Source organism: Xiphophorus maculatus, chromosome 13 (assembly GCF_002775205.1).
Source record: "Xiphophorus maculatus strain JP 163 A chromosome 13, X_maculatus-5.0-male, whole genome shotgun sequence".
NCBI classification, from domain to species: Eukaryota; Metazoa; Chordata; class Actinopteri; order Cyprinodontiformes; family Poeciliidae; genus Xiphophorus; species Xiphophorus maculatus.
The window spans coordinates 6,276,775-6,342,158 of record NC_036455.1 but is presented as its reverse complement, the minus strand read 5'-3'; the positions used below and the strand labels follow the sequence as shown (position 1 = coordinate 6,342,158).

General features: G+C 38.5%; 7 protein-coding genes across 9 annotated transcripts; 4 read left to right on the top strand and 3 right to left on the bottom strand.

The window, feature by feature from the left end:
* Nucleotides 1-4,821: 4,821 nt before the first annotated feature.
* LOC111610437 (zinc finger CCHC domain-containing protein 3-like) lies at nucleotides 4,822-7,388 on the bottom strand. 2 transcript variants are annotated; one of them, XM_023344659.1, is made up of 2 exons: nucleotides 5,711-7,388; nucleotides 4,822-4,950 (listed from the first exon to the last, which is right to left on the bottom strand). In XM_023344659.1, the coding sequence occupies exons 1-2, from the start codon at nucleotides 6,872-6,874 to the stop codon at nucleotides 4,843-4,845; spliced, it is 1,272 nt and encodes a 423-aa protein (XP_023200427.1). In that variant the 5' UTR covers nucleotides 6,875-7,388; the 3' UTR covers nucleotides 4,822-4,842. The 2 variants fall into 2 exon arrangements, with proteins under 2 accessions (XP_023200427.1, XP_023200428.1); XM_023344660.1 differs by having other exon boundaries at nucleotides 5,846-7,388.
* Nucleotides 7,389-8,768: 1,380 nt separating this feature from the next.
* On the top strand, nucleotides 8,769-10,295 carry LOC111610447 (gastrula zinc finger protein XlCGF57.1-like; the record flags this gene model as incomplete). The annotated part of the gene is made up of 1 exon (XM_023344673.1): nucleotides 8,769-10,295. A coding segment is annotated over one exon (1,527 nt), but the record flags the coding sequence as incomplete, so codon positions are not given.
* Nucleotides 10,296-21,141: 10,846 nt separating this feature from the next.
* LOC111610428 lies at nucleotides 21,142-24,210 on the bottom strand. 2 transcript variants are annotated; one of them, XM_023344635.1, is made up of 2 exons: nucleotides 22,743-24,210; nucleotides 21,142-21,982 (listed from the first exon to the last, which is right to left on the bottom strand). In XM_023344635.1, exons 1-2 carry the CDS (start codon nucleotides 23,904-23,906, stop codon nucleotides 21,362-21,364), a joined length of 1,785 nt encoding a protein of 594 aa, XP_023200403.1. In that variant the 5' UTR covers nucleotides 23,907-24,210; the 3' UTR covers nucleotides 21,142-21,361. The 2 variants fall into 2 exon arrangements, with proteins under 2 accessions (XP_023200403.1, XP_023200404.1); XM_023344636.1 differs by having other exon boundaries at nucleotides 22,878-24,210.
* Nucleotides 24,211-28,091: 3,881 nt separating this feature from the next.
* Nucleotides 28,092-31,085, top strand: LOC102224892 (zymogen granule membrane protein 16). The gene is given in 3 exon segments (XM_023345298.1): nucleotides 28,092-28,182; nucleotides 29,383-29,506; nucleotides 29,601-31,085. Coding segments are annotated over 3 exon segments (537 nt in total). The 3' UTR covers nucleotides 29,923-31,085.
* A 15,945-nt stretch (nucleotides 31,086-47,030) lies between these two features.
* Nucleotides 47,031-49,313, bottom strand: LOC111610457. The gene is made up of 7 exons (XM_023344685.1): nucleotides 48,244-49,313; nucleotides 48,098-48,157; nucleotides 47,979-48,014; nucleotides 47,821-47,881; nucleotides 47,628-47,734; nucleotides 47,262-47,534; nucleotides 47,031-47,165 (listed from the first exon to the last, which is right to left on the bottom strand). The coding sequence occupies exons 1-7, from the start codon at nucleotides 48,319-48,321 to the stop codon at nucleotides 47,049-47,051; spliced, it is 732 nt and encodes a 243-aa protein (XP_023200453.1). The 5' UTR covers nucleotides 48,322-49,313; the 3' UTR covers nucleotides 47,031-47,048.
* Nucleotides 49,314-53,797: 4,484 nt separating this feature from the next.
* Nucleotides 53,798-54,613, top strand: LOC111610471 (gastrula zinc finger protein XlCGF8.2DB-like; the record flags this gene model as incomplete). Its single annotated transcript, XM_023344701.1, has 1 exon — nucleotides 53,798-54,613. A coding segment is annotated over one exon (717 nt), but the record flags the coding sequence as incomplete, so codon positions are not given.
* Nucleotides 54,614-62,488: 7,875 nt separating this feature from the next.
* On the top strand, nucleotides 62,489-63,346 carry LOC111610599 (gastrula zinc finger protein XlCGF8.2DB-like; the record flags this gene model as incomplete). Its single annotated transcript, XM_023345292.1, has 2 exons — nucleotides 62,489-62,974; nucleotides 63,143-63,346. Coding segments are annotated over exons 1-2 (690 nt in total), but the record flags the coding sequence as incomplete, so codon positions are not given.
* Between the last annotated feature and the right edge of the window lie 2,038 nt (nucleotides 63,347-65,384).

Genomic DNA, 65,384 nt, shown 5'->3' with positions numbered 1-65,384 from the left:
CGTGCCTCCATTGCGGAGGCGGCTTATCGGAGCTGTGGCCGAAAGGCTGTCGGTGTATTTAACAAGTTATTTACTTGTTTAAAATTGTTGACAGTCTTTTTTTTTTTTTTTTTTGCTTGTCAAATATGAGATTGCTGTAAAGTCAGAAAAACATGCATTATGCTAACAAAGTTTTTTGTCTCTCTTCTAAAATGTATAAACTTTCAAATTCATCTATGTTATGAATTCGTACTGTTAAATTCTGTGCTATGTCCTGCAAGCAAGAACAGGTAGAAAGAGACAGCTGAGCTCTCTTCTACAATAATGTGCATTATTGCAGAAGATGCTTTTGAAGTGTATTAAACACATACAGTGCCATTATGTGTTTAATACACATACTGGCACTGTATGTGTATTAAACACATCAAAAACTGATTGATCCAAACAAATGAAAATGTTTCTAACTGAACATTAAAATCAGCCACTGTTTTTCACACAATTAGAAGAAATCTTTTAGAAGAAAAGAAAATCTTCTGAAAAGAAACACTGAGAGTTAAGTTTCTCTTCTAAATATTATGTGTTGACTTACATCAATCACATTAGTTTATGTGATGTACATTTTTCACGAGTTACAAACATGAAATCCTTTAAATTTCGGGTTAGGGTTTACTGCACCCTTCCTAGCAGACACAGTGATTAGACATAAATGTAATTATATTTGTATAAACATAAAATATTGCGGATCTCACCATAAAGGTTTTCTACAGTTTAACAGGTGGTTTCATCAGATTCATTTACCATGACATTTCTCATGTTGCATCTAGTTTAGGACTATATTTCTATATAAACACAAATGCTTTAAATACATAAATCTATTAGTTAACAGTGATACTAGATACTCAAAAAGGTCCCAGGCTACTTTACTCCCTAATAGTTTAATAGAGTGGTACAAATCATTCCCGGAATAAGACAACTCTAAGTAAGCAAAAATAATAATGTTTTTAAGAGTAAGCTGTAGCAGTTTGTATGTGTTCAATTTAAGAATAAGTAAAAAAAAAAAGTTGTTTTCTCCTCTGATACATTTTCATTCTTACTATGTCCTATAGTTGTATTTACTTTAATTTCAACAGCGAGGATATGCTAACAAAGGAATCAAGTACCTTAAGTTGTGCTACCCATGTATATTTAATAGGAAGGAATCTGATGGAGGGCTTTTGTGAAAACATGTATATTGGACAGTTAACAGGCTGGAAATTTGAAAAATTTTATAAAAGTTTTTGCTAACCATAATTGTTCCATTCTACATATTCTTCAATCCCTACTGACCTTTTCTAGTCTGAAGAGAAGATACATCCAATTACAAGCCCACAGTATGCCTGATTTTAGCATTGATGCTACATATAACTCGTTTAGACATGAGTCTTTACACTAATCTACAGTACAGACCAAAAGTTTGGACACACCTTTCTAATTCAATGGGTTTTCTTTATTTTCATGACTATTTATAAGGCAAGAAATCCCACTTATTAACCTGACAGGGGTCACCTATGAAGTGAAAACCATTTCAGGTGACTACCTCTTGAAGCTCATCAAGAAAATGCAGAGTGTGTGCAAAGCAGTAATCACAGCAAAAGGTTGCTACTTTGAAGAAAGTAGAATATAAGGGGTATTTTCAGTTGTTTTACACTTTTTTGTTCAGTGCATATTTCCACATGTGTTATTCATAGTTTTGATGCCTTCAGTGTGAATCTACAATGTCAATAGTCATGAAAATAAAGGAAACTCATTGAATTAAAAGGTGTGTCCAAACTTTTGGTCTGTACTGTATATGGTCTAAAAGTGATCTAAGCTTAGATTTAAAACTTATAAGATGATAAGTTTCTCTTTAAAACAAAATGACATTGTAACTGATGCTGTTATTTGTAAAATTATATTAACCCGTTCAACTCCACCTATGTAATAGCTTAATGAATAAATAAAAAATAATTACTTTTAAAATTCATTATAAATTAATTTTCATACATTGATGGTTCTTGATTTTAGAAAGTATGGTTGATTATTATTGTCTTCAGTAATTTAGTGTTTCTGTTGTCTTAGTTATATTTTTCTCTGTTCTGCTGCAGCTGTTTTCTATTATAGATCACCATGTTTCTAATGCTGGAACTAATTTAACCTCCACACATAGATATATTATTAGTGTCTTAGAAAGTAAGTAGAACATTTGCCTTTCCTGTGAAAATGTCGTGTTAGTGCTGAATGTTACTGCTGAAAATTGTAGAAACATTTGAGTTCAACTGCAGAACACTTGCTGAAATGAAATGAGTAGAAGCAGCAGGAAAAATTTAAACAGTGCAAACCTGTCAGCCAAACTGAATAACTTAAAATTACATCCAACATCCCTCCTTAAAACTTTAAATATGGCATAGTAATGCTTACAAAGGTAAAATATAAAGTCATATATTGAATAATTTCAGTATTAAAGAGAGTAATAGCATTTAACCCATCTAGTGCAGTAGAAAGAAACTACAGTATTATTTAAATACCGGTAGAAAATTCAAATAGATAAAACCGTTAAAAGTCATTTACACTCGACCACCAGCACCGCACAATTCAGTGAACAAGCCGGTGCTGATCGGCTCTCAATAAGCCACAGGATGGGCGGAACCAGCGGTAACTCCGAACAAAGCAGCAGCGATCATTGTGGATATACGGAAACTATAGGAAAGGTTCTGATCTGGTGGAGTGAAGAAACTGTGAAACATGTTGCGGGATGTAGGAGATACGAATCAGAAGACAATATTAACTTTGGATTTGTGGAAAACTGGAATACTAATATTGTATTTGTTTTATTTAGATAAAGGGGAAGAAAATGTTTTACGTCTTTCAAAGAGAACTGGCACTGTATGAGAAATCTTTAGATGTGATGATCGTAAGATCCACAAGGTGGCGGTAATGCAATGACATGAATGAACGACAGTCATAAAATCCCAAAGAAGAAGAAGAAGAAGACAAAGAAAATGGCGCATGGTCTGTTTTGTTGAATGTTTGAGTGTTTCTCTAAAAATATCTTCAGTCCAGCTTAAACGAGTTTATCAACGAGCCGTTAACTGCTGCTGAAGAAACATTCACAGAGTTTAAAGAAATCATCGTCAAGTCGGAGGAAGAGATGGATGATCATCGCAGACTGCTGGATTTCTCCCGGAGGCCCCAGATAATCTTACACCGAATAGGTAGGAACCACCAGCGTTTGGATGCAGGTTAAGGTCTAAATGTCTGCACCTTTCTGTATGAGGATCATTTTAGTAAATGTTCTTTTCCCGTATAAATGTTTTGTTAACCGGTAAATGAACGCAGGAATCACAATTACGCTGTGAAAATGGCTCATTGATGTAGAAATAAAATGACCTTTTATGGCTTTTCCTCCTTTAACTAATCAAACTTACTTTTGAAAACAGGAGAAATGTGAACAATGCAGCGCAAGGTTAGTAAAGCAAACAGCATGAAACAATAATAGTGTGTTAGTAGCTGTAAAATGTAATAATTTGTAATAAATACATTGTAGTGGCGATTGTTTGTCAAACCAAACATCCTATAAAAGTTCAGTCAACAAGCCACTGCTGCACTGAGGTGATGCTTCGTACGAAGGTAAAAGAAGTTCAATGTCCAAAAAACTTGAAGATTGCTTTTATAGTTTATTTTTCCAGTTTGACAAGCAAATAACAAAGATCAAACTTTACATTAGTGATGTGTTGAGTAATGAAGCGGGTAAGACAGAGAACTCACCTAAACCTGAGCAGTTAAAGTTTTTATTTTTTAGTAATAAATCGTTGTCCCTGGTGACATAGCGAGTAACAAGCCAATCACAACCCTCTTTTCTATTTGTTTCTAGTTTTCTTTTGGATCCAGCCATTGTTTCATACAACCAGATTAATCAGAATTTATGTATCAGAATCACAAACATCTTTTACTTGTTTATTCATTGTAAAGCTTCGTGTTGTTTTCACGTTGCTTATTTTACATATATTGTCCAGTTGATGTCACAGTAGAGCAAATGAAGCACCGCGGTGCATCGGCTCTTTTTTTTTTTTTCTTTCGAAAAAATTTTATTGTTACTATAAACATTTAAAAAACATTACATTGTTGCAGTTATTCAGAAACTTTTAAAAACTTACAAAATCATCAGTTCAAACTAAAAGAAGCTAAGAACAAGAGTATAAAACACAAAATCTCTGTGTGTTAAAAGTTGAACAGGACCGGGGTGACTCCCTCCCAAGTCCGGAGCCGCCCCGTCCTTCCAAACAGCGCTGGTGTTCAGAGGGGATCCCGCCCTGAAGCTCCTTCCCTCCTGCCTCACCCGGAGAGCCAGGCCGCCACTGCTTGGACCTCTGCTCGTGGAGCGCCGGCTCCTTCGTCCACGGAGGCGCAGGCGATTCTTCTTTGTGGCTGTGTCCTTGGCGCGCCACCTGCAGCCCTTGGTGTTCCTCTTTTTGCTGCTGCCATCCGGATCACAGCCACGGGGGGCATCTGCCTGCGCCTGCTCACCAGCAAGTTTCTGGAGGTCCAAATGGCGTCTTTGATGGTGGCTGGGGTGAGCCACCTCTCAGCGAAGTCTTTTTTAGTCATTTTCAGCTGGCTCACCCCATACAGCACTAGCTGTACATGAAGGACCTCCCTTGCTGGCAAGTGTGGGAATTGCAAGGAGCCGGCCTTCGCCCACAGGTCCACAGCAGCGCTGCACTCCCACAGCAGGGGCCTCACCGACTCCGGCGCGCCACAACCGGGTCGGGGGCAGATGGACGTTGCAGACATGCCGCGGGAGTGCATAACGGCTCTGACCGGCAGGATCCCACGAGCCACCATCCATTACAGGTCCTGGAGTCTGTTTGGAAGGACGGGACGGCTCACGTTGCGCCAAACGGTGGAGGCGTCTCCATACAGGAGGCCGCGCACTGGAGTCACTGGTTCCCGGTCCTGCACAACAGAAATGATAAAACGATGGTTAAAATCTTGTTCTCCTCTCCTTCCAGTCCAAAATGTTCTAAAAATTTCCGAATAAAAGCATATGCAAGAGAAAGGTTAAAAGCTACTGGGGTTCTAAAATCTCTTTTTATCATTTTTTAATTTTCTGTTTCTTTTTCTGTCTAAAAAGTCATACCTATCGTGTTTGTCATTAAAGCCATAAATATTTAAGAGGTTAAAATCCTGTCCGTTAAAAGTCAGATTTGCTAAAAGTGCTCGTCCCTCTCTCACCACGGTGCTCCCCTTCACCAAGATGTGCGGGTTGTTTATTAAAATGGCCACGCCGTCATTTTTATTTTCATTGGAGCCGCTCCATATAGACGGCCGTGGCCACAAGTCCTGCCACCGGGTGTAGTTCTTTAAAAACGGGAGTGAACATTCTTGTAGTAAAAACACATCTGACTCTACGGAGCTTAAAAAGGATAAAACACTCTGGACTCTAACTCGCGACTTCACACTTCTAACATTGATGGTTGAGAAGGTGAGAGTCATGAGTATGATGGCTAAAATCAAGTACGACATTTTGAAAGATTAAAAACAAGATAATACTAATTTAAACCCATGTTAAAAAACGGGCGGTCATTAAAACAAGGCGGGTTCAGAGACTGTCCTGTGAACAGAGCTCTTCCTTCCCACATGGTGGTGCAGGTCGGGTTGGAGCTCCATTCCCCCTTCGGGCTCTCGGTGTCGGCCGTCTTTCTAAAGCCGTTACCTTGTTTGGGTCCTCCGGGGTTGATTGGTGAGCAAAGTCTAGGAACGAGACCTCATTGGATGAGCCAGCGAGGAAGGCTCTGGATTCCTCTCCGAAAGAACCGAAGAGTTCCTCCAGCCTTCCTCTCTTCCCTACCTTGGGGGTAAGGTCGGGAGGTGACTCAGATGCCGGCCTCTTAGCCAGCTGGGCGTCGGGGAGGGGGGCATCATCGCTGCTGTCCGTCTGTTCTTCCTCAGAGTCCGAGCTAGCTCCGCCTTCGGTTAGCATCTCCCCGCCCTCACTGGATGTTTCGGTCTGGGGGGGGGCTTCCTTCCCCTCCCCGCTTCCCGCCCTCTCCTCCTCTCCTCCAATCAGAGGACCTGGCGGGAGATTTGAAATTTCCGACCCAGCTGCGTCCACTCGCTCATTAGCCGTTTCCGTTGGCGTCTCTTTTCCTTTTTTCAGTTTATTTGCAAACGACTTTGGACAGTCTCTGAACAAATGATCCTGCCCACCACACAAATTACATTTCCGCCCGTTCGTACATTCATCAAAAGTGTGTCCCACTTCTCGACATTTACCACAGAAAACCTTTTCACAAGTTTCGGCCAGATGACCATGCTCGCCGCACTTCCGGCACAGTTTGGGTTGGCCTTGATAGTGAATGTAGCCTCTGTTCTCCCCCAGGACTATCATTGAGGGGAGATGCTTCAGGCCCTGGAAGCCTTGGGGGTCTTCCCATTGTTTAATGGGAACCCGCCAAGCACAGTTCCAGATGCCGTCCACATCCCGCACCTTCATAGCCTGGCCTCTCACAGTGCAGTATCTACCCAGCCACATACAGATGTCTTCAGCACTGACAGTCTCATTGAATATCCTGACAATCACCGTTTTCAGGGAGTTGTCAGTCAGTTTCTCGACGTCAAATACTGAAAACTGGGTCTTAGCATTTTCAAACCGTGTCCAAAACTCCTTGAGAAGTGCGGCAGAGCAAAAACTTACATCATATCCCTTATTGAAAGGCAGGGTAAGGATACAATTCAGGTCATCTGGCCGAAACTTCAGCACCTGTTGAATTAGCTTCCTGGAAAAGTCCAATCTCGTTATTCTATTTTCTTCTTCTCTTTCCTTAAATAAAAAACGAACACTGTGGTGCCTCCGCATGCCGGCATGGCTAGCCGCCATGGTGGAGGCACCACCAGTAAAAGGTTTAAAACCTTTACTAAAACCAATAAATAGTTAAGAAACACCAATAAATACAAATAAAAGGTAAAAGATATTTTCCACTACTTAGTGGTCAATATCTTAACCGGGGACAAAATTTACTGAACCTCTAATTCAGTGGTAACAGCCAAGTCACAAAGACTACCGCTATCACCACCCAAAGGAGGGGACCGCTGTCTGAGCCAAAAGGCCGAGAAGCGATCTCGCTGATGCGCTGATACATCATTGAGTCTGTTAAACATAAAGCTGAGTGGAACGGTCGACCGCTCCAAGATGGCCGCCTTAAATCTCTTCAGTAACAATAGGCAAGAGCGGTCCATGAGGCGTTTAATTATAGTTTATGGGGAAAAAGGGCACAATGACTATGGGCAAAGGTGCATTCATGGGCCCAATATGAGTGGGAATTTACAGTTTCTTTATTTTTACGCCGTTTTCAACTAATACACCAAACAGTTACATAAATAAAAGATGTTCAATGTCCAAACAACTTGAAAATTGCTTTTATAGTTTATTTTTTTCCAGTTTGACAAGCAAATAACAAAGATCAAATTTTTCATTAGTGATGTGTTGAGTAATGAAGCGGGTAAGACAGAGAACTCACCTAAACCTGAGCAGTTAAAGTTTTTATTTTTAAATAATAAATCGTTGTCCCTGGTGACATAGCGAGTAACAAGCCAATCACAACTCTCTTTTCTATTTGTTTCTAGTTTTCTTTTTGATCCAGTCATTGTTTCATACAACCAGATTAATCAGAATTTATGTATCAGAATCACAAACATTTTAAACTTGTTTATTCATTGTAAAGCTTCATGTTGTTTTCACGTTTCCTATTTTACATATATTGTCCAGTTGATGTCACAGTAGAGCAAATGAAGCACCGCGGTGCATCGGCTCATGAGTCGAATGATTGGATGGAGTTCCTCAGGGCTTCATGAAGCTGCATCTCACCATCACTACTTTTCATTGTTTCCTCTCCTGCTCTGGTCAAAACCCACAGGCCCAACCCAGTGCATGCTGGTCCTATACCAGTCCCTATACTTACAGAAAAGGGACCCACAGTTCTTAATGTCTAACTTAGAAAAGTTAATAACAAAGGAACAAAAACTAAACAGCTATTAACCTACAAATAAACTCATGTTTATAAATAAACCATAAAGATATAAAGTGAACTAAAGTAAAATTTCAATATAATTCAAAGTAATAAAAATAAATAGTATCTTGAAATAATACAATTTGCAGGTAAATATTAACAATAATCCCTACTACAATTAATTTTGTAATAAAATATTTTTTTTCATATCCGTTAATTTGAGAATTCCCCAAATGTCAGCTGGATATATCGACTGATCTGTATCTCTGTCTACGCTCTTGAATTGTCAATTGTTTTTTTTTATTCATTTCTGTCTTGAAAGATGAACAATTACTCGTATTTATTTCAGAAAAGGTAGCAATTACTCTTTCTCTGTTTTCTTCTCCAGATTCCCTGAAGTGTAACGTTTATAACCAGGAGAGGAGATCCACTCTGGACCAGGAGGAGTTAGAACCTGTGCAGGTGAAACAAGAACAGGAAGAGCCTGAAGATCATCAGATAAAAGAAGAGCAGGAGGATCTAAAACACCAGCAGATAAAAGTGGAAGAGAAAGAAGTTTACTGCAGTCAGGGTGAAGAACAGATTGAATTAAAACAGGAGACTGATACCTGCATGGTGGTTCCTGTTGATGAGCAAACAGACCACACTGAATCAGAACCAAACAGGAACCAAGTCATCTTCCAGGAAGCTGCTGAAGCTGAGAACCAAAATCAGGAAAGAAGAAAACCTTTCTCATGTGTCATCTGTAAAAAGCGTTTGTCTTTCAAATCTGTTTTTGATATTCACATGAGAACTCATACGGGTCAAAAGCCGTTTTCATGTGTGACCTGTGGAAAATATTTTAGTCAAAAACAGGATTTAACTAAGCACATGATGATTCACACTGGTGAAAAGCCGTTTTCATGTGTGACCTGTGGAAAATATTTTAGTCAAAAACAGGATTTAACTCGGCACATGATGATTCACACTGGTGAAAAGCCGTTTTCATGTGTGAACTGTGGAAAAAGTTTTCGTCGTAAACCGCATTTATCTCAGCACATGATGATTCACACTGGTGAAAAGCCGTTTTCATGTGTGACCTGTGGAAAGAGTTTTAGTCAAAAACATGTTTTAACTCAGCACATGATGATTCACACAGGTGAAAAGCCGTTTTCATGTGTGAATTGTGGAAAAAGTTTTGGTTATAAACCGACTTTAACTAAGCATATGATGATTCACACTGGTGAAAAGCCGTTTTCATGTGTGACCTGTGGAAAAAGTTTTATTCGAAAACGGGATTTAACTCTGCACATGAGGATTCACACAGGTGAAAAGCCGTTTTCATGTGTGAACTGTGGAAAAAGTTTTATTCGAAAACGGGTTTTAACTCTGCACATGAGGATTCACACTGGTGAAAAGCCGTTTTCATGTGGAAATTGTGGAAAAAGTTTTTGTCAAAAACAACATTTAATTCGGCACATGAGGATTCACACTGGTGAAAAGCCGTTTTCATGTGTGACCTGTGGAAAGAGTTTTAGTGAAGAACAAGTTTTAACTCGGCACATGATGATTCACACAGGTGAAAAGCCGTTTTCATGTGTGAATTGTGGAAAGAGTTTTAGTCAAAAACAAGTTTTAACTCAGCACATGATGATTCACACTGGTGAAAAGCCGTTTTCATGTGTGAACTGTGGAAAAAGTTTTAGTCGAAAACTGCATTTAACTAGACACATGAGAACTCATACAGGTGAAAAGCCATTTTCATGTGTGACCTGTGGGAAAACTTTAAGTCGAAATGATGAGTTAACTCAGCACATGATGATTCACACTGGTGAAAAGCCGTTTTCATGTGTGAACTGTGGAAAAAGTTTTGTTTATAAACCGACCTTAACTAAGCATATGATGATTCACACTGGTGAAAAGCCGTTTTCATGTGTGACCTGTGGAAAAAGTTTTAGGCATAAATCAGCTTTAACTCAGCACATGATGATTCACACAGGTGAAAAGCCGTTTTCATGTGTGAACTGTGGAAAAAGTTTTGTTTATAAACCGACCTTAACTAAGCATATGATGATTCACACTGGTGAAAAGCCGTTTTCATGTGTGAACTGTGGAAAAAGTTTTGTTTATAAACCGACCTTAACTAAGCATATGATGATTCACACTGGTGAAAAGCCGTTTTCATGTGTGACCTGTGGAAAAAGTTTTAGGCATAAATCAGCTTTAACTCAGCACATGATGATTCACTCAGGTGAAAAGCCGTTTTCATGTGTGACCTGTTTAAAAAGTTTTAGTAATAAACATAATTTAACTAAGCACATGACGCGTCACACAGTTGAAAAGCTGTAGAAGTATGTTCCATAAATGTCCTATGTTGTATTTGTTAAATGTGATCATTTTGATCTTCACATTTGGATACTTAGAGATGTTCAACCATGACACATTATCCTTCATTGATGTTTTATTTTTCTGGTATATTCTGTATCAAAAAACAATAATGATAAACTGTATGTTGTTGTATTAACTTACTGTTTATGTCAAACTGTATGTTGTGTGTGTACAACACAAAGAGCAGAGGGCTCAGCACACAGCCCTGAGGAGTGCCAGTACTGATGCTGATAGATGAAGAGGCTTGGGGGCCCACTGACTATTTCATGCATTAACAGAGTTTGACCGGACATGGACTCCCTTCCAGAACATTCTCACATGATTGGACTTGAGGAATTGATTTGTATTATTCTGTACCATAGAGAGTGAGTGGGGTTTATTTTTGTAGTTTTTTAAATCAACAATAGAATGTATATAATGGTTGAGTGTTTTAAAAAAAAATCTACAAAACAGTATTTGTGTTAATTTTGTGTTTAATGTAAAATGAGATTGAATCTGATTTCATTTCTTTCAAATTATGTTAACCAGTTTTACTCTACCTAATTAAAATCTATTCAAAAAAAAAAAAAATCATTTGTACTTTAAAGAAATGCAAAATTCACCGCAAACTAATTTTTCTGCATTGATTGCACAAAGTACATGTAATTGGGGCCTGCCCATAGCAATGCATAAGGAGAGCAGTACTGAAGTCAGTACTGCCTCCATGCATTGCATGGCAGGCACCTATTATTCTACACCCAATAGAATGTCTCTTTATTTATATCTTTATTTATTGGGGCCTGCCCATAGCAATGCATAGGGATGTAATCCCTATGCATTGCTATGGGCAGGCACCTATTGTTCTACACCTCAAAATAACTGCCGCTTCCTACTACCGTTAATGCGGCTCGTACCGCTGCATGCCCCCTCACAATATATATATCAAAACGTGAGGCTCAATCCCGTGAGGGGAGCTATTACTTTTGTTGGCATTTCGAGTAACTGTGGCGACATAATTAACAAAAAATGAGCCAAATTTAACTCAAAACAAAAGTCTAACTGACACAAAACAGTGTCAGTTAGACTCAAAATAGACATAGAATTTAGTCTGCCTCTCTGAACTGCTCTTTAGAACTACAATGACTGAAGGTTAGAACTACAACATGGCGGACACTGAGTGCCTACAAAAGAGGTCTGAGCTGAATGTCAGAACTACAAACATGGAGGAACTGTCAGTTACTACAGAGGAGGACTGAGCTGGCCTTTAGAACTACTTGTGTTTTGGGCTTTTTATAACTGATTTTACCCAACCATTGTTACACATGATATTAGTTTAGCTCTTTGAAATGAAGCATACTGAAAATTTCAAAATAAAAGCCTTGAATATTTTTACATCAGATAATTGCTCTTTTTGGCTTTATGTGACTTTTTTATCCAAAGCACTGTTACACATGGGATTAGTGTGGCAATTTAAAATTAAGCTTAACAAAAATTTCAAAATAAAAGCCTTGACAATTTTTACATCAGATAATTGCTCTTTTGAGCACTATATAACTGATTTAACCCAGCAATTGTTACACATGGGATTAGTTTGGCACTTTGAAATGAAGCTTAACAAAAATTTCAAAATAAAAGCCTTGAGAAATTTTACATTACGTAATTGCTCTTGAGCATTATATAACTGAGTTAACCCAATGACTATTAGACATGGGATTAGTTTGGACCTTTGAAATTAAGCTTAACAAAAATTTCAAAATAAAAGCCTCAACATGCCCCTGCGGTTAGTGCACCGCCGCAGGCGGTGCAATAATATTATTCTGCATTATCTTTTTCTCTGAGGTTAGCAAGGCAGTTCATTAGCATTAGCATTTTAGCTTTAATAAGCTATTAGCTATTTATTTTACTTTTTAGCCATGTTTAGTATACTGAATGGAGTAAGTCCATTATAGAAAACATCCTAGTGATGTCCCACATGCTACTGACAGCAATCACGCTAACATTAGCATTTTTGTTAATTTTAGCTGATACACTTACTTTATCATACTGAATGGTGCAAGTCCATGTTAGTAAACATTCTTGTCAATCTCCACATGCTATTGATTACGTTGCAGCTTTCTTTACCATTGATGCTAATTTCTAGCATCAGAACGCTGGGTCCAAACCGATGGGCACACTTTGGCAGGCCCCGGTTAAATTTCTTCAGGAATTTTCTAGTTTTTCTTCCATCACCGTTAATGCGGCTCGTACCGCTGCGTGCACCCCCACAAAAGTGGTATCAAAATGTGCGGCTCGATGCCGAGAAGGGAGCTATTATTTTTATAAGGAATCGGACTTACGATGGCGACGTAAAAAGCGTCAAACGAGCCAAATTTCCAACTGCCGAAACGCAGAGCCTAACTGACACCAACTGCCGCTTTTTTAGAGTGAGAAATGAAGAGAATTTTTGACCCCAAAATGATTTTCAAATCGCCCTCACGCCCACAAATATCGCCCAATTGGTATCAAACTCGGTCATGACATCGATACGCATGCCTGCTCCGGTAAAATGTTTTCGAAATTTCTCTAGGGCTTACGGTTTTCTGTCAAGGTGCTTCAGAGCGAAATCATGCGCCAGGGTAACTGACGCTCTCCCAGATTCACTTCCATGTATTTCTGAAAGATTTCTGTGCTCTGCATGCACCATTTTTGTCTCATCACTGCAATTACTGTGAGTGAGCTACAAATATGAATTGCGGTACTATGGGAGACGACAAATAGCCCTCTCATATGCTTCAAACGGTTTTCCAATACGTCTCTCGGTTCCTGAACGGCAAGGAGTTGTTCGGACTGCTTTTTCCATATAAACCAATGGGGTGTCTCACAAAGATAGAATTTTTTCTCCACCTTTCTGTGTCACACACACATGACAGTTAGCAGAGGATTGATAACCATAGCAATGGAACACAGGAGGGGATTGGCTGCTGGTTAGGACTACAAATACGCATCACTGTAGTTCTAATCAATACTCAGTTAAAACAGAGGGCTGAGCTGCCATTTAGAACTATTGGCTGTTTTGGCCAGTAAATAACGGATTTAACCCAAACATTGTTAGACATTTTAATTAGTGTGATCATTTAATATGAAGCTTATGTATTTTTTCAAAATAAAAGCCTCAATATCCCCGTCAGGTTAATGCACCGCCATAGGCGGTGCAATAATATTAGCATGCATTATATTTTTCTCTCAGGTTAGGGAACTGCCTTGCTGCGCAAGGCAGTTCATTAGCATTAGCCTTTTACCTTAAATAAGCTATTAGCTATTTTCTTACTTATTAGCCATGTTTAATATACTGAGTGGAGTAAGTCAATTACAGACAACATTCTAATGATATCCCACATGCTATTGACAGCATGTAGGGAAAGATATGTTCATGGATTTAGTGTGGCAATTAAAATTTCGATTAATGAAAATTTCAAAATAAAAGCCTTGACAATTTTTACATCAGGTATTTGCTCTTTTTGGCTTTATGTGACTTTTTTATCCAAAGCACTGATACACATGGGATTAGTTTGGCCCTTTGAAATGAAGCTTAACAAAAATTTCAAAATAAAAGCCTTGACAATTTTTACATCAGATAATTGCTCTTTTGAGCTTTATATAACTGATTTAACCCAATGACTATTACACATGGGTTTAGTTTGGCCCTTTAAAATGCAGCATACTGAAAATTTCAAAATAAAAGCCTTTAATATTTTTACATCAACTACTTGTGTTTTGAGCATTATATAACTGATGTAACCCAATGACTGTTATACATGGGATTAGTTTGCACCTTGGAAATGAAGCTTAACAAAAAATTCAAAATAAAAGCCTTGAGAAATTTTACATTAGGTAATTGCTCTTTTGAGCAATAAATAACTGATTTAACCCAGTGACTATTAGACATGGGATTAGTTTGGACCTTTGAGATTAAGCTTAACAAAAATTTCAAAATAAAAGCCTCATCATGCCCCTGAGGTTAGTGCACCGCCGCAGGCGGTGCAATAATATTATTCTGCATTATCTTTTTCTCTCATGTTAGGGAACTGCCTTGCGCAGCAAGGCAGTTCATTAGCATTAGCATTTTAGCTTAAATAAGCCATTAGCTATTTATTTGACTTATTAGCCATGTTTTTTCTACTGAATGGAGTAATACCATTATAGAAAACATCTTAGTGATGTCCCACATGCTAGTGACAGCAATGATGCTAACATTAGCATTTTTGCTAATTTTAGCTGATACACTTACTTTATCATACTGAATGGTGCAAGTACATGTTAGTCAACATTCTTGTCATTCTCCTCATATGATTGCAGCTTTCTTTAGCATCGATGCTAATTTCTAGCATCAGAACGCTGGGTCCAAACCGACGGGCACACTTTGGCAGGCCCCGGTTAAATTTCTTCAGGAATTTTCTAGTTATTTTTAATATTTTGCTTTTTTCTCTTGTTTTAGCTGTAATATTTTAATCTGTTCTGCTGCAGCATTTAGATTACTGTATTTTAATGTTGAAACTATTTTTATGTTTATATATATTTTAGAAAGAAATAAACGTGTAACATTTCATTTAACATTTAAAGTTTTGAGTTTTCCTTTAGTGTATGTTGTGCCTTATCCTTGAACCCAGTAGATGGTGGTACTACAGCTATACTGGTTGTAGCCACTGTGGTTCCTGTAACTGATGGGTTGCCGGTTCAAACTTCCCACATCCATTTCAGTTGTTGAGTCCTTGAGCAAGGCACCAAACCTGCCTTGCCTGCTGTTAGTCAGAAGTCCGATGGCGCCCATTGTGTAGCAGCTTCTGTCAGTCTGCCCTAGGGCAGCTGGGCTACAATGTAGCTTACCATCATCAACATGTAAAGCACTTTGGCATCCTCTGCACTAGATAAATCGCTATACATACATTTACCATTGACTAAACACTTGCATTTTGTCTTTTTGTTGTGTTTTGTACTAAACTTTTCCTGTCTGACAGTGTGACACTCAGCATTGTCGAGTACCAAGGTTAAGCCCTAAAGACTTGCATAAGTGGACCATTATGGCTTCCCCCTGATATAATTACATGAAACTTTATTAGAAACTGCTTTGGGTTTATTTTATTAAATTCTAATGAGACGGAGAAGAAATCGGGAGAGAAAAGAAAGGTGAGAAAAAAGTTTTATAGGGGCCCCCTCCTCTCACCCAACTTGATAAAAAGGTGATCACAGAGAGGAGGGAGCCAGAGACCAAACCTGACAGACAGACCAGGCACACAGAGACAAGATCACATGTTCCCATTCTCATGTGTACACCCAGACATTCAAACCCATGTATATAATGTCAAAATAAACAAAACAAAAATGGACGCCATACACCCAGTTGCATTTCTCATACACAGAGATCCAACCAGAACCAGGACCACCAGCTTAGGAATCATTCAAACCAAACCCCTATCCCAAGTCACAAAGCCAGCCTGCCAACAAAAGGATTCACCTAGTCCCAATGAAGAAGATCCAGCAGACATACAGCGCACCGGGTTGACTGAAAGAACCCCAACCCAAGAAATGGACCGACCAGCCAGCTCAGCGCAATATCCAGAACAAGAATACCACCCACAGCCCTGAATCCCAGCCCAGCACCAGGCTGTGGCCACAAATAGGCTGGCAAAGCAATAAATCACAGCCCATACCAACACCAAGACAGACAGACAGACAGCAAACGATACCAGACCCAAAAAAAGGGGCCAATCAAAATGCAAACACCAGCCAACACAAGCACTTTCACCACTTCATACACAAATAAGCCAAAGACACAAGCCTCTCAACTTGCCGACTACACCACCAGTAGGAAGGATGCTACAGAAAAGCCAACGCACCAACCGTGAAAAAGGAAGCAGCCCCTCACAGGTCCATAAACATCCCAGCCGCCAAGTGATAAGTAAAAAAGCCAATCCTAACCTGGTACAACCTGGTTTTCATGCATTGATTTTTCTTGATTGTAGAAAATATGGTTGAATATTTTCTTCAATAACTTGTTGTGTCTTTTGCCTTAGTTGTATTTTTCTCTGTTCTGCTGCAGCTGTTTTCTATTATAGATCACCATGTTTCTAATGCTGGAACTAATTTAACCTCCACACATAGATATATTATTAGTGTCTTAGAAAGTAAGTAGAACATTTGCCTTTCCTGTGAAAATGTCATGTTAGTGCTGAATGTTAATGCTGAAAATTGTAGAAACATTTGAGTTCAACTGCAGAACACTTGCTGAAATGAAATGAGTAGAAGCAGCAGGAAAAAGTTAAACAGTGCAAACCTGTCAGCTAAACTGAATAATTTAAAATCAGTACCAACATCCCTGCTTAAAACTTTAAATATTTCACAGAAATGCTTGCAAAGGTAAAGTATAAGGTCATATATTGAATAATTTCAGTATTAAAGAGAGTAATAGCATTTAACCCATCTAGTGCAGAAGAAAGAGTGTATAAGCTAACATTAGCTAAATAAATATTAGTGAGGCAATCGATGGTAAAAATACACAATTATTTAGTTTGTTGCCAACAACGCCACCTGGCAAAGAATCAAAGAACCGAGCAAAGAATCACCAAACACCGTGACGTCACAAACACTCGTTGGATTTCCCTCCATCGATTTATGTTGATCACGGGACAGCCACAGCAACAGGGGGCGCCACCATCTGGGCCAAACGCACCACCTTCAATCCTGAGAGCTAACAAAGAAATACATACAAACTATTATTAAAATACCAGTAGAAAATTCAAGTAGAAAAACCCGTTAAAAGTCCTTCACACTCGACCACCAGCACCGCACATTTAACCCTCCTGTTAAGTTCCAGGTCAAATTGACCCGTTTTAAAGTTTAATTATTTTTTTTAATAGTTGCAAGTATTTTTTTTGCATGAAACTTTTTCTTTTTGTGTTAATAGGTGCACTCTACATATAAATTGAAAATCTATTCATTTTACACATTTGTACCAACCCCTATGTCTACTTTTACATAGGTACTGTTCAGGTCAATTTGACCCGGCAGTCAGGTTAAAGTGCAAAATACGATTTTAAAAAATGTCCAATTCTATATGTTTCCTTGCAGCTATGAACCATATTTCACCACACACACACACACACACACACACACACACACACACACACACACACACACACACACACACACACACACACACACACACACACACACACACACACACACACACACCCCACCACACACATACCTGCACACCCCCACTCACACAAGCCCACTTTCTCACTACTCTCTTTACTTCACTAGGAAACTGCGAGAAAGCAGGTGTTCATGTTACGCCCCTTATGAGTAAGAACTCTATCAGTAGGGGAATAATGAAAACACGGACACGATGTCACTGCTTTCGTCTCCAGTGACGTAATGGAGGAGCAGAAGCGTCGCGTTCCCCTACATCCGATCAGACAAAACCAATCGAAACCCGAATGATTAAACCCTCATAACTTAAAATCTAAAAGGTTGAACTTTTCAAGAATTATAACCAAACATAGCCGGAAAAGTAACATTAAAGAAAAATACATTGTTTTTAAACTTCATTAAACTTAGGCTACCTTTTACTGTATCTGTCTGTAGCACTGAACTTGAAAGACCAAAATAATCGATCGCAGATCACTAGATCTTGTTTTCCCTTTTGGTTGTCTAAAACAGTTTTATAACCACTACATTCACACAACTTTTGATGGGAATCTTTTCTGTTCCCGTGGATAAACTCCACCCACACTGAGTGACACTCAGCAGAAGTGGAGGAAAACATAAATATTCTCTGCATGACTCATTTCTCTTGATTCTAATCAGCGGGACAATTTGACTAAGAACAGTATGTGTGTCTCAAATTCAATTATAAAGACCACCCATTAAAAAAAAAGTGTAATATAAAATGTTTCACCAAAGATCAATTTCAAGGAAATTATAGTTTTTTGTGTCTAGGTTTTTTTAGTGGACATAAAAAAAAATGTAAATTCCATTTTTTATGTCCAAATGAGTAAATGAGTGGGTTGGTGTTATTGATCCTTAATTGCTGAGAAATAAAGAAAACACCATTGCACAAATATTGATTGAAATTATTAGTATTGGAGTTAATAATCAGATATAAATATGTTTTGGAGGATTTTTTTTGGGTTTCTGACACTATAGCATGATTAAACACTGCCCGGTTTAAATTGACCCACGAACATTTTTGCTGTACCCTAGAAACCAGTGTTGTATAAAGTACTGAAATCTCAGAGTCAAGTAAAAGTACAAGTACCTCTCCAAAATACGACTTTGGTAAAAGTCGAAGTCACTGACTGAAATGTTACTTGAGTAAAAGTCTTAAAGTATCTGAAACTTCTTGTACTTAAGTATGGGAATTACTGTAAAAATGGATGTACTCAAGTAATGTAATGAAAAGTACAAGTAAAAAGTAAAACAAGGCAAGTTTGAATGACATTTCTTATATTTTGGTAAACTTGTCAAATAAACTTAAAATAATGTACCCAACCAAGTGCAGGCAAAATGAAACCTGCTAATAAATTGTTCCAGTTTTAAAGAGTAGCACATGTTAATGGTTTGTGGTTTTGAACTTGCATGCCTTTCCTATATTCGTTAAATTCAGTCTAAATTGCTATCGCTATGGCTTCTGTCCCCCATTGAACTAGGGTGACCAGACGTCCTCTTTTTCCCGGACATGTCCTACTTTTCAGACCTAAAAAGATGTCCGGGGGGAATTTAAAAATTGTCCGGGATTTTGGTCAACTGCCTCAAACACATTACATAGCTTACAGTGCATTATAGGGCACGACGCTGCGTGTCACGTAATCCCTGAGCCGCGTCAGTGCGGGCAGCACGCTTCTCTGTTGGGCCCCCCCTTCCGCCCGGTGGAAGGTGTTCTGATTTCTAATTTCCCCAACACTGGGAGAAGCGAAACAGGTGTTTCCTATTGGAGGTGATGAACAAGCCCAGGCAAGCAGGCTACGGACTTTGTTCGGTAGCCTGCTTGCTACTTGCTAATCAGTAGGTGGGGTCAAAACACTTTGTTTCTCTCTCTCGCTTTTTTGTAACGAGTAACTAAACCACACATTGAAAATGTATCGGAGTAAAAGTACGCAATTAAGTTCGGAAATGTAGTGAAGTAAAAGTGAAAGTCATCAAAATTTTTCATACTCGAGGAAAGTATGAAGTACTCCAAAATATACTAAAGTAAAGTAGTGAAGTATTTGTACTTTGTTACTATACAACACTGCTAGAAACGAACATAACAGGAGGGTTAAATGAACAAGCCGGTGCTGATCGGCTCTCAATAAGCCACAGGATGGGCGGAACCAGCGGTAACTCCGAACAAAGCAGCAGCGATCATTGTGGATATACGGAAACTATAGGAAAGGTTCTGATCTGGTGGAGTGAAGAAACTGTGAAACATGTTGCGGGATGTAGGAGATACGAATCAGAAGACAATATTAACTTTGGATTTGTGGAAAACTGGAATACTAATATTGTATTTGTTTTATTTAGATAAAGTGGAAGAAAAGATTTTACGTCTTTCAAAGAGAACTGGCACTGTATGAGAAATCTTTAGATGTGATGATCGTAAGATCCACAAGGTGGCGGTAATGCAATGACATGAATGAACGACAGTCATAAAATCCCAAAGAAGAAGAAGAAGACAAAGAAAATGGCGCATGGTCTGTTTGGTTGAATGTTCGACTGTTTCTCTAAACGAGTTTATCAACGAGCCGTTAACTGCTGCTGAAGAAACATTCACAGAGTTTAAAGAAATCATCGTCAAGTCGGAGGAAGAGATGGATGATCATCGCAGACTGCTGGATTTCTCCCGGAGGCCCCAGATAATCTTACACCGAATAGGTAGGAACCACCAGCGTTTGGATGCAGGTTAAGGTCTAAATGTCTGCACCTTTCTGTATGAGGATCATTTTAGTAAATGTTCTTTTCCCGTATAAATGTTTTGTTAACCGGTAAATGAACGCAGGAATCACAATTACGCTGTGAAAATGGCTTATTGATGTAGAAATAAAATGACCTTTTTATGGCTTTTCCTCCTTTAACTAATCAAACTTACTTTTGAAAACAGGAGAAATGTGAACAATGCAGCGCAAGGTTAGTAAAGCAAACAGCATGAAACAATAATAGTGTGTTAGTAGCTGTAAAATGTAATAATTTGTAATAAATAAATTGTAGTGGCGATTGTTTGTCAAACCAAACATCCTATAAAAGTTCAGTCAACAAGCCACTGCTGCACTGAGGTGATGCTTCGTACGAAGGTAAAAGAAGTTCAATGTCCAAAAAACTTGAAAATTGCTTTTATAGTTTATTTTTTCAGTTTGACAAGCAAATAACAAAGATCAAACTTTACATTAGTGATGTGTTGAGTAATGAAGCGGGTAAGACAGAGAACTCACCTAAACCTGAGCAGTTAAAGTTTTTATTTTTTAGTAATAAATCGTTGTCCCTGGTGACATAGCGAGTAACAAGCCAATCACAACCCTCTTTTCTATTTGTTTCTAGTTTTCTTTTAGATCCAGCCATTGTTTCATACAACCAGATTAATCAGAATTTATGTATCAGAATCACAAACATTTTAAACTTGTTTATTCATTGTAAAGCTTCATGTTGTTTTCACGTTGCCTATTTTACATATATTGTCCAGTTGATGTCACAGTAGAGCAAATGAAGCACCGCGGTGCATCGGCTCATTTTTTTTTTTTCTTTCGAAAAAATTTTATTGTTACTATAAACATTTAAAAAACATTACATTGTTGCAGTTATTCAGAAACTTTTAAAAACTTACAAAATCATCAGTTCAAACTAAAAGAAGCTAAGAACAAGAGTATAAAACACAAAATCTCTGTGTGTTAAAAGTTGAGCAGGACCGGGGTGACTCCCTCCCAAGTCCGGAGCCGCCCCGTCCTTCCAAACAGCGCTGGTGTTCAGAGGGGATCCCGCCCTGAAGCTCCTTCCCTCCTGCCTCACCCGGAGAGCCAGGCCGCCGCTGCTTGGACCTCTGTTCGTGGAGCGCCGGCTCCTTCGTCCACGGAGGCGCAGGCGATTCTTCTTTGTGGCTGTGTCCTTGGCGCGCCACCTGCAGCCCTTGGTGTTCCTCTTTTTGCTGCTGCCATCCGGATCACAGCCACGGGGGGCATCTGCCTGCGCCTGCTCACCAGCAAGTTTCTGGAGGTCCAAATGGCGTCTTTGATGGTGGCTGGGGTGAGCCACCTCTCAGCGAAGTCTTTTTTAGTCATTTTCAGCTGGCTCACCCCATACAGCACTAGCTGTACATGAAGGACCTCCCTTGCTGGCAAGTGTGGGAATTGCAAGGAGCCGGCCTTCGCCCACAGGTCCACAGCAGCGCTGCACTCCCACAGCAGGGGCCTCACCGACTCCGGCGCGCCACAACCGGGTCGGGGGCAGATGGACGTTGCAGACATGCCTCGGGAGTGCATAACGGCTCTGACCGGCAGGATCCCACGAGCCACCATCCATGACAGGTCCTGGAGTCTGTTTGGAAGGACGGGACGGCTCACGTTGCGCCAAACGGTGGAGGCGTCTCCATACAGGAGGCCGCGCACTGGAGTCACTGGTTCCCGGTCCTGCACAACAGAAATGATAAAACGATGGTTAAAATCTTGTTCTCCTCTCCTTCCAGTCCAAAATGTTCTAAAAATTTCCGAATAAAAGCATATGCAAGAGAAAGGTTAAAAGCTACTGGGGTTCTAAAATCTCTTTTTATCATTTTTTAATTTTCTGTTTCTCTTTCTGTCTAAAAAGTCATACCTATCGTGTTTGTCATTAAAGCCATAAATATTTAAGAGGTTAAAATCCTGTCCGTTAAAAGTCAGATTTGCTAAAAGTGCTCCTCCCTCTCTCACCACGGTGCTCCCCTTCACCAAGATGTGCGGGTTGTTTATTAAAATGGCCACGCCGTCATTTTTATTTTCATTGGAGCCGCTCCATATAGACGGCCGTGGCCACAAGTCCTGCCACCGGGTGTAGTTCTTTAAAAACGGGAGTGAACATTCTTGTAGTAAAAACACATCTGACTGTCCGGAGCTTAAAAAGGATAAAACACTCTGGACTCTAACTTGCGACTTCACACTTCTAACATTGATGGTTGAGAAGGTGAGAGTCATGAGTATGATGGCTAAAATCAAGTACGACATTTTAAAGAATTAAAAACAAGAAAATACTAATTTAAACCCATGTTAAAAAACGGGCGGTCATTAAAACAAGGCGGGTTCAGAGACTGTCCTGTGAACGGAGCTCTTCCTTCCCACATGGTGGTGCAGGTCGGGTTGGAGCTCCATTCCCCCTTCGGACTCTCGGTGTCGGCCGTCTTTCTAAAGCCGTTACCTTGTTTGGGTCCTCCGGGGTTGATTGGTGAGCAAAGTCTAGGAACGAGACCTCATTGGATGAGCCAGCGAGGAAGGCTCTGGATTCCTCTCCGAAAGAACCGAAGAGTTCCTCCAGCCTTCCTCTCTTCCCTACCTTGGGGGTAAGGTCGGGAGGTGACTCAGATGCCGGCCTCTTGGCCAGCTGGGCGTCGGGGAGGGGGGCATCATCGCTGCTGTCAGTCTGTTCTTCCTCAGAGTCCGAGCTAGCTCCGCCTTCGGTTAGCATCTCCCCGCCCTCACTGGATGTTTCGGTCTGGGGGGGGGCTTCCTTCCCCTCCCCGCTTCCCGCCCTCTCCTCCTCTCCTCCAATCAGAGGACCTGGCGGGAGATTTGAAATTTCCGACCCAGCTGCGTCCACTTGCTCATTAGCCGTTTCCATTGGCGTCTCTTTTCCTTTTTTCAATTTATTTGCGAACGACTTTGGACAGTCTCTGAACAAATGATCCTGTCCACCACACAAATTACATTTCCGCCCGTTCGTACATTCATCAAAAGTGTGTCCCACTTCTCGACATTTACCACAGAAAACTTTCTCACAAGTTTCGGCCAGATGACCATGCTCGCCGCACTTCCGGCACAGTTTGGGTTGGCCTTGATAGTGAATGTAGCCTCTGTTCTCCCCCAGGACTATCATTGAGGGGAGATGCTTCAGGCCCTGGAAGCCTTGGGGGTCTTCCCATTGTTTAATGGGAACCCGCCAAGCACAGTTCCAGATGCCGTCCACATCCCGCACCTTCATAGCCTGGCCTCTCACAGTGCAGTATCTACCCAGCCACATACAGATGTCTTCAGCACTGACAGTCTCATTGAACATCCTGACAATCACCATTTTCAGGGAGTTGTCAGTCAGTTTCTCGACGTCAAATACTGAAAACTGGGTCTTAGCATTTTCAAACCGTGTCCAAAACTCCTTGAGAAGTGCGGCAGAGCAAAAACTTACATCATATCCCTTATTGAAAGGCAGGGTAAGGATACAATTCAGGTCATCTGGCCGAAACTTCAGCACCTGTTGAATAAGCTTCCTGGAAAAGTCCAATCTTGTTACTCTATTTTCGTCTTCTTTTTCTCTAAATAAAAATCGAACACTGTGGTGCCTCCGCATGCCGGCATGGCTAGCCGCCATGGTGGAGGCACCACCAGTTAAAGGTTTAAAACCTTTACTAAAACCAATAAATAGTTAAGAAACACCAATAAATACAAATAAAAGGTAAAAGATATTTTCCACTACTTAGTGGTCAATATCTTAACCGGGGACAAAATTTACTGAACCTCTAAATCAGTGGTAACAGCCAAGTCACAAAGACTACCGCTATCACCACCCAAAGGAGGGGACCGCTGTCTGAGCCAAAAGGCCGAGAAGCGATGCATCGGCTCATGAGTCGAATGATTGGATGGAGTTCCTCAGGGCTTCATGAAGCTGCATCTCACCATCACTACTTTTCATTGTTTCCTCTCCTGCTCTGGTCAAAACCCACAGGCCCAACCCAGTGCATGCTGGTCCTATACCAGTCCCTATACTTACAGAAAATGGACCCACAGTTCTTAATGTCTAACTTACAAAAGTAAATAACAAACACAAAGCAACAAAAACTAAACAATTATTAACCTACAAATAAACTCTGTAAATAAACCCCAAAAATATAAAGTGAACTAAAATCAAATTTTAATACAAATAAAAGTAATGATAGTTCCAAATGAAGTAATATCTTGAAATAATAAAATTTACTTGTAAATATTAACAACATTGGCAACTATTATTAATTTTATAATAAATAAAAAATATTTAATATCCGTTTGTTTGAGAATTCTCCAATTGTCAGCTGGATTTGTCGCCTGATCTGTCTCTCTGTCTACGCTCTTAAATTTTTCGGTGTGGGTTTTTTCATTTTTTTCATTTCTGTCGTAAACAATGAACGATTTCTCCCATTTACTTCAATAAAATAACGATTGCTTTTTAAATCTGTTTTCTTGTCCAGATTGCCTGCAGTGTAACATTTATTACCAGGAGAGGAGATCCACTCTGGACCAGGAGGAGTTGGAACCTCTGCAGGTGAAACAAGAACAGGAAGAGCCTGAAGATCATCAGATAAAAGAAGAGCAGGAGGATCTAAAACACCAGCAGATAAAAGTGGAAGAGAAAGAAGTTTACTGCAGTCAGGGTGAAGAACAGATTGAATTAAAACAGGAGACTGATACCTGCATGGTGGTTCCTGTTGATGAGCAAACAGACCACACTGAATCAGAACCAAACAGGAACCAAGTCATCTTCCAGGAAGCTGCTGAAGCTGAGAACCAAAATCAGGAAAGAAGAAAACCTTTCTCATGTGTCATCTGTAAAAAGCGTTTGACTTTCAAATCTGATTTTGATGCTCATATGAGGACTCATACGGGTGAAAAGCCGTTTACATGTGTGAACTGTAGGAAAAGTTTTAATCGAAAACAGCATTTAACTCAGCACATGAGGATTCACACTGGTGAAAAGCCGTTTTCATGTGTGACCTGTGGAAAAGGTTTTGGTTATAAACTGGCTTTAACTCAGCACATGATGATTCACACTGGTGAAAAGTCTTTTTCATGTGTGAACTGTGGAAAAAGTTTTAGTCAAAAACCGCATTTAACTCAGCACATGATGATTCACACTGGTGAAAAGCCGTTTTCATGTGTGACCTGTGGAAAAAGTTTTATTCGAAAACAGGATTTAACTCGTCACATGATGATTCACACTGGTGAAAAGCCGTTTTCATGTGTGACCTGTGGAAAAAGTTTTGGTTATAAACCGGCTTTAACTCGGCACATGATGATTCACACTGGTGAAAAGTCTTTTTCATGTGTGAACTGTGGAAAAAGTTTTAGTCAAAAACCGCAATTAACTCAGCACATGATGATTCACACTGGTGAAAAGCCGTTTTCATGTGTGAACTGTGGAAAAAGTTTTATTCGAAAACAGGAGTTAACTCAGCACATGATGATTCACACTGGTGAAAAGCCGTTTTCATGTGGAAATTGTGGAAAAAGTTTTTGTCAAAAACAAAGTTTAATTCAGCACATGAGGATTCACACTGGTGAAAAGCCGTTTTCATGCGTGACCTGTGGAAAGGGTTTTCGTCAAAAACAGGAATTAACTCGTCACATGATGATTCACACTGATGAAAAGCCGTTTTCATGTGTGACCTGTGGAAAAAGTTTTATTCGAAAACAGCATTTAACTCAGCACATGATGATTCACACTGGTGAAAAGCCATTTTCATGTGTGACCTGTGGAAAAAGTTTTATTCGAAAACAGGATTTAACTCAGCACATGATGATTCACACAGTTGAAAAGCCGTTTTCATGCGTGACCTGTGGAAAGGGTTTTCGTCAAAAACAGGATTTAACTCGTCACATGATGATTCACACTGATGAAAAGCCGTTTTCATGTGTGACCTGTGGAAAAAGTTTTATTCGAAAACAGCATTTAACTCAGCACATGATGATTCACACTGGTGAAAAGCCATTTTCATGTGTGACCTGTGGAAAAAGTTTTATTCGAAAACAGGATTTAACTCAGCACATGAGGATTCACACTGGTGAAAAGCCGTTTTCATGTGGAAATTGTGGAAAAAGTTTTTGTCAAAAACAAAGTTTAATTCAGCACATGAGGATTCACACTGGTGAAAAGCCGTTTTCATGTGTGACCTGTTTAAAAAGTTTTAGTCAGAAACATTGTTTAACTAAGCACATGACGCGTCACACAGTTGAAAAGCTGTAGAAGTATGTTCCATAAATGTTCTATATTGTATTTGTTAAATGTGATCATTTTGATCTTCACATTTGGTTACTTAGAGATGTTCAACCATGACACATTTTTCTTCATTGATGTTTTATTTTTCTGGTATATTCTGTATAAAAAAACAATAATGATAAACTGTATGTTATTGTATTAACAAACTGTTTATGTCAAACTGTATGTTGTGTGTGTACAACGTGAAGAGCAGAGGGCTCAGCACACAGCCCTGAGGAGTGCCAGTACTGATGCTGATAGATGAAGAGGCTTGGGGGCCCACTGACTATTTCATGCATTAACAGAGTTTGACCGGACATGGACTCCCTTCCAGAACATTCTCACATGATTGGACTTGAGGGATTGATTTGTATTATTCTGTACCATAGAGAGTGAGTGGGGTTTATTTTTGTAGTTTTTTAAATCAACAATAGAATGTATATAATGGTTGAGTGTTTTAAAAAAAATTCTACAAAACGGTATTTGTGTTAATTTTGTGTTTAATGTAAAATGAGATTGAATCTGATTTCATTTCTTTCAAATTATGTTAACCAGTTTTACTCTACCTAATTAAAATCTATTCAAATAAAAAAAAATCATTTGTTCTTTAAAGAATTGCAAAATTCACCGCAAACTAATTTTCATGCATTGATTGCACAAAGTACATGTAATTATTTTTAATATTTTGCTTTTTTCTCTTGTTTTAGCTGTAATATTTTAATCTGTTCTGCTGCAGCATTTAGATTACTGTATTTTAATGTTGAAACTATTTTTATGTTTATATGTATTTTAGAAAGAAATAAACGTGTAACATTTCATTTAACATTAAAAGTTTTGAGTTTTCCTTTAGTGTATGTTGTGCCTTTTATTTGAACCCAGTAGATGGTGGTACTACAGCTATACTGGTTGTAGCCACTGTGGTTCCTGTAACTGATGGGTTGCCGGTTCAAACTTCCCACATGTAACTCAAGTGTCCGCCATGACCCAATCACCTTCCCTTTAAGTTGATTGTCATGTGTGCTTCCGGGTTTTGTTTTTTCTTCCCCACCTTGTTGCTACTCACTGTTGGTTGTTTGTAACGACTGCTAATTATATTATCTAGGCAATTTTGAACTTGAATTATGAAGTGCGATTTTTTTTAAAAAAAGGATTTAAATTTTTCTTTTTATCTTCTCCTTTCTTTTTTATTTTTTCTATGAAGTTGGTAAAATATAGCAAGTACATATTTAATTGTTTTCTTGTCTCTTCCATTTAGTTTATATAAATATAATGTTTACAAACCAAAGGATCCACCTAGTCCCAGTGAAGAAGATCCAGCAGACATACAGGGCACTGCGTTAACTTATAGAACCCCAACCCAAGCAATGGACCGACCAGCCAGCTCAGCGCAATATCCAGAACAAGAATACCACCCACAGCCCTGAATCCCAGCCCAGCACCAGGCTGTGGCCACAGATAGGCTAGCAAAGCAATAAATCACAGCCCATACCAACACCAAGACAGACAGACAGCAAACGATACCAGACCCAAAAAAAGGGGCCAATCAAAATGCAAACACCAGCCAACACAAGCACGTTCACCACTTCATACACAAATAAGCCAAAAACACAAGCCTCTCAACTTGCCGACTACACCACCAGTAGGAAGGATGCTACAGAAAAGCCAACGCACCAACTGTGAAAAAGGAAGCAGCCCCTCACAGGTCCATAAACATCCCAGCTGCCAAGTGATAAATAAAAAAGCCAATCCTAACCTGGTACAAGACGATGGTTGTTGTGAAGTCCAACATAATGAGAGCTCAGCGACCCCAACCCTGACAGACCCACACAGAGACAGGCTCACACAGAGACTGCTGGATCATCCAGACACAGGACCACCACCACCCCACTGCGATCCACCTCACAACTGAGGACAAGACGTGGCATAAAGAGCCCAAAACCATGTTGAAAATTCACAGTGCAAACATGCAGTGCATGAACCGGCCCCAAATCCAGACTACATACTGATCAGAACCCAAGTCTCAGGGTTCAGCCTGGATCCGGGGAAAATACGCCCCCAGAATCCCAAGACTACCCCAGGAACAATACGGCCACCATGCCAGTAACCCATCTCAAGCTGTAAGGAGCCCCAAACTCACCACATGCTGCCGCCAGAAGTCATTCACAGAGTCACTAATGTCCCTCCCCAGATGAGGGCCACAGACCCCAGATGCCCAAAACCTAGACCCGTACCAGCAACAATGTCCCACAATGTACCAACCAAACCTTTTTGTTTTCATTCATAACTTTACACTCTTTATATTCATTATACTTGCAGAGTTTATAATAATAGCAAACATAATTGCATAATGATGATGTTTGTAATTTCTGAGCTGCATATCTTCCAGATTACTGGCATCCTGGTTTTGACAGTAATCTGTCAATCCACCACCTGACAGCAGGCTCCTCCCTGATGCTTAAGCACTTTTTTAAGGTTTGCAAAGCAGCCAAGGAAAACATTAGGCGTAATCGAAAACAACACACACAACATAACTCTGCTTTTTGACAACGTAAAGTACACTTCAGATTTTAGGAGCAAGACAACCAGTCAGGTAAAAAAAACTTTATTATTCTTTGTTAGTTTGTATTTACAATGTGAAAAGTCTAGGGGTAAAATAGTAAATCTTTTATTTGTCTTGTACAGAATGTTTTTTGTTGCTGCCTCTGCTGCAAGTTGCTCATGAGAAAACATCAATCTCAGAGATGATTAGATAACATTTTCGACTTTGGAGTGCATGTTTTATATTTTTAAAAGACATTTTGCATCTGACTAGTAACATTTTTGTTTTTTCCCATTCCAGTCAGGCCACATTACTCGTTCTCTCCACCCATTGGGTCGGGAGGTGGGAACTCCTATGCGATCACCGGTCAGGGAAGGATCACCGCCTTGAGAGTTTGGGAAAACTAGAATAGCTACATCCGAGGGTAAGTTAGCAAGACGCGTTTTGGATATACTATTTCTTGTTACAACAAAAAAGTTTTGCCACCAGTTATTCACATTATTTCTCTTTTTCTCCAGCATCCAGTTCCAGTACAGATACCTCTCGTCCTCTGGTGTTGGCTACACATACGGAGACGCCCAGGAACTTCAGCTGTACGACGGAGAAGCCGTCATCCAGATTTCTGGGAAGCATTCCTCCTATCTGCAGTCTATCGTCTTCACAACCAACCGGAGCCGCTCCCTGTATGTGGGTCAGCCGTCCGGTACTTCCTTCAACATGTACCCGGATCGCCCCGAGGCCGAGCTGATCTTCATCAGCGGCCATGTGAGCGGAGGCCTCACCTCCTTGGGATCCCACTGGGCGATTGTCTACAGCTACAAAATTTTATTTTCTTTGTGAAAAAAGTACAACGAACCAATCATCACTTCATTTTCATTTCAATTTTAGAATTCAGAACAAAGAAAAACATGCAACTTTTACACTTTTATTGATTACTTGTTTTTGATAAGTATCTATTGAAGGAAATGTGTAGACATTTTTAAAGAATCATCATTTTATTTTTATTTAGTAGGTTTTAAAATAAAATAAAAACTTACATGCTGCAAAAAAAAATGGATGCAAACATTTACTTCTGCAGGATGTTTATATTTGTGAAAAATGGTTTTTAAAAAGCAAATATCCAAACCTAATGGCAGGAAAAACAGATCTAACAAAAATTATACTCATAACATGCAATCTTTTTAAAATATGTGTTTTTGTAAAAGTGCCAGGAGAAAAAATTAAACAAATAAAATAAAAAATTGAACATTTATTTCTAAAATAAATGATTTGATTTATTTGGCATTAACAAACATTGTTTTTATCCACATTTTGTTAGGAACAAGGGAGCCGCTGAATAATATGTCAATGTCAAATTTATTTATAAAGCATTTTAAAACCAGGTTTAAAGTGCTGCACAAAAACAATAAAACAATAGAATAAGTTGATGAAAAGAGAAAAAGAAGAAATAATAATACAAAAAATAAGGGTAATAATAAAAAGTAAATAAAATAAATATAAAACATCACAACGGAAAAGTTACAGTACCAAGCCTCAATTAAAGGCCAACGAATGAAAATAAGTTTTAAGAATCAATTTAAAATAATCCAGACTGTGAGCAGATCTAATCTGGTGAGATTAGAAAAGAAGCAGCAACGGAGAACGTCCGATCTGCTTTGCTCTTAAGTCGGGTCCGAAGAACTTTCAGCAGCAACTGATTATTGGATCTTAAAGTTCTGGACACAGAGCGAAGATTCAAAAGATCCTGGAGATATAAGAGGCCAACACATTTAAAACTCTACATGTTGTTAAAACGAGACACATAGTTTTCTTTCTTTTTAAACAAAAATCTGACTGTGAATTTGATAGATTTTTTCTCTTCCAACACTAATTATGCAGTTTTTTGTACTCTCAAATTTAATAAATTAGTTCTTATTTAACGATTATTGCTGGTTTTGTGTACTTTTGATTTAAAAAAATAGCCAAGATACAAATCAGGTTATTATTTTTTGAAAGTGTGTGAATAAAACGTCTAAAAAAAACGATGCATGTGATATTTTTATACTTTCATTTAAGTCTGCCAAAACATTTCTATTTTTTTTTTTAATTTCAACAAGATAATGTGTAATATATTATGTAGAAGTCTGAACATGAAGTCTGAATATACTTATCTGGTGGCATCTTGAGTTTTGTTTACATCCTGAAGAATTGTCCCAGAACACGCCAGCAGGGGGCTCCAAAGATCTCTTAGACTTTTAAAGCAATATTTTTTTTCTCCGGTTTTGCTTGTCATGATGAGATCAACATTTTAAAAAATCAGTTTTAGTTGAATAATTTGAAATAGTTTTCACCGACTTGTTTATCTACCATATATGACAGCATACGGCGTCACTGTAAATAGAAACAGGAGGAGTAAAAAACTTCAAAATCTGCTTCAAAAACTTGAAATATTAATCTTAGACATTTTCTAGAAACATAATTTGTGAGTTTCAAAAGTTGAACATTTGCTGAGAAAAAATCTGGAATTTTGTGATTAAGTTAAGAAATGTTCTAGAGAAAAAAAACATAAATTTCCATGTTTTTTCTAGAAAATTACTGAAATTAATCTAAAGATTTCTGAGTGTTTTTATAGCAAATTTTCTCATTTTGTGGCACAGAATTTTTTCTTCTTCTAGAAAACGTCATTTTTTTTCTTTTGGTGGAAATGTATTTTATTTTATTTTTTTCTTCCTATCTACCATGGCCCTAATACACTGTTGTAACTGTATATGGTCAAAATATTGTCTGTTTTAATTTATATTTATTTTTTCAACAGATTTATCCTGTGTTCAGGGGAGATTGATGCACCTTTTCTCAATTTATTTTTGTCTTTTTAATCTCAAGGCACTTTACAAATAATAGGTGCAATTTTTTTTAGAAAGAAGTAGATAATCAAAGCAATGTAAGAGAATAAAATCACAAAGATCATCTAATTTAGAGCTTTTAGTTGAACATACAGCAGTTTGTTTTTTCTGATAGTAAAAAGAGAAAACGTTCACGATTGCCAATGTCAGAGTTAAATTCCTGAGGTGCAAAATCAAACTGTATAAGGCTTTTAAGTTATTTATTGCCTCTTACATATTCTACCATCTTATTTTTTTATGCAGAACTTACAGTGTGGGGGAATAAGATGAACTGTTCCTCAGGCTTCAGCAAGACTGTAGGGGGAAAACCACAAGACAGGCTGAGGTGGAAAAAAATGAATGCTGAGAAGGAGCAGCAGGAGTGGGAATCAGTGCTTAAATGCAACAGTAGAAAAGTGATACTTCCTCATTCTGTCAGACAGATTATCTTTTTATCTCAGCGTCAGTCGCCCTTTGTGACAGCCACGCACGGCTGCAGACAGCGATAAAGGACCTCATAAAAAACACATTTGTTGTACGACTTGGTTTTGGTTTCCTGACTCTCACCTGTAATACCTGTACTGCCAGTCGCTCCTTAGAGGAACAACAGCCTGACCTGCTTCTCTTTGAGTTCACTTCAACTTGGTGGGATTCTCACTAAGCTGAATTTCCCTTTCCAGAAAAAAATGTCTCCCAAAGGAGACATATAAAGATTCTTGTTTTGAATCAAAACCCACCGTACCTGGGTCAGTCAGTGTGCGCTCTTATCTAAAAACATACAAAAACAGCATCGATTATCTAACAGGATTTCTTCATTGTTTTCTTTCCTTTTGCAGATTGTGACAGTAAGGATACAGATTTAGTGGAAATATGCACAGGGGTGACATGTAGTACTAAAGCTTTGTGGTATGTAATCATTCAGCCAGGTGTGTTGCTCAACCTGTTCTATCTCTTTCTGCAGGAATGTAGTTGAGCACTGTGTTGCTCTTTACTGTACATGCCAGTTAATGTCAGTTTCCACTAGATAAGATATGCGCTAATGTTCCGTATGAAACGTCTTACATTTAAATATCCAGAGACTTAAAAAAAACCCCAACATCTAATGAAGTAAATTTAAAGGCTTAGATCATCATTACATCAACCAACTTTTTTTTTATTTTTAAGATCAATTAACTAAAAAACTTTTGCCTAAATGCTCACTTCCGATTCTTTTGCGACATCTATTTATTTATTTATTTTTTGTTGCGTGGTCGACTGCGAACAACCTGGAAGTGTCCCGCATGCGCAGTAGAGGGCGCAATAACGTCACACGTAGCAAACGTGTTCAGTGTTGCGCCAACCGCCATAAAGAAGAAGAAGAAGAAGCTTAGTGTTTGCGGAAGTAAACATGGATGCTAACGGTGGATCGTATTTTAGGATTTTGAAGTTGTTGTCCGACCGGAGCCAACACATTGACAACTTAATCCTCATTATAGTCCGCCATAGTTGTTGTTCTTCTTCCCGCTTCAGGGCGCAGAATAGTGACGTTTGTCGAGTATCAGTCGGATGATCAGATACGTATGGGATAGAGTATATTTGTGCTTTTAAATGGGTCGGGACCAAGATGGCGACCGGACCAGTCGCTGTGTGATGTAGCTGAGACACAGATTTCAATTTTCAGTCCTCCTTGCCAACATAATGCTCTCTTTTTGATCCAGGAATGTCTGTAACTTCTATGTTTGTTCTATTCAACCTGATCAAGAGTCACATTGTTGTTAAGACTGCGTTCAAGGACGAGAAAAGACTAGGAGCTAACAAGCTAACCTCTGGGTTCAACGGTCATCTTCCAGATCAACGTATACTACGATGCAACGATCGGAGCACAGCCTTAAAAGAAAAGAGAAAGGGAAATCTAAATCTAAATCTATAGCTTCAGACTTGCACAAAGACACGATGTCATCGACTGCAGCTAGTGGTCCCCGGATTTGCTCCCCATCTGATCCAGCTGCAGGTATCCCTGCCTCCGATCATAACTATATTGGTTCCATGGACAGACAGAGCCCTGATCTGTCTCCTCTACTGGATTCTGACCCAGATACCCCTGCTAAACCAGAGGAAAAGAAACTAAAAGGTGACTTGTCTCTCTTTCAATTACAAGACAACATCGCTAAGATAATCAATGATCGCTCTGATAAATTAGAAAATATGGTCAGCTGTAACACCATTAGCATCGATGCTCTGAAGAAGTCAATTGACTTCATTTTTACGGAAATTGAAACGCTAAAATCCGACGTGAAAGCTGTGAGCTCCATATCGGAAAACACTGTGCAGAAAATGGCTGAAGTAGAAATGAGAATAAACGAAACTGAACGATACCAACGTAGATGGAATTTAAGGCTACACGGAATCCCAGAAGATAAGCATGAAAACATCAGAGCCAAAGTTAGCGACATCTGCTGTGCTGTTGTTGGAGAGAACCAGGTAAAGATGAAAGAAAGTATTGACATCGCTCATCGTCTGGGTCGCTTCAACGACCAACAGAGGGCGCCGAGAACCACTATGATCCGCTTCACCAACAGATCATCCCGCGACCTGGTATGGAAAATGGCCAAGAGCAGCAGCTTTCTGAAGGAAAACAGGCTGAGGTTTACAGAGGATCTCACCACAGCTGACAAGGCTCAGCGAGAAAAACTGTGGCCATTAATTGATGCAGCCAGGAAAGAAGGAAAAAAAGCCCATTTTGCTGGAGTCCGTGTGATCATTGAGGGAAAAGAAATCAAGTCACCGCTGTCCCCAACTGGACAGAATGTCATTCCTGTCCTTATGGACACAACAAGCCCTTCATAGGCATGGTCACAGGTTCTGCTCAGTTGGTCACCTACAAAGCCTACACACTTAATATTTGGTTCCTTTTCTATCTTCTAATTCTGGAAGGCAGTTTGCCTATTTACATTATCTTAATTCACTCTATGTTTAAAAAATAATTATATGTTTATTGAATTCTGGTTTGACTGTGCTTTGCTAAGTGTATTTACTATGTTGTTAAGTACAGTCTCTGCTTTGCTGTGCATTTCAGCACTTTTCATATCATTTTGAATTTATTGTCCTTGATAGTTATTAATGCAGCTATACTGTTCCAAACTGCAAGCTTCTTCTAAGTCTTAGTATCTGACATTCTAAATCACCTTAGCTCCATTCTGTTCATGGTTTAAATTACACCATTCCGGGTCTGTAGGTTGTTTTCTGTGTCCACTTATCCTACATTGTCCCTTTCAATCTTCTCATTAAATGCCAGGGGTTTAAGAGAAAATGTTAAACGAAAAGCTTTATTTTTATTTGCCAAACAACAAAAGTCTGATTTTTGTTTTTTTCAAGAGTCACATAGTGTAGCAAATGATGCATCCTTTTGGAAAACTCAATGGGGAAATGAGTTATGGTTTTCTCATGGCTCAGAAAGATCAGCAGGGGTTACTATTTTAAAAAACAACTTTAATGGTTCTGTTCTACACTCAGAAAGTGATCCTAATGGCCACTATATAATTTTAATCCTGAATATCAACAACTATATTACCCTTCTTGCCAATGTATATGGATATAATTCAAAACCTGAAAATGATTTTTTACTTGATAGATTAGAATCTAGCTTTTTACACTGGTTATCAAAATACCCAAATGCTCTTCTTTTAATGGGTGGAGATTTCAACGTTGCTTTGAACAGCTCCCTAGATCGATGGCCTCCAAGTGTTAATAATACTTCTTCTATTAACTTGTCCTCTTTTATACAAAAATTTAATCTCATAGACATATGGAGGGAAAAAAACCCTGTCTCTAGAGCTTACACATGGTCTAATAAGCCTCGCTCATTAATGTCTCGCATAGATTACTGGTTAGTTTCTGATTGCTTACATAAGAATAACATTACTCCTAGAATATTAACAACACCTTTAACTGATCACAAAGCAATATCATTGATTGCCTCATTCTGTCCTAACATTACTCCCACATTCAAAAGTTCTTATTGGAAACTTAATAACTCCATCTTAAAAAATGTGCTAGTAATTGATAAAGTCAAATTATTAATAAACCATTTCTGGAAAAAGCCTTAATTAATAACAATTTCTCTAGAAATTGGGAACTCCTTAAATTTGAAGTTACAAAATATTTCAGAGAGTTTGGTGCCTCTCTATCTAAATCCAGGAGAGATGAAGAAACAAATGTAATATCCAGAATAACTGAAATTACTCAAATCTCACCTGAAAATTTATCTGAAAATGACTTAAAGGATTTAATCATTCAACAAAATAAATTAAATGAAATATACAGAAGGAAAGCAGAGGGGGCTTTTGTGAGATCGAGAAGGAAATGGCTGGAGGAAGGGGAACAAAACACTGCGTATTTCTTTCAATTAGAAAGAACCCGTGGTCAATTCAACTCAATTCAAAAACTTAACATTAACAACTTTATCACTGATGATCCCCAAACAATAGCAAAGTATTGCTCTACTTTCTACAGTGAGTTGTATGAATCACACTATAATAAATGTGAATCTGAAATTTTCTTTACACATCTTACTGAAACTAAGTCAATTAATGATGACCAAAGGAATGTCTGTGATAGTCCCCTATCTCCTGCTGAAGTCCTGTCTGCCATCAAGCACCTAAAACTCAACAAATCTCCAGGAGTTGACGGCCTAACTTCAGAATTCTACATCACCTTCGCAGAACAACTGGCCCCGTTCCTCCACCGGCTGTTTGCAGAATGCATTGATAACCAAACTCTTCCTCCCACTCTGTGTCAAGGCCTTTTGACATTAATTCCCAAACCTAAAAAAGACCCCCTTCTGATTGATAATTGGCGTCCAATCTGCCTTCTTAATAATGACTATAAAATTCTAGCTCAAATTTTTGCGATGAGAATGAAAAGTGTTCTTAACTTTATAATTGATGAAACTCAAAATGGTTTCATGACACAAAGACATATAGCCAACAACATCAGGCTGGTGTTGGATCTGATTGACTATGCAGATTTGTGCCATGATGACAGCCTTATATTATTTTTAGATTTCCGTAAAGCCTTTGACACCATTGAGCATAATTTTGTTTTTCAAACATTAGAGAAATTTGGTTTTGGTCCTTACTTTTGTGCTGCAATCAAAACCATGTATAAAAATGCTAACTGTTCAATCAAGCTTCATGTTGGTACGTCTCCCAGATTTGATCTAAAGCGAGGTGTGAGGCAAGGTTGCCCGCTGTCCCCATACCTCTTTTTGATCTGCTCTCAATTACTTTCAGATTTCATTAAACTCAACCATTTGAAAGGTATTTCTTTTGCTGATAAAAATATTATAATTAGTCAACTAGCCGACGATACCACTTTATTTTTAAAGGATGCTTCTCAGGTTTCTTTAGCAATTAATATTGTTGAGAAATTTTCTAGAGCCTCTGGACTCTACCTTAACATTGATAAATGTGAACTTTTAGCCCTTAAAAATTGTAACAAACCCTCTATTTATAATATTCCTGTTAAAGAATCGGTCACTTATCTCGGCATAATGATCAACAAAGATCAAGATTCTAGAAATGCTCTGAACTTTAATCCTATTGTAGAAAATGTACAAAAGAAACTAAATTCTTGGCTTCAAAGAGATTTATCAATTCAAGGAAGAATTTTGCTAACCAAAGCAGAAGGCATCTCCCGTTTAACTTATCCAGCTTTGTCTCTTTCTGTAAATAAACAAACAATTGACATCATTGATAAAATGCTTTATAGATTTGTATGGAAAAATAGGATTCATTATATCAGGAAATCAGTCTTAATGAACTCATTTGAACTTGGTGGCCTCAATTGTCTTGATTTCTCAACCTTAAACAATACATTCAAAATAAACTGGATTAAACAGTTTCTCAAAAATCCAACCTCAATCTGGAATTTTATACCCAACTATTTATTCTCAAAACTTGGTGGCCTTAAATTTATTCTCCTTTGCAACTACAAAATTGAAAAACTACCCATAAAGCTATCTAATTTTCACAAACAAATGCTTCTTTCCTGGTCTCTAATTTACAAGCATAATTTCTCACCCCATCGATATTATATTTGGAACAATGGAGACATTTTGTACAAGCATAAATCTTTATTCTTGGAAAATTGGTTTGAACATGGAATCATCTTGGTTCAGCAGCTTTTTAGACCTGATGGTGTCTTAATGTCTTATTCTGAACTTCTAGAAAGGTTTGGTCTCCCCATACCACCAAAGGAATATGCACTTGTTTTTGATGCCATCCCATCTGGTGTTATGATGCTTCTTAAGTCTTCTGTAACTTCTGTTCTGACTCCTCCAGGTCTAGACGCTGCTGTCACTAATGTTGGTCAAATCTGTTTTTCCACAAGAAAGCGAAAGAACAACCGTGATGTACGTGCCTTATTCCAGAAGGACATCGTCTCTGTTCCTAATGTTATCTCTTATTGGAATAACTTTGCCCCCAACCTGAACTGGAAAAAAATCTGGTGTCTTCCATCTAAATATTTAATTATTAATAAAATCAAAGAAGTGTCTTTTAAGATAATCCATCGTTTTTATCCCTGCAAATTTTTCCTTCAACGATACAAAAAAGACATTGACACAAACTGTTCATTTTGCCAACTCTATGTAGAAGATCTCTGTCACTTATTCTGGTCATGCTATTTCTCTTGTATTTTCTGGCAAGATATTTGTACGTTTATTTCCCAAAGAATTCTTGATAACTTTTCCCTCACTTATATAAATATGTTGTTTGGATTCTTCTCTTATCCCACTAACAAAACCAAACATTTTTATATTATCAATCTAATTTTATTAGTCGCAAAATATCATATACATAAATCTAAATTCTCAAATCAGAAACCTCGCTTTTCAGCCTTTAAAGTGGAATTCAAACAATATATTACATCTCTCCAGTATTCAAGGAATAGAAAAGCAATTAAGACAGTGGATATGTGCTCTCGCTTTAACATCTTTCTAAGTTAACTTTTTTATTTATTTATTTGCTTTTCATTTTATTTGTGCTTCCTATGTAACACCCTGGCATTGTTGTCTTATCTGTTTTGCTACTTATTGCGTTGAGTCTGCTATTTTGTAAACCCCTTTATTATCAATAAAAAAAAAAAAAAAAAAAAAAAAAAAAAAAAAAGATACGTATGGGATATCCAAGTGGACTGGGCCACATTCGAAAAAATACGATCTGTTTTGTTCAGACTGTCATAAAAAGATCAGATACAGGTAAATTTAAGGCAACCCCCCCCCCTAAAACAAAACAAAATTGGATTTGGATCACTTCAGGCTGCAGTATGAACTGTAGCCTAGGAGTTCTCACTTTAAATTGCTGCCGCTGGCCAGGCCCTCCCACCCAACTCAATGTTTACACTCACACGGCTTCAAAAGCAGAAGGAAAGCCTCCTGTACCACCAACAAGAAGGTTTCTGAATGGTAAGTCAACAGCAAAACATTTGTCTTTTCCAGTAACCAAACGTGCTGGAGCTTCGCTTTAGTTGCCAGGTAACGGGTTTGGGCTCGGCCTGGGTTGCTAGGTAACAGTGAATGTGACTAAACATTCAGGAGGTTTTTGAAACAGCTAATTTTCCAAACAACAAAAAACATTAACTTATTGCCTAAAAAAGCTTTTTTTTCCTTTTCTTTGTGGGCTTTTTCTTTAGAGTTTGGGCTGTTTTTAGAAGCAGTGAGACTGAAATTGAAGTACAAAAATGGTTAAATTAGTGCAACCGATTGCCTTCAAAATCAATTTAATTACGTGAGGCTAGTGGTGTGTTAGAGAATAATAGTAAACAAACAGAAAACAAGTATGTAAGAAAGAAAGCACCATGGACTTTAAGTTACATATCAGACTGGTAAGAGATCATGTTGTTGTTTAATTCAAAGTTGGAGTATTAAAAACAAACAAACCCAGAATGATGGAGTATGTTCTGCATCATCTTTGCAGAAAAGTGGCATTTGAGGACTGGAGTTGCTGACCCCTGCTCTAAATTGTCCTCATGTTTGGATGTAGTTGCTTGTCTTGTGTGTCTCTGTGATAGACTGGAGACTGGTCCAGAGTTTGATCCCATCCAATTTTTTTAATTATTATTTATCAACTATTGTGGAATGTAAGCTGATGAATTCAGTTTAGAGATTGCGAATCAATATGTGATGCATTTAATACATTATTAAATATAAGTTTAATACCAGGGCCGGATTTATAATGATGACTGGAGTGGACTGGTGTCCTGCCCACTATAAGGAACATTTGTTTTCACTAATGCAATGCTAGCTGCAGTAATATACGACTTAGTCAGAAACAACCAATTAGAGCTAGGAGGAGGGTTTCAGCGCTGCCAATCGTCCTTGTGCTTACCCCTTCTGCTTGCTCTCTGCTATGCTAATGCGGATAGCCTGCCACGAATGCTAAGGCTAGTTAGCATAGCCACAGATGATGGCAGATAAGCGTTATTCCTGTAATGGTAGGTTTTTTTTTCACCATTAGCACAATTGAACAGCGTACACGAGGATGATTGACAGTGATTTTGGTCACAAGCAGTGCGATTTTGCGCACAGCAATAGTAGCTCAGGGAGGAGGCTGTTAAGCTCGATTAAAATTTTTTTTTTTTTCCATAGATTATCTGTCTCATACCATACCTTCATGACATGGTGACAGTTGTAATAAATATGGCCAAACATATATTTTTTGAAAAAGTTACTAATGATTGTCATTATTCATGAGGTGAGATGGGATAATATAAACTGTAAAACTCATCCATCATATGATTATCTCTGTCCACCTTTTAAAAAAACTTTTTAAAGAAGCTCCTGGCTTCTTTCAGCCGCTGATATTCCAGCCTACATTTCCCAGAATGCTTTGCGAGGCAGCAGCTGTGCGCTCCAGCAGCTTGCCCGCAGCAAACTGATGATAACACGCCGAACAAGGTGCAATGAAAGAGCGCTGAGTTGTTGTGTTTTTCTTTTTCTTCATCCAGATTTCGGCTGCTCTGATGAAAACAATGTTCGGCTCTGCGGAGTAGCACGATGGCGGTCGAAGGTAAGGCTGGTTGTTCCCCCCCCCTGCGCTGTCAGTTTTGTTTATTCAGGATTAATTAGTTCTAGTTGAAGGTTTACAGCGTCCAACCCGGGCGGCTCAGCTGTGATTTGTCGGTAATACGTGCTGTAATTGCCCCGTAGAAGTGAAATGGTGGTGTTCTCCACATAGAGCAGTGAACTCGCAGCCTCTGTATTTACATTGTGTGGCTCCTGCTGGGGGAACAGGTCTTTGCATAATCACCTCCGGCTCTACCTGGCGCTGCTTGTGCTTTCTGGAGGAAGAACAGCGGAAACAGAAAGGTTTCTGTCCCCCTCCTCCTCCTCTCCTCGGTATGTGATGTTATGTCCTGTGTTGTGATGCAACAGAGTCCAGTCTGTCTGAACCTCGTCATTTGAGGCAGCAGGTGTTCTGACATGTGGACCTAAAGAGTCACCCTCTCCTGCTTGTGATCGACACCTTAGTCATTTAAGGCAGCTTCCGTCTGGACGCTTTAAAGTCGGTGGGTCTGTCGGGATGCTCGGTCAGTCTCCTCACCTTATCGGAGGCGTTTTGTGGATCCAGAATCCAATGAGAGGTATGTTAGTGATTCATCTGCGTTTCTGCGTGCAGACATGACGGTAAAGACTGGTTCTCCTGCATCCAAAATCAGATTATTTATCTGATCTGTTGAGCAACATGACCTTTAAAAGTCCCTCCCCTTTAGTTTTTCTTTGAATAATAATTTGCAAGCATACAATGTTTTCCCCATGTTAAAAAGGAAAAAAAAAAAATCCCAGCAAGCCATGATGTGGGAGATTTTACATTATGCATGAAAAAGCTGGAGTTTTCTGGCGTTACTTTGAATTACAAAAAGTATTCATACACCTACAACTTCAGGTTTTATACTTGAAATTATGATTTAATGAGACTTGATGTGGAAATTGTGAGTCATAGTTTAGAAATTGATTACTGATTAACCGGAGTACAGATTCAAAACAGGCAAATAGCTGAGAAAAAAACATTCAGAGCAGTAATTGTATAAAACTGTACAAAAGTATATATACGTTATATTTAAGATGAAAATCTTCTTTGTATATAATCATGTTTTAGCCAAAACTCCTCTATTTTCAAAGTTTTTGTTTAATCCTCACCGAGTCAATACTTTGTGGAAGCGTCTCTGGTTTCAATTATAAGTTTTTTTGCAGTATTTCTCCACCAGCTTTGCATGTTTGAAGTAGAAGTTTTGAAATATTTATCAATTTTTCTTCAAAACCAGCTCAGGGTCTAGAGGTTGGATTTAGAATTTTATCATGATATTTTGCAGTTCTGCTCTGATAATAATAAAGTGACAATAAGAACTATTTAACCATTTTCTTCTTAGGTAACTGTGTGGCGCAGCATTCATATTAGAGGAAACACAAATACTTTTCTTTAAAAACACCTAAAGCTTCTTCAAGATGACATTTACTTACATTTTTTTATTTATTTCACATTTAAGACTATAAGCAATCATATTTTTGGAGTTACTGATATTTACTGATGCTCTTGTGAAAAAACAGTTTGGAAAATAGTAAAATAACATTTTAGTCAGTTTTTTTTGGGTCATATTAATGAAAATTTATTGAGACAACAATAAATCAAATTTGTATCATGATAATACATTTTTCTTGATAAATGACCACCCATATCGGGGTAAACCAGATTTGATAAATTACATCTCTGATTAGTATTTTTTAGTTTAATTGATTCTCAAAAGGATGGAGTTCTGGACTTGGACTAGGCCATTTCAACACATTAATGTGCTTTCATCTAAACCAGGCTTTTAAATTGCCCCAGGTCCAAGTGGCCAACATTGTGTTGCTGTAAACAAAGCAAAAAACAACTTCTTTTGATAAACTTCAGAAATCACTATAAACAGAAAAATTCCTACAACAGTGAGGTCCATGAATGCAACCCTCAGTAAACCAACGTTATAGTGCAACGTTTGTCTCCTGACTGATGATTAGGGCTGAAACAATTAATCAGATTAATCGTTTATTGAAATAATCAACTAACTAATTTAATGATCGATTGTTAACTGGAATATATGGATAGTTAAGTTAAAATGCTAGAAAAAAAAACCCATTTTACATTTAAGATGAAAACCTTCTTTGTCTGTAAACATGTTTTAGTTTCTCCCAGTTCATATTTAATAAAGGAATGTTACGTTATGGGATTTTAGGCAATAAATTGTTTATTTATGTATTTAAAAAAGGAATTGATTTATTTGTTTGCATCTTTTAATGTGTTGTATAAAAAAGGCTTAAGTGTTTAAATTAATAATCTGTAGAATGTGTTGTTTTATCTGATTGTCAGAATAATTGGTAAATTAATCGGTAACTAAAATAATTGTTAGTTGTGGCCCTGGTAGTGACTTTAGCTTGCAGAATTAATGAAACACTTCTTTATCAACACTTAACCGTAAAACTTACAACAATAAAACATTTGGACTGAAAATATTTGTTTTACTATCTCATCCAAATGCAAATGTTAACCTTTGCAGGAAAAACACTGTCTGTAATATTAACACCGCAAAGGTAATATCTGTATGTTCCAATTGTTCTGAGTTTATTTTTTACATAATAATGTAATGTTCCTCTCTCAACATGTTTGCCGTGTCACACAGGTCAGATTAAACTGGAAACGTGATTTCTTGTAGGTTTCTGTTGATGATTGCTTTTGAAAGAGGCAAACAATCTTTTAACATCGTACTGCAAACTCAGGACAGGGAATGAAATCAAAGTGAAAATCTGATGCAACATATTGAGCTGGATTTGGTAATAACTGGAAATAATCTGGCTGCAGTTCACGAACAAGAATCTTGTAAAATAATAAACCCAAAAAGTTAAATTCATGGTTCTTTTGAGCTGCTGCTCTTATGCAAACGAAGAATAAAATACAGCAACAGTTACATTTTTGTCTGCAGGTCATCTCAGTACCTTCAGTGACTCACCACCTTGTGTCATTGTGAGACATGATTTATGAGCAATATTTCTCTTCAGTGACACTTCAGTAACATCAGATCTGAGAGCACAAACTGATTCATTTATTTTTTTATAACTCTGGAGAAGCGATGAAACAGTTTCTCATTCAGCGATCCAGATGAAAAGCTGTGCATCCGACCTTTGTTTTAGCAAACTGAAAAATGCTATTGGCATCATTATTGAGCATTTTCTCCTTTAGATTGAGCTTTTCTGTCAATATTTTATAAAATCACATTCACAGGAACGGCTAAATGACTCCAAAAGCACATTACAAACCTCATTTAGGTCACATAAGAACCCAGAATATGTAAAACACTTCAGGACTCAATTAAGGTCAGAGTTCATGATTAGAAAATAATATTATCCCCAAGTCTACAGGAAAATATTTTGTAGATTTACAAAATGATGCCATAAAACTCTGGAATCTTTGCATCTGTTACATCTGATGTAAAACATAATTTCAGGAAAGACCATCACAACAGTCAAATATGGAGATGGTAGACTAGTAATCTTGCTAGGTAACCAAAGAGTAAGGGAGTTGCTAGGTAACCAGAGAGTGAGTCAGTTGATTCCACCAACTTTGCTTAGTTAGCCGTGAAAGGTTGAGCGGCTAAAGCCTTTCCTTTCTGCCTGCATCTCCCAGAATGCAGTGCAGTTCTGGATATATTGAATATTCTATCAAGCGTATCATTTATTGATATTGATAATGTGTATATCGTGATATGATTGATTTATTGTCTAGACTGTACCTTAAATGGTGTGTTTATGCTCAAACTCGTTAACATGGCTGAATTAAAACAATTCTGCATAAAAATGTTAGCTATAGATGCATGTTTTTACTATTTCTTTTATATTAAAATGAGTTTGATATAAAACATTTAAGTTTGACCAAGAAGAAGCAAAAACAGTGGGAATATTGAAAGGCCCAAAACATTTTTCAGTACAGTACTGGTATATTTTCCATAGCAACAAAGTCATTAGATCATGAGACGGATTGCTGTAAATGTTTTGCGTTTAGTTTTCATGTCACTAACTGGCGTTCCTCACAATGTTTACAAGGTTTCTAGGCGATTGCTGATGTATAAAAGCCAGTTGATGTTCGTCCGGCTTGGTGGGAGGAGTTGTAGCCCATGGCTGGTTGCGATATTTGCTCTAAATGGTGAAAACATGCAGCAGAAATGAATGTTCAGCTACAAGCAGTTTCTGGAGGTTCATGGTTTCAGGTCAGGATGCCACAGAGAGTAATATAGGACACCTTCTGTCAAATTTTAATCGGAGTTTGATTGATGAGTGATTAATGACCCGTGACTAATTGATTTTAATTTCCGGTCACATGATGCCCCTCCCCCCATCCGGTCACATGATTCCCCTCCCCCCATCCGGTCACATGATGCCCCTCCCCCCATCCGGTCACATGACCCCCCATCCGGTCTCATGACCTCAGCATGCTTAACACGTGTTACACTATATTCCCGCTAATTTCAATTCAACCAATAGAAACAGAGACAGGCTCCGAGTTTTATGAGTAATACAATTAAAGTATAAAAGAACAATAAGTCTTAAATAATCAAGAATAATATACGATATAATATATTTAAATAGAATGTTGTAATTAACTCCGGTTTTGCTCACCAACCCGTCCGTGTTTGTGCGTGTGTCCGGGCAGAATACTGGACGCACATGTCCCTCAGGATGTCTCAATGCCATACATTGTTTAAGGTGAACTCCTTCTGGCCTCTATGAGTTTGAATTAGCCAATAGAAGCAGAGACAGGGGGGTTCGGCCTTTAGTGTTTCTGCTATAAGTAATGCTGGAAAAATCAAGCACTCTACTTGTAAGAGTTGTTCAAGAACTTTACAATGAATGGAACTAAACGAGTTCATCCTGCTGCTGAGAAAAATGGACCTACCTTCTCTGCATCAGCTGATACGGATTCGAAGTTACCTAGCCCGGAGACATTCGCTAAGATGATGAAGTCAACACCGTTAACGAGCAAATACTTGCTTGCTGAACAAGAAGAAGAACCTGCTATCGTATATGAGATCCCAATAGCAGTGAAACCGGATTTGGGCCCAGTGCTGGATAAACCTGCAAGCCCACCTTCATCGCCTGATGCATCTGCCTCAGAAACTGTGGATAAAAGAGAAATAGCGACAGGCGGAACGTCTCTTCTATGCGAGACCCCAATATCTATCTATGACAACTCCAGGCTTAGAGCGGATGCCCCAAAGAAATCAACATTTTATCTGTGTCGTGTGCAGAGCCCGGTACTTGGATCCCTCAAGGCAGACTGGTCTTTAAAACCTCATGGTCTATGGGGGTCATGGGGTTATGTTTTCCGTTATGAGATCGGAGAGCTTTACCTGTACCAGCTGGATAAGGATGAGGAGCTTTCACCGATATCAAATACATGCAGCCTCACCTATAACGACTGGGCAGTGCTAAGGCTCGCAATTCCTTGCGCCAATGAAGATATGGAATTGGCCTTAGAGCTAAATACAAGAGAAGATGAGGCTGACCCTCGATCTGCAAAGAAAACCAGAAGACAGTGTTTCCCGACCGATACTGAAATTGGAAAGGGACAAATTCTTTTCAGCGCAGTGTGGAAAACGAAAACTACTGAATCTGGGCGCTGGTCCTTAAGGGCGAGCAGACGGAGGGGCGAGAGCCCGAATTCCCCAGACCTGTTTGTGTTGGAGGCTTTCAATGTGGACTGTGGTGTATTCAGAACCATGCTGGCTCTCCCATTTGAGGCCTGGTCTGAGAAAATGACAGAAGTCGAGGATCGGATTTCAGAACTGTTCCGACAATCTCGCTGCTGGCTCGATATTTTAGCAGTGAAGAAAACTCTGACATTTCCTGTCCTGCCATCCTCTTCTGGCCCGACCCTCTTCTGAGGACCCGCCCCTCTGTCCTATATAATGAGAGCGCTGCGGGGACTTCTGACACCAGACCTTTAGAATGGAAGAAGTAAGGAGCTATGGACTATGGGGATCAAACTGGGGTGAGCCCAGTTATTCTACAGAGTGCCTCTTCACTCCTCCGTCTCCTGGAAGCTACAACATGGGTCCATACTTACTTCTCTGACCAGCCACACGTTGAAACTCCTGCCGCAGCAGCTGTTGCACACTGACCTCCACGCAAAGGCGCGGTGGAAAGTCCACAACGACCACCTTTAAATTTCAAACCAAATAAAGGAACAAAATTAATATACGCCACGTTTTCTGATATATTTGATCATGGATAAATGCAGTGGATGTTATACTTACATTAGCAGAGAGGTTGCAGACGGTACTCAACAAAGCGTCAAACGCCGCTCCGGCCTCCACGAAAGTCCTGCTGGCGGTTAAGTTGTTACTTGGGGCCAGAAGACAGATCACCTCGGGGGGCCGAGGCAGAACTGCATCCAGCACCTCAAGCCGCAACTCTTCCGCAGAGGCACCGGGGGATGCAAGCACCCCTAAGGAGAAGTCGCCCTTTGGCATGGTAGAATACCCATCCACAATAGCACGCAGATGGGAATCACCAACCAAAAGAGCAAACTGAAAAATAAAAACAAACATTAAAGTTCGCTTATAGAATTTTTTCATGCAAACCAATATTTATATACGAGTTAAAAAAAAATAAAAAAATACCTTCTTCTCCAGAGCCCCGGCAGTAGGCAGAACCAACTTGCAGCTCCGTCTGGTCACCCGGGAGGCTGGCCACGTCTCCACCCGATGGCGACGCCCCGTCCCACGGCCTGTTTAGAAACGTTTAGTTATGAAGATTAGGCTTTTATGCAGGTGAAAATGTAAGAACAAAACAACAAAGATTTTATCTACATACGTAACCCAGGAGAGGTTGGTGGCACACGGGGCTCCTCCTGACGCACCACGGGAGGCGACATCTGCAAAAGAGTTATTTAAAAAATTTATAGATTAACTACAAACATAACTTGTTTTGGTTATTCTAAATAAATGATCCTGAACTTTTTATGAACATACTTGGTCGTGCAGTTCACCCTCCAGCAGTCGGGACATCTAAAGAGATAAGTAAAATTAGTAAAGAAAATAATTGTTATCATCCAACAGTAAGTTACTAAAATTTAAAATGACAGACATACCTTCTTTGGCGGAGACCGAGTTGGGTTCCAAGCGCTGGGTGCGAGCGGTGGTGTCCCAGGCTGTAAACACAGAAACTATTATAATCATGCCTAAAGTCTAACTACAGTTAGACAAAAACAATTACTTCAATGTGTAATTGTTATACCTTTGCGTCGACCGGCACACTCTCCAGCTTCCTCCATCTCACCTTGGCAGCCTCGGAGCGTCGTCCTCTACGTGGCATCCTGTAACAGCAGAATAAAAAAAGAAGACACCTGGGGGGGCGGAAAGCTGGTTATTCAAACAATATTATATGTGTTTGTGAATGCTTTTAACTCAATGTTACTATGTGCTTTTCTTAATATCTAGATAAAATATATCTCTATAGGATTAAGAGGTATCAGTATAAGTGAATTAATAAGATGGTGTGATGATGCAGAGGTGAGATTCGTAGCAGGCAGCAGTGGAAAACTTCCAAATCACAAAGTCTCGCAGAAGAGAGAAGCTGTAAATACAAGCAAAATAAATTTCAATTAAAAAAGAACCGTAAAAATATATATATATGTTAAAAATAGGTGAATATTTCTTTTCTTAAATACAAGAATAAAGTTAAAACTGTTGTAAGGTTTCTAAACAAGGACAATATATTTTTCACAACTGGTGCAAACATAAGTACGCTTTACAACTTGGTTAAAAATATACTTTAAAAAAACAGAGATGTTATATGTGAAGATACGAACAAAATTACGAGACTTAAAAACACTGCAGCACTTAATTAGCTTCCTGTGGGTCTAAAACATTTATCTTCTTTCCAGCAAATTGCTAGCTCCCATGATGCTTTGTGTGATTTATAGGCGTTACTTCCGCGCACATGTGTTTACATGTTAACAACTTGCTAACTGGCTTTCTTCAGAGTGTTACACTAGAAAATATGTGGGAGCTATAACAGCTTAAACGTGGCAATATGTGGCAATACTGTTTTACCACACAACACAGTTATTGGGGGAGGGATGGCAACTTGAAGAAATGGCGGCAAATAACCTGAGCTAGCATAGTTAGCTACTTTACTGACTCAGTTTCTGCGGCTGCGGGTTTTCTTCAGGTGGCTTTTTGTCCATACAATCACACTAGTACACATAAAGCATTTGTGTTCTCTTTTCAAGTTCAGATTTCTTTAGCCGAAATCTCTTTGCTTCCTTGTCTTTCGTTAGGCGATGAAATACGTTCATGTTTGGTTCGGTTCAGTTCTACTCTAGTGGGGAGACTGTACCGCAGCTGCTGCGCTACAGATATTTCTCCGCTGATTTTCAGTAAAACTCTACAACGGAGAACCTGGAGGTTCTGGTTCGGATGAACAAAATAAACCCAGATATTTTATGTTTTATTATTTGAAATTATTGATAGGCCAAACATAATGAAAAAAACTCAGATCATGAAGTTATTTTATGTAATTCAAACAAAAATTATAATTTACATCATACCAAGCTAATATTATGTAGTTCTGCTGTTTTTCACTGTCGGCACAAGACGGCAGCTGAGAGTATCTGTATGCGAAGCAACTGATTCAGTGAAGTAGCTTAATATGCTAGTTCCGGTTATTTGTGGCAATTTCTGCAAGTCACAATAGCTCTAGGTTGAGGTAAAACAAAATTGCCTTATTTCAGCTGATCAGATTGATGTTAACAGAGATTTTATAGCCTAACAGGTTTCACGAAAGCCAGTTAGCAAAGTGCTAACATGTGAACAAATTGTGGTTCTGGTTTTTGTTGTGGAAAAAATATTCCATCAAGCTAGCAGCTACGCTATCAGAGCCACAACAAAATATCCCACAGCAGTCAAACTTTTAAAATCGATCACATTTCTTAAAGAACACATTACATTTAACAACTGTAAGCAGTTCTAATAATATAGTAATTAAATTAAATAGTATATTTTATGGACAGAACACAAACACTTCTTACCTTTACCAAGCAGAGTCGGAAGCAGAAAGCTCTTCTTCTTCTTTTTGTTTTTAATGGCGGTTGGCAAGCAACTTAATGGTGTGCATTACCGCCACCTACTGGTATGGAGTGTGGATCAGGGCGCAACTTAAGAAAAAAAAAAAACACTAAATCCTTTCTATCAGTTTAGTTTTCTTAAGAAATTTTATGAAATAACATAAATATTCAGAGGAAGAGGAATATCCCAAAATATCTGGAATTTTTAACTGTAACTTATTCTTTAGAAGCCTATATTCTAATTTCCTTCTCTCCTCGGAGTACTTTGGACATAATAAAACATGTTCTACTGTCTCTTCTTGAAGCAGAAAGCTCCTTCTTGTTTGTGATTTTTAGCGGCGGGTGACATCTAACGGTAATATGTATTATCGCCATCTACTGTGCTGGAGTGTCTGTTTGAGCCAGCTGGGGGAGACAATTCTACAACAATAGTAATAGGTTCCTGCCATTGCTTTGCATGGCAGGCCCCAATGAGCAAGCCGGTGCTGATCGGCTCTCAATAAGCCACAGGATGGGCGGAACCAGCGGTAACTCCGAACAAAGCAGCAGCGATCATTGTGGATATACGGAAACTATAGGAAAGGTTCTGATCTGGTGGAGTGAAGAAACTGTGAAACATGTTGCGGGATGTAGGAGATACGAATCAGAAGACAATATTAACTTTGGATTTGTGGAAAACTGGAATACTAATATTGTATTTGTTTTATTTAGATAAAGTGGAAGAAAAGATTTTACGTTTTTCAAAGAGAACTGGCACTGTATGAGAAATCTTTAGATGTGATGATCGTAAGATCCACAAGGTGGCGGTACTGCAATGACATGAATGAACGACAGTCATAAAATCCCAAAGAAGAAGAAGAAGACAAAGAAAATGGCGCATGGTCTGTTTGGTTGAATGTTCGACTGTTTCTCTAAACGAGTTTATCAACGAGCCGTTAACTGCTGCTGAAGAAACATTCACAGAGTTTAAAGAAATCATCGTCAAGTCGGAGGAAGAGATGGATGATCATCGCAGACTGCTGGATTTCTCCCGGAGGCCCCAGATAATCTTACACCGAATAGGTAGGAACCACCAGCGTTTGGATGCAGGTTAAGGTCTAAATGTCTGCACCTTTCTGTATGAGGATCATTTTAGTAAATGTTCTTTTCCCATATAAATGTTTTGTTAACCGGTAAATGAACGCAGGAATCACAATTACGCTGTGAAAATGGCTCATATACACGAAGCTGAAGTTGGTTTCCGATTCGGGAAATGGCTAAAGGGTTATTCCACCTAATTTTTCACTAGCTTCCGCATCTTATTCGATTCTAGTTTAAAAACTACAACACCTGGACTCTTCAGACCTGAGCTGGATTATTCTGCTCTAACAGTAGAATATTCAGAACCATGTTAGGGATTTGTGAAACCTTTTTCTAATTAGTTAAACTTCAATAAAGGTTGATTTCACCACTTTTTGGATCTCTTTCCCTAACATTGATTTAGATTATTCCACACAAGGTGGCAAAGACTCTTATTTATATGAAATTCTTTCACTCTGTCTAAAGTAAAATAGCTCCTGTTTTTGTTTTGAAGGTTTCATAAAGACCATGTGAGGAAGAAGTGGGGAATGTCTTTAAGGAGAGACGGATTCACTGCACTGATGAATCTCAGCTGCTGAATCTCTCTTAAGCTCCTCCTCAGCTGGAAAACATGAATAAAACCTATATAGATATTATGTATATACGCACGTCCATATAAATATGTGTAGTTTAGTGCATATTATTCAGCATTAATAATTATTTAAGCATCTTTATTTCTCTCTGATTGTATTATTTTGTGTTTGTATATTTATATAAATATGTATTGATATTACTAAATAACATATTTCAAAAATTATGACTGGTTGTGTGCTTTGTAAAATAATCATAATACAGAAATATCAACACATTCTATTCTGACTCTATTCTGTTTTCCCCACTAAGAATAGTTAAATATGTTCAACCTTATATCAGTCATTCAAAAATACTTTAAAAATCATTTCCTTGTAAATGTTGCTAACCTTTTAATAAGGTTTACAGAAAAATTGGTGAATATCTGTTTAGTATTTAGCGAGTTATGATTGATAAATGCGCTGATATGTCATTGAGTCTGTTAAACATAAAGCTGAGTGGAACGGTCGACCGCTCCAAGATGGCCGCCTTAAATCTCTTCAGTAACAATAGGCAAGAGCGGTCCATGAGGCGTTTATTTATAGTCTATGGGGAAAAGGGGCACAATGACTATGGGCAAAGGTGCATTCATAGGCCCAATATGAGTGGGAATTTACAGTTTCTTTATTTTTACGCCGTTTTCAACTAATACACCAAACAGTTACATAAATAAAAGAAGTTCAATGTCCAAACAACTTGAAAATTGCTTTTATAGTTTATTTTTTTCCAGTTTGACAAGCAAATGACAAAGATCAAATTTTTCATTAGTGATGTGTTGAGTAATGAAGCGGTTAAGACATAGAACTCACCTAAACCTGAGCACAGTTAAAGTTTTTATTTTTAAATAATAAATCGTTGTCCCTGGTGACATAGCGAGTAACAAGCCAATCACAACCCTCTTTTCTATTAGTTTCAAGTTTCTTTTGGATCCAGCCATTGTTTCATACAACCAGATTAATCAGAATTTATGTATCAGAATCACAAACATTTTAAACTTGTTTATTCATTGTAAAGCTTCATGTTGTTTTCACGTTGCCTATTTTACATATATTGTCCAGTTGATGTCACAGTAGAGCAAATGAAGCACCGCGGTGCATCGGCTCATGAGTCGAATGATTGGATGGAGTTCCTCAGGGCTTCATGAAGCTGCATCTCACCATCACTACTTTTCATTGTTTCCTCTCCTGGTCTGGTCAAAACCCACAGACCCAACCCAGTGCTTGCTGGTCCTATACCAGTCCCTATACTTACAGAAAATGGACCCACAGTTCTTAATGTCTAACTTAGAAAAGTTAATAACAAAGGAACAAAAACTAAACAGCTATTAACCTTCAAATAAACTCATGTTTATAAATAAACCATAAAGATATAAAGTGAACTAAAGTAAAATTTCAATATAATTCAAAGTAATAAAAATAAATAGTATCTTGAAATAATACAATTTGCAGGTAAATATTAACAATAATCCCTACTACAATTAATTTTGTAATAAAATATTTTTTTTCATATCCGTTAATTTGAGAATTCCCCAAATGTCAGCTGGATATATCGACTGATCTGTCTCTCTGTCTACGCTCTTGAATTATCAATTGTTTTTTTTTATTCATTTCTGTCTTGAAAGATGAACAATTACTCGTATTTATTTCAGAAAAGGTACCAATTACTCTTTCTCTGTTTTCTTCTCCAGATTCCCTGAAGTGTAACGTTTATAACCAGGAGAGGAGATCCACTCTGGACCAGGAGGAGTTAGAACCTGTGCAGGTGAAACAAGAACAGGAAGAGCCTGAAAATCATCAGATAAAAGTGGAAGAGAAAGAAGTTTACTGCAGTCAGGGTGAAGAACAGATTGAATTAAAACAGGAGACTGATACCTGCATGGTGGTTCCTGTTGATGAGCAAACAGACCACACTGAATCAGAACCAAACAGGAACCAAGTCATCTTCCAGGAAGCTGCTGAAGCTGAGAACCAAAATCAGGAAAGAAGAAAACCTTTCTCATGTGACATCTGTAAAAAGCGTTTGACTTTCAAATCTGTTTTTGATATTCACATGAGAACTCATACGGGTCAAAAGCCGTTTTCATGTGTGAACTGTGGAAAAAGTTTTAGTCAAAAACAGCATTTAACTCGGCATATGATGATTCACACTGGTGAAAAGCCGTTTTCATGTGTGAACTGTGGAAAAAGTTTTTGTCAAAAACGGCTTTTAACTCAGCACATGACGATTCACACTGGTGAAAAGCCGTTTTCATGTGTGAACTGTGGAAAAAGTTTTTGTCAAAAACAGCTTTTAACTCAGCACATGACGATTCACACTGGTGAAAAGCCGTTTTCATGTGTGACCTGTGGAAAAAGTTTTAGTCAAAAACCGACTTTAACTCAGCACATGACGATTCACACTGGTGAAAAGCCGTTTTCATGTGTGACCTGTGGAAAAAGTTTTGGTTATAAACTGGCTTTAACTAAGCACATGATGATTCACACTGGTGAAAAGCCGTTTTCATGTGTGAACTGTGGACAGAGATTTAGTCGAAAACAGGATTTTACTCAGCACATGATGATTCATACTGGTGAAAAGCCGTTTTCATGTGTGACCTGTGGAAAAAGTTTTATTCGAAAACAGGATTTAATTCAGCACATGAGGATTCACACTGGTGAAAAGCCATTTTCATGTGTGACCTGTTTAAAATGTTTTAGTCATAAACATAGTTTAACTAAGCACATGACGCGTCACATAGTTGAAAAGCTGTAGAAGTATGTTCCATAAATGTCCTATGTTGTATTTGTTAAATGTGATCATTTTGATCTTCACATTTGGATACTTAGAGATGTTCAACCATGACACATTTTCCTTCATTGATGTTTTATTTTTCTGGTATATTCTGTATCAAAAAACAATAATGATGAACTGTATGTTATTGTATTAACATACTGTTTATGTCAAACTGTATGTTGTGTGTGTACAACGTGAAGAGCAGAGGGCTCAGCACACAGCCCTGAGGAGTGCCAGTACTGATGCTGATGGATGAAGAGGCTTGGGGGCCCACTGACTATTTCATGCATTAACAGAGGTTGACCGGACATGGACTCCCTTCCAGAACATTCTCACATGATTGGACTTGAGGGATTGATTTGTATTATTCTGTACCATAGAGAGTGAGTGGGGTTTATTTTTGTAGTTTTTTAAATCAACAATAGAATGTATATAATGGTTGAGTGTTTTAAAAAAAAATTCTACAAAACAGTATTTGTGTTAATTTTGTGTTTAATGTAAAATGAGATTGAATCTGATTTCATTTCTTTCAAATTATGTTAACCAGTTTTACTCTACCTAATTAAAATCTATTCAAATAAAAAAAAATCATTTGTACTTTAAAGAAATGCAAAATTCACCGCAAACTAATTTTCATGCATTGATTGCACAAAGTACATGTGATTATTTTTAATATTTTGCTTTTTTCTCTTTTAGCTGTAATATTTTAATCTGTTCTGCTGCAGCATTTAGATTACTGTATTTTAATGTTGAAACTATTTTTATGTTTATATGTATTTTAGAAAGAAATAAACATGTAACATTTCATTTAACATTAAAAGTTTTGAGTTTTCCTTTAGTGTATGTTGTGCCTGATCCTTGAACCCAGTAGATGGTGGTACTACAGCTATACTGGTTGTAGCCACTGTGGTTCCTGTAACTGATGGGTTTCTGGTTCAAACTTCCCACATCCATCTCAGTTGTTGAGTCCTTGAGCAAGGCACCAAACCTGCCTTGCCTGCTGTTAGTCAGAAGTCCGATGGCGCCCATTGAGTAGCAGCTTCTGTCAGTCTGCCCTAGGGCAGCTGGGCTACAATGTAGCTTACCACCATCAGCATGTAAAGCACTTTGGCATCCTCTGCACTAGATAAATCGCTATACATACATTTACCATTGACTAAACACTTGCATTTTGTCTTTTTGTTGTGTTTTGTATTAAACTTGTCCTGTCTGACAGTGTGACACTCAGCATTGTCGAGTACCAAGGTTAAGCCCTAAAGACTTGCATAAGTGGACCATTATGGTTTCCCCCTGATATAATTACATGAAACTTTATTAGAAACTGCTTTGGGTTTATTTTATTAAATTGTAATGAGACGGAGAAGAAAGCGGGAGAGAAAAGAAAGGTGAGAAAAAAGTTTTATAGGGGCCCCCTCCTCTCACCCAACTTGATATAAAGGTGATCACAGAGAGGAGGGAGCCAGAGACCAAACCTGACAGACAGACCAGGCACACAGAGACAAGATCACATGTTCCCATTCTCATGTGTACACCCAGACATTCAAACCCATGTAGACAATGTCAAAATAAACAAAACAAAAATGGACGCCATACACCCACTTGCATTTCTCATACACAGAGATCCAACAGCCAACCAGAACCAGGACCACCAGCTTAGGAATCATTCAAACCAAACCCCTATCCCAATTCACAAACACAGCCTGCCAACCAAAGGTTCCACCTAGTCCCAATGAAGAAGATCCAGCAGACATACAGGGCACTGCGTTAAATTATAGAACCCCAACCCAAGAAATGGACCGACCAGCCAGCTCAGCGCAATATCCAGAACAAGAATACCACCCACAGCCCTGAATCCCAGCCCAGCACCAGGCTGTGGCCATAGATAGGCTAGCAAAGCAATAAATCACAGCCCATACCAACACCAAGACAGACAGACAGCAAACGATACCAGACCCAAAAAAAGGGGCCAATCAAAATGCAAACACCAGCCAACACAAGCACTTTCCCCACTTCATACACAAATAAGCCAAAAACACAAGCCTCTCAACTTGCCGACTACACCACCAGTAGGAAAGATACTACAGAAAAGCCAACGCACCAACTGTGAAAAAGGAAGCAGCCCCTCACAGGTCCATAAACATCCCAGCCGCCAAGTGATAAGTAAAAAAGCCAATCCTAACCTGGTACAAGACGATGGTTGTTGTGAAGTCCTACATAATGAGAGCTCAGCGACCCCAACCCTGACAGACCCACACAGAGACAGGCTCACACAGAGACTGCTGGATCATCCAGACACAGGACCACCACCACCCCACTGTGATCCACCTCACAACTGAGGACAAGACGTGGCATAAAGAGCCCAAAACCATGTTGAAAATTTACAGTGCAAACATGCAGTGCATGAACCGGCCCCAAATCCAGACTACATACTGATCAGAACCCAAGTCTCAGGGTTCAGCCAGGATCCAGGGAAAATACGCCCCCAGAATCCCAAGACTACCCCAGGAACAATACGGCCACCATGCCAGTAACCCATCTCAAGCTGTAAGGAGCCCCAAACTCACCACATGCTGCCGCCAGAAGTCATTCACAGAGTCACTAATGTCCCTCCCCAGATGAGGGCCACAGACCCCAGATGCCCAAAACCTAGACCCGTACCAGCAACAATGTCCCACAGGACAGCCAGGTTCTCCAGAGTCGAGCAATTATGTGTATAAATCCAGATTTTCTTCTTTTAGACAAATAAAAAGAAAGCCATAAAAAATGTAATGTTGATATAAAGTTACATTTGTTAAAATCTCAGGGTTAAAGCATAATTTCTGTCATGAGGGGATTGATCCGCTTGACCCACATACAGAACAAACATGAAGCCGGTGAATCAGTTCAATACAGTTTATTTTGTCCAGAGAATTGAATGAAATGTGAATCTTGTCCCGGAGTCCACTGTATAGGATCGACTGCATCCTGGAGGAGGGAAAGGCGAATGGTGAGTCTGCGTTCTTGAATTGAGACTGAAGGAGAGGATGTAATTACTTACTTGATGAAATGCAGTTAACCTGCCAGGGAGGAAGAAGCGGTGGGGGCTGCTGGAGTCGAGGCTGCTTGTTGGTGGCGTGTGGAGTCTCAGAGTTTGGTGTAGATCGCTGGTGGAGGTGGTGTTGGAGGGCGGACAGGTAATCGAGCAAACGGTGACCAGAGGAGCGAGCCTTCGCCGGTTCCCACACAGCAGACCGGCCTGAACCGGATCTGGCATTCTGCTGACACATCTGGCAAACCTCTGGCATGGCAAATTGGATGTCAGCCAGACTCAGGAAAGATCTGGCAGTGATGGCACGGTTCACATGAGGCATGCCTCACCTGGGCCAGATCTGTCCAAGCCAAATACGGGTTAGTTACTGAAGTAGTCATGTCACCATGTGACAATTTATTTTGTCATAAGTCATTTTAGGAAATCAGTTCTTAAACAAAGTTATAAAATTATAATATTTATAATTGATAGAAAAGTTATAATCAACCTCTGTTTATTAGCTCTAATTGAACATTTTCATTAATGGTTGTGCATTCTCAAACATATATACAATAAAATCTTTGATAGGTTTCTCTTTGAAACAAGATGATATTGCAACTTATGCTATTATTTGTTTCAAATTATATTAACCAGTCTAACTCTACCTATGTAAAAGCTTTATGAAGAAATTTTTAAAAAAGTTTTACTCTATAGAAAATGAAATATTCACTATAAATTGATTTTCATGCATTAATTTTTCTTGATTGTAGAAAATATGGTTGAATATTTTCTTCAATAATTTGTTGTGTCTTTTGTTTTAGTTATATTTTTCTCTGTTCTGCTGCAGCTGTTTTCTATTATAGATCACCATGTTTCTAATGCTGGAACTAATTTAACCTCCACACATAGATATATTATTAGTGTCTTAGAAAGTAAGTAGAACATTTGCCAAACGCACCACCTTCAATCCTGAGAGCTAAAAAATAAATAATTACAAACTATTATTAAAATACCGGTAGAAAATTCAAGTAGAAAAACCCGTTAAAAGTCCTTTACACTCGACCACCAGCACCGCACATTTAAATGAACGTGATGATCGTAAGATCCACAAGGTGGCGGTAATGCAATGACATGAATGAACGACAGTCATAAAATCCCAAAGAAGAAGAAGAAGAAGACAAAGAAAATGGCGCATGGTCTGTTTGGTTGAATGTTCGACTGTTTCTCTAAACGAGTTTATCAACGAGCCGTTAACTGCTGCTGAAGAAACATTCACAGAGTTTAAAGAAATCATCGTCAAGTCGGAGGAAGAGATGGATGATCATCGCAGACTGCTGGATTTCTCCCGGAGGCCCCAGATAATCTTACACCGAATAGGTAGGAACCACCAGCGTTTGGATGCAGGTTAAGGTCTAAATGTCTGCACCTTTCTGTATGAGGATCATTTTAGTAAATGTTCTTTTCCCGTATAAATGTTTTGTTAACCGGTAAATGAACGCAGGAATCACAATTACGCTGTGAAAATGGCTCATATATACGAAGCTGAAGTTTCCGATTCCAGCTTCCGATTCGGGAAATGGCTGAAGGGTTTTCACTTCCTTCCGCATCTTTAACACTAGAACGGCCGAAGTTAGTCCACGTAGACAACACTCCTATTCAGTCTGGAGTTGTCCAAATGGCCTAAGTACCCTTAAGTACCCTTAAGTACCCTGGTAATGGCCTCAACGCATCTCACAGTTGCACAATTGTTCCTTAGACTTTGACTTCGACTTAGACTGACTTTGTTGTCATTTTCAATGCACAGGGTGTATACAGAACGAAATTTCGTTGCATACGGCTCAGGACAATGTTTGAGGTTCCAATGTTGTGAGTAAAATAAAATACAGTATAAAATATGAATATAAATCTAAATATAAAATATAAAGTGCAGGACTGACAGTAAAATAGAAGTCCACCCGTCTCTCCTGCACCCCAATGCATGCCTGATAAAGCACATGTGCATTCAGTGCTGCCATGTCAATCATGTTTGCCAGGTTTGCTGACCAGCTGTCACATAGTGATGGAACCTTGGTCACCCCCCGCAAGATTATGACTGAAATAAATGCCATTAGTTCTTGTGAACTAAATAGGTGAAGTAGTCACCTATTTATCCTCCACAGCACAAAAGGCTGCATGCAAATTTGCATGTGCAAAGTCTCCCAGATTTCTTTTGCTTACACTTTTTGCATGATTTTTTTGAGGTGGATCAACACAATTAATTTGGTTAGTTTATTTCTAAACTGTCATTTTATACCCTCTTAGCTTTATTTCAAAGAGAAACATTACTCATTTCTTTTAGAAAAACCTTTGCATACTTTTTGAAACAGATTGTATGTTTTGCAAACTCTATGTACATTTGGCAAAATGACCTGGATAATGCAGCACAACATCATGGATCAACTGCAAAAAGTCACATCTCTCCAAAAACACTTCATGTATGCTTCAAAACTAAACTGACTAGTTGTAGGTATCATAGATACCCACCCCCAACATGGACTATTCACATCCCTACCTTCTGGCCTGACGGTCAACGACCACATGTGCAATAGAACAATAGATGAATAGAAGAATGGATGAATGGAGGCTAATTTGAGCCATCAGAGTCGTCAGGTTTTCAAGACTGGGTCTTAAAAACCTGGCAGGTCTTGAAAACCTAGCAGTCCTAGTAGGAGAGACGGATTCACTGCACTGATGAATCTCAGCTGCTGAATCTCTCTTAAGCTCCTCCTCGGCTGGAAAACATGAATAAAACCTATATAGATATTATGTATATACGCATGTCCATATAAATATGTGTAGTTTTATGCATATTATTCAGCATTAATAATTATTTAAGCATCTTTATTTCTCTGATTTTATTATTTTGTGTTTGTATATTTATATAAAAATGTATTGATATTACTAAATAACATATTTCAAAAATTATGACTGGTTGTGTGCTTTGTAAAATAATCATAATACAGAAATATCAACACATTCTATTCTGACTCTATTCTGTTTTCCCCACTAAGAATAGTTAAATATGCTCAACCTTATATCAGTCATTCAAAATATTTTAAAAATCATTTCCTTGTAAATGTTGCTAACCTTTTAATAAGGTCTACAGAAAAATTGGTGAATATCTGTTTAGTATTTAGTGAGTTATGATTGATAAATGCGCTGATACGTCATTGAGTCTGTTAAACATAAAGCTGAGTGGAACGGTCGACCGCTCCAAGATGGCCGCCTTAAATCTCTTCAGTAACAATAGGCAAGAGCGGTCCATGAGGCGTTTATTTATAGTCTATGGGGAAAAGGGGCACAATAACTATGGGCAAAGGTGCATTAATGGCCCCAATATGAGTGGGAATTTACAGTTTCTTTATTTTTACGCCGTTTTCAACTAATACACCAAACAGTTACATAAATAAAAGAAGTTCAATGTCCAAACAACTTGAAAATTGCTTTTATAGTTTATTTTTTCCAGTTTGACAAGCAAATAACAAAGATCAAACTTTACATTAGTGATGTGTTGAGTAATGAAGCGGGTAAGACAGAGAACTCACCTAAACCTGAGCAGTTAAAGTTTTTATTTTTTAGTAATAAATCGTTGTCCCTGGTGACATAGCGAGTAACAAGCCAATCACAACCCTCTTTTCTATTTGTTTCTAGTTTTCTTTTGGATCCAGCCATTGTTTCATACAACCAGATTAATCAGAATTTATGTATCAGAATCACAAACATTTTAAACTTGTTTATTCATTGTAAAGCTTCATGTTGTTTTCACGTTGCCTATTTTACATATATTGTCCAGTTGATGTCACAGTAGAGCAAATGAAGCACCGCGGTACTTCGGCTCATGAGTCGAATGATTGGATGGAGTTCCTCAGGGCTTCATGAAGCTGCATCTCACCATCACTACTTTTCATTGTTTCCTCTCCTGCTCTGGTCAAAACCCACAGGCCCAACCCAGTGCATGCTGGTCCTATACCAGTCCCTATACTTACAGAAAATGGACCCACAGTTCTTAATGTCTAACTTAGAAAAGTTAATAACAAAGGAACAAAAACTAAACAGCTATTAACCTACAAATAAACTCATGTTTATAAATAAACCATAAAGATATAAAGTGAACTAAAGTAAAATTTCAATATAATTCAAAGTAATAAAAATAAATAGTATCTTGAAATAATACAATTTGCAGGTAAATATTAACAATAATCCCTACTACAATTAATTTTGTAATAAAATATTTTTTTTCATATCCGTTAATTTGAGATTTCCCCAAATGTCAGCTGGATATATCGACTGATCTGTATCTCTGTCTACGCTCTTGAATTATCAATTGTTTTTTTTTATTCATTTCTGTCTTGAAAGATGAACAATTACTCGTATTTATTTCAGAAAAGGTAGCAATTACTCTTTCTCTGTTTTCTTCTCCAGATTCCCTGAAGTGTAACGTTTATAACCAGGAGAGGAGATCCACTCTGGACCAGGAGGAGTTAGAACCTCTGCAGGTGAAACAAGAACAGGAAGAGCCAGAAGATCATCAGATAAAAGAAGAGCAGGAGGATCTAAAACACCAGCAGATAAAAGTGGAAGAGAAAGAAGTTTACTGCAGTCAGGATGAAGAACAGATTGAATTAAAACAGGAGACTGATACCTGCATGGTGGTTCCTGTTGATGAGCAAACAGACCACACTGAATCAGAACCAAACAGGAACCAAGACATCTTCCAGGAAGCTGCTGAAGCTGAGAACCAAAATCAGGAAAGAAGAAAACCTTTCTCATGTAACATCTGTAAAAAGCGTTTGGCTTCAAAATCTGTTTTTGATGCTCATATGAGAACTCATACGGGTCAAAAGCCGTTTTCATGTGTGAACTGTGGAAAAAGTTTTGGTTATAAACCGACTTTAACTAAGCATATGATGATTCACACTGGTGAAAAGCCGTTTTCATGTGTGAACTGTGGAAAAAGTTTTGGTTATAAACTGGCTTTAACTAACCATATGATGATTCACACTGGTGAAAAGCCGTTTTCATGTGTGAATTGTGGAAAGAGTTTTAGTCAAAAACGTGTTTTAACTCAGCACATGATGATTCACACAGGTGAAAAGCCGTTTTCATGTGTGAACTGTGGAAAAAGTTTTAGTCGAAAACAGCATTTAACTGGACACATGAGAACTCATACAGGTGAAAAGCCATTTTCATGTGTGACCTGTGGGAAAGGATTTAGGCATAAATCGGTTTTAACTCAGCACATGATGATTCACACTGGTGAAAAGCCGTTTTCATGTGTGAACTGTGGAAAAAGTTTTTGTCAAAAACAGCATTTAACTCATCACATGATGATTCATACTGGTGAAAAGCCTTTTTCATGTGTGAACTGTGGAAAAGGTTTTACTCATAAACATGTTTTAACTCATCACATGATGATTCATACTGGTGAAAAGCCGTTTTCATGTGTGAACTGTGGAAAAAGTTTTACTCAAAAACACATTTTAACTAAGCATATGATGAGTCACACTGGTGAAAAGCCGTTTTCATGTGTGACCTGTGGAAAAAGTTTTATTCGAAAACAGCATTTAACTCAGCACATGATGATTCACACTGGTGAAAAGCCGTTTTCATGTGTGACCTGTGGAAAAAGTTTTTGTCAAAAACCAGGTTTAACTCAGCACATGATGATTCACACTGGTGAAAAGCCGTTTTCATGTGGAAATTGTGGAAAAAGTTTTTGTCAAAAACAAAGTTTAATTCAGCACATGATGATTCACACTGGTGAAAAGCCGTTTTCATGTGTGACCTGTTTAAAAAGTTTTAGTCATAAAAAAAGTTTAACTCAGCACATGACGCGTCACACAGTTGAAAAGCTGTAGAAGTATGTTCCATAAATGTCCTATGTTGTATTTGTTAAATGTGATCATTTTGATCTTCACATTTGGATACTTAGATATTTTCAACCATGACACATTTTCCTTCATTGATGTTTTATTTTTCTGGTATATTCTGCATCAAAAAACAATAATGATGAACTGTATGTTATTGTATTAACATACTGTTTATGTCAAACTGTATGTTGTGTGTGTACAACGTGAAGAGCAGAGGGCTCAGCACACAGCCCTGAGGAGTGCCAGTACTGATGCTGATGGATGAAGAGGCTTGGGGGCCCACTGACTATTTCATGCATTAACAGAGTTTGACCGGACATGGACTCCCTTCCAGAACATTCTCACATGATTGGACTTGAGGGATTGATTTGTATTATTCTGTACCATAGAGAGTGAGTGGGGTTTATTTTTGTAGTTTTTTAAATCAACAATAGAATGTATATAATGGTTGAGTGTTTTAAAAAAAAATCTACAAAACAGTATTTGTGTTAATTTTGTGTTTAATGTAAAATGAGATTGAATCTGATTTCATTTCTTTCAAATTATGTTAACCAGTTTTACTCTACCCAATTAAAATCTATTGAAATAAAAAAAAATCATTTGTACTTTAAAGAAATGCAAAATTCACCGCAAACTAATTGTCATGCATTGATTGCACAAAGTACATGTAATTATTTTTAACATTTTGCTTTTTTCTCTTGTTTTAGCTGTAATATTTTAATCTGTTCTGCTGCAGCATTTAGATTACTGTATTTTAATGTTGAAACTATTTTTATGTTTATATATATTTTAGAAAGAAATAAACGTGTAACATTTCATTTAACATTAAAGTTTTGAGTTTTTCTTTAGTGTATGTTGTGCCTGATCCTTGAACCCAGTAGATGGTGGTACTACGGCTATACTGGTTGTAGCCACTGTGGTTCCTGTAACTGATGGGTTTCTGGTTCAAACTTCCCACATCCATCTCAGTTGTTGAGTCCTTGAGCAAGGCACCAAACCTGCCTTGCCTGCTGTTAGTCAGAAGTCCGATGGCGCCCATTGAGTAGCAGCTTCTGTCAGTCTGCCCTAGGGCAGCTGGGCTACAATGTAGCTTACCACCATCAACATGTAAAGCACTTTGGCATCCTCTGCACTAGATAAATCGCTATACATACATTTACCATTGACTATACACTTGCATTTTGTCTTTTTGTTGTGTTTTGTATTAAACTTGTCCTGTGACAGTGTGACACTCAGCATTGTCGAGTACCAAGGTTAAGCCCTAAAGACTTGCATAAGTGGACCATTATGGCTTCCCCCTGATATAATTACATGAAACTTTATTAGAAACTGCTTTGGGTTTATTTTATTAAATTGTAATGAGATGGAGAAGAAAGCGGGAGAGAAAAGAAAGGTGAGAAAAAAGTTTTATAGGGGCCCCCTCCTCTCACCCAACTTGATATAAAGGTGATCACAGAGAGGAGGGAGCCAGAGACCAAACCTGACAGACAGACCAGGCACACAGAGACAAGATCACATGTTCCTATTCTCATGTGTACACCCAGACATTCAAACCCATGTAGATAATGTCAAACTAAACAAAACAAAAATGGACGCCATACACCCACTTGCATTTCTCATACACAGAGATCCAACCAGAACCAGGACCACCAGCTTAGGAATCATTCAAACCAAACCCCTATCCCAATTCCCAAACACAGCCTGCCAACCAAAGGATCCACCTAGTCCCAATGAAGAAGATCCAGCAGACATACAGCGCACCGGGTTGACTGAAAGAACCCCAACCCAAGAAATGGACCGACCAGCCAGCTCAGCGCAATATCCAGAACAAGAATACCACCCACAGCCCTGAATCCCAGCCCAGCACCAGGCTGTGGCCACAGATAGCCTAGCAAAGCAATAAATCACAGCCCATACCAACACCAAGACAAAC

Bases quoted from the DNA above. Each gene is read 5' to 3' on its own strand.
- LOC111610457 (XM_023344685.1), bottom strand. From the start codon at position 48,321: ATGCCACGTAGAGGACGACGCTCCGAGGCTGCCAAGGTGAGATGGAGG. The intron at 47,882-47,978 runs GTATGTTCATAA...ACTCTTTTGCAG, and splicing joins AGGGTGAACTGCACGACCAA to ATGTCGCCTCCCGTGGTGCG. The intron at 47,535-47,627 runs GTATTTTTTTAT...TTTATTTTTCAG, and splicing joins CCGGGGCTCTGGAGAAGAAG to TTTGCTCTTTTGGTTGGTGA.
- LOC111610428 (XM_023344635.1), bottom strand. From the start codon at position 23,906: ATGGCGGCTAGCCATGCCGGCATGCGGAGGCACCACAGTGTTCGATTT. The intron at 21,983-22,742 runs GTAACGGCTTTA...TCTGTTGTGCAG, and splicing joins CCCCGGAGGACCCAAACAAG to GACCGGGAACCAGTGACTCC.
- LOC111610437 (XM_023344659.1), bottom strand. From the start codon at position 6,874: ATGGCGGCTAGCCATGCCGGCATGCGGAGGCACCACAGTGTTCGTTTT. The intron at 4,951-5,710 runs GTAACGGCTTTA...TCTGTTGTGCAG, and splicing joins CCCCGGAGGACCCAAACAAG to GACCGGGAACCAGTGACTCC.